This window comes from Lepidochelys kempii, chromosome 8 (assembly GCF_965140265.1).
Source record: "Lepidochelys kempii isolate rLepKem1 chromosome 8, rLepKem1.hap2, whole genome shotgun sequence".
Classification (NCBI taxonomy): domain Eukaryota; kingdom Metazoa; phylum Chordata; order Testudines; family Cheloniidae; genus Lepidochelys; species Lepidochelys kempii.
In genome coordinates, this window is record NC_133263.1 from 78,084,495 (window position 1) to 78,135,397 (window position 50,903).

At 43.6% G+C, this 50,903-nt stretch overlaps 1 protein-coding gene across 4 annotated transcripts; it reads right to left on the reverse strand.

Annotated features, from left to right (window-relative positions):
* Positions 1 to 4,970: 4,970 nt before the first annotated feature.
* Positions 4,971 to 38,953, reverse strand: SH3GLB1 (SH3 domain containing GRB2 like, endophilin B1). Of its 4 annotated transcripts, none has more exons than XM_073357160.1 (11): positions 38,769 to 38,953; positions 31,685 to 31,826; positions 24,809 to 24,937; positions 22,855 to 22,988; positions 22,342 to 22,434; positions 20,635 to 20,721; positions 18,387 to 18,410; positions 14,491 to 14,580; positions 13,829 to 13,929; positions 9,172 to 9,403; positions 4,971 to 5,449 (listed from the first exon to the last, which is right to left on the reverse strand). In XM_073357160.1, exons 1-11 carry the CDS (start codon positions 38,838 to 38,840, stop codon positions 5,342 to 5,344), a joined length of 1,212 nt encoding a protein of 403 aa, XP_073213261.1. In that variant the 5' UTR covers positions 38,841 to 38,953; the 3' UTR covers positions 4,971 to 5,341. The 4 variants fall into 4 exon arrangements, with proteins under 4 accessions (XP_073213261.1, XP_073213262.1, XP_073213263.1 ...); XM_073357161.1 differs by having other exon boundaries at positions 20,683 to 20,721; positions 38,769 to 38,952; XM_073357162.1 differs by lacking the exon at positions 20,635 to 20,721 and having other exon boundaries at positions 38,769 to 38,952.
* Positions 38,954 to 50,903: the final 11,950 nt, after the last annotated feature.

A 50,903-nucleotide genomic window follows, 5' to 3' on the forward strand; every position in this document is an offset into this window, starting at 1 on the left:
GACAGGTTCATTAACAGTGACAGACACACAGGCAGGGTTCATGACACCAGGGTGCTGAGGAGATTGGAACTGTACTTGAAGTGGAAGGAAAGGACTTTATTTCCCCAGAAATTATATGTTTCTGTACCCAGGATCATGCTGTGGGACCCCGTCTAACCACTCCTATCCTGGCTAACGAAACCCTACCCCGACATCAACAACCTGGCAAAAATTAGAATACAACTTCACACTAAGCAGCTTCAGGATAGGAGTGGAACTCATCTTGGGATGGCAGAAGGCTCATTGGTGATCCTGACACACCTGATTGGATTCCAGTGTGGCCAATGCCATTCCCATTATTGTGGCATGCTGTGCATTTTGTAACATGAGAGACTGAAGGTGAATACTTTGGGACAGAGTGGGCACAGGACAGGACATGTGCACGATGGCACAGTTACATCACTGTTTTTCCTGTTCTGTTTTGTCAAATGCAGAGGGAAGTTTATCCACCCTTTCTTCTCCCAGACTCCCGTTAACAAAGTTAACTTATTTCCATGCACATTGTACTTTCAGCACGTCTCCAGCTTATTTATATTCACATATCTAGATGGGGGTCAGGGTGGACTGACTGGAAGTTCTGGGAGGGACAGATAGGACCTTGCACTTCTCTGTCCTGGGCAATTACACCACTTAAGGCACAGACTGGTGGGGCCCAAACCAAAGCGGGAGACGGGACAAAAATGTACCCTCTTATAGCCCAAATGAAGGGTCTGCACACAAGTAAAGGAAACAGACTTCTATTGAAACTAGTGCATGTAGCATAACTCTGAACATTAAAAAGAAACAAACAAATCAGACTCCCTGAAGTACATTAAAACTTCACTGCCTATGACCCAGTCTCCTTGGCCTTGACCTCCCTTCCCCCTGGACAAGGAGGGGGTGGGGAACAGCTGTGGAAAACATTTGAGGTGAGGGGCAGGGGACATAAAGAAGGGCATCTCCAGCATGGCATTCGGGGGGACAGACGTGTGTCCGTCAGGCACAGTCTCAGGCTCATCCCTCTGCTGCACTGTCACAGATCTCCCCCATGAGGGGTTCTGGGTACTTGTGCAGGGTGTTGTGCCTGGAGTCCTGAGGCCACGCCCCCATCATGGAGGTTGGGGAGGGGAGTCCTCCACCGTAGCAGCACAGTGGGCAGCAGATGCAGGAGGTGGTGCCAGCTCTCAGATACTGGCAGCAGCTATTGTGGCAAGCAGGACCCAAATCTGTTCCACCACCACTTGTAACAGGGACTACAACAGGACATGCTCCTGGGTCCTTTGGGGCAAGCTCCCATTCCTTGAACCACAAGTCCTGCTCCAGGAACTGGACCATTAATCCCTCCTGCCTTTGAAAAAACATTCCTCCCACTCTACAGTCTGTTGCTTCCACTCCATAGCTCTTCGCTCCCATTCCCTCAAACTGCTCTGAGCTTTCCCTGTCGAGCCCAGGGAGCAGGTCCTCAAGTAACTTTCTCCATCTGGCCCTACTGTCCCTGCACAGAACAGGTGCAGTCTCCTCAGCCAAACGTCCTGCAACTACAATCTCAAGAGCAGCGCTATACTTTATCTTTCCTCTGAAAGCGGGTATGAAACCCTCCCACAACTTTGCGGTGGAAGGCCAAGATATGGGCACTTTACAGCATCTGAGGAATGCCATTGTTTCATTCAGATGTCTTTTACAGACCGAGAAAGGAGCACCTTCTGAAAATGGTAGGTAGCATGAACTAATGGTTTTTAAAAGTGTAATGCCTTGAAAGTGTGTGATTGGGTTGGTGGGGGGCATTTATTTCAGGGACAACATTAAGAGTTCTCCATTTTTTCCTCTTCAGACTGGCTAGCTGTTGGAGAACATAGTTTTGGAAGTACCAGTCTGGAGGGTTTGTGGGGGGTGGGGCATGGGGGAAAGAGAGAAGGTGGCTTAACTGTTCTGAGGTGGGGATCCAGCAATCTATGCGAAAGAGAAGTTTGTACAACTTTTCAACTCTTTACATAATTGCTTAATAGAGAGGCTTTGGAAGCCAAGAAGGTAGACCAAGCCCAATTACACTGCTGTTGAATCTTAAGAACTAGCTGGAGTTTCTGCTGCACCAAACGTTTGCCAACATATGCTCACAGAACTGGGAGATAATTCAAATGGAAAGAGACTATAGTCTAAGCTAGCAGACAGAACTTGCATAGAAGCGAGAGTGAACCACTTCAAGTGCTCACCTGTTCCCAAACTAGTCCCTGCAACACCAGGAAATGCAACCCCTGCGTCCAGAGAACAGCAGTTGTCTCTTGGCGACCACTGGGAGCTGTGGGGTGGGGGAACATGCCCCTTGGACATATATCTATATAGACACTGGCTTCTGTACACAGGTCACTCACATGTTTATGCCAGAACTCCCCTACCGTCTGCATCTAAACCCCAGAAACACAGACTTCAAGGCATGTACAGGGAGGGGGGAGGCTTCCAATCATGCATGGAGTCCCAGAGAAAGAGGAAGCATGTTGCCCAGGAGAGCCAGGTTTTAACTTACCAGAGTTGGGTTCTGGATCCTACTGAGTCTCAGGGTCCTTCTCCGACTCCTCAGGAGAGGCTTGCTGAACTGGCTCCTCCAGGTAGAGGTGTGGAATAACATGCTCCTCTCCTTCTCCATAGTTCCTGCTGCCTCCACGACCTTGCCTCCATTAGCATCCCACCAGATGACAAAGCCAGCAGGGTTGAGGAGGGGGTCATCCATCACCTCCAGCTCAGTACTTGGAGCTTGGGAGAGCACCTGGTTCAGCTCCTTGAAGAAGGGATATGTTGCAGGACCCCTTCCACAGTAACTGCCGGAGTTTTTTGACCTCTATTACTGGAGCCTCGAGTGCTTTATCCAGTCCTGGCCCTGGGCCACGGTGCAGTGAATGCCCACTTGCACTAACTCTCCAGAACTTCCCGGTACAGGTGTAAGTTCCTGGTGTTGTGGGAGAGGCCGTGGAGGATGGTGAACTTCAATCACAGATTTAGCAGCATCCGAGCATGCTCAGCTGACCAGGCAGCTGCTCTTGCATATTCCGTGTGTGTATATATGTGTGTGCGTGTGATGAACCTTTGTAGATTTGGTTAGAGAGTCAGGCAAGAAAGTGCAATGCATTGTGGGAAAGGGGCTAGAAGACTAATTAATTCAGTGCATATACCTTACCCTCATCCACACTACATAGTGGCATGGGTAGGGGGCCATGCCACACCACACTCCAAGGCATGATCATACCCACACCCCTCAGGAGTGCTAGCGTTCTTGCCTTGTACATGCCTGGAAGCCTGTGTTTCTGCGGTTTAGGTGCAGATGGAAGCAGGGTTCTGCCACAAACACGTAAGGGGACATGTGTCCAGAAGCCAGTGTAGACATAAATTATAGGTATGTCTAAGAAACATATTCCACACAATATTGAGTGTTTTATTCAAAGGAAGGTCTAAATGGTAACTCTAGTTCCGAACTGTAACACTGAAAGAGCTGTTCATTGTGGCTCCCCTTGGCCACAGTAATAACATTCTAGGAAGTAAGAGTGGGCAGGAGCAGGAAAAGCTGATGCCACCAGAAGGTATACGTATAAGACACAGCAGGTGGCAAGATGCAAGAAGGTTGAGCCCTTCAATGTGACTGGGGCACTTTTCACCTTTGTTGGGTCAACTGTCAGTCACAAGCCCACTCCAAAGGAGTTCAGCATAAAAATCAAGGAGATCAGCGGTCAAGAAAATTAAGGGGGCACCAGGGGCTGTTTCTGCAAATTAATTCTTAGCTTAATTGCAGTGAAGTTGTGTTCTGCTTCTGAACAAGCGTTAATGTCTGTGCATTCCTCCCAACCTCCCCTTCTGTTCAGAGTGCACCAAGTCACCTTTAGTGATACAATGGTAACTGTTTGGCAGAGTCTTATTACCTAGAAAAACAAAACAGATGCAGCTCCGTTTTTACCTCTGCTCTTAAAAATAAATAAATAATAAGATGGAGTTCAACTGTTTGGCTATCTATTCTAGCCCATCACAGTTGTGTTAGGCCCTCGGAAGATCTCTTGCATGTTCCGACAAGTTCTGGGTTTCCTTTTCATATACATTGTTAAGAGTTAGTTTTGATCATCTCCAGACATTTTATCTACTTTCACTATTTAATAAATGACATTGCATTAGATCCCCATTATCCTTTTCAAGAGCAAGGCTGCTCTGTGGCAGCAATATGTTGGTGCATCTCAATAAGATGCAACTGACAACTTACTGAAAATTCAATTAAGTCCTTTGATTAGTTTGAAGTTAGTATTAATAAACACGAAGCGCGAGAGTAAATTAGTGAATTGCCCACCTTTGCCTATATGTGACCTTGAACTTAAAACCACATCTGATGCAAAATGCATTCGTTACATGAAAGGGACAATTAAAAATAGCATAAATTGACACTGACTTGTGTTCTGGGGTCAATGTCATCAGTGGAAGTTATGGTTAAATCATTGGGTCATTTTCTTCTCCCAAGACCTCAGTACTATCCTCTCTTACTTATAGCGAATGCAAACAGATGAACGCAAGTAAAATTGCAAACATTTATGATGCATCCTGTGACATTTATACTCAATGGAATGAATATCTAGAATTTTCCTGGTGCTTGGCTGTTTCTTTGAGTAGACTGCAGTAAGCCAGTTGGAAAGTTTGGGTTGGTTCATGTGTTTGCTTTATTAAAGCTTTGGCATGAGGGAAAAACAAAAACACCAAATAAATAAAAAAATAAAAATAAAACCTTGGCTTTTCAACTAGGAACTCAATTTATTTTAAAATTTATTTTAATTTTATCATTAATTGTTAACCACAAATGTCAACAAGTTCCTATTCAATATGCCATGTTGGAGAACTAGAGACAAATATAGTTTCATTTTTAAAGTGTTAACACCTGGTTTTTGGCTATTCACTATGCTGAGCAAATAACTGGAGTCAGACTGATATCAATTCACAATAAATTTATTTTGTGTGAGGAAAGCAGCTTGCCATTAATGAAAAATTCAGTAGAAAACAGTGCCTCCTGCTTTCAGTCTAGATTACTCAAAAGTAGAAGCTTGGTATTAGTGAAAACTTCAGTAGAAACAATTCTGTAGGAAACATTCTTGGCACATGAAATAAAAGCTTTAAACACAAATTAAGTCTGAACAGAGTATTTACCATGCAACAATACTGGCAGAAGAGCCAGTTTCTGATGACTGGTATTCTTATCCCTTAAGACAATATCATGGAAGACACTTAAACCTGCTTTATATAAAGTTAATTGTATATAAATATGGTGTCACCATAACTGGCAGTCTTTATTCAAGCCAGCCATTTAGTTTAGCAGTTCTAAGTAAGTAATAGGCACTTTGCCCTTCTGATTCCCCCTTTCACCCATCAGCCAGTCTGAATCCATACCAGGGACACTGTACACTGTGATCACCTAAAAACAAAAATACACCATTAACATTTGACCTAGAATAAATATTCCTGACAATAAAAAACAACCTATATGCACTTGAAAACTTATGTTCCATCTGTCTTCTCTTTTCCAGACTAAACAAACCCAATTTATTTTTCAATCTTTCCTTTCCTCCTTTCTAAACCTTTAATCATTTTTGTTATTGTCTGAACTTTCTTCAGTTTGTCCATATCCTCCCATAAATGTGGCACCAGAAACTGGACAATACTCCAGTTGAGGCCTTATCAGTGGTAAGCAGAGTGGTAGAATTATTTATCATGCATGCTAACAACACTTCTGCTAATATATCCCAGAATGATGTTTGCTCTTTTTGCAACAGCGTTACTTTGTTAACCCATATTTAGTTTGTGATCCATGAAAACCTCCAGAACCTTTTCTGCATTCCTCCTTTCTACGCAGTCATTTCCCATTTTGTATTTGTGCAACTGCTTATTCCTTCCTAAGTGTAGTACTTTGAATTAGTCCTTACTGAATTTCATCCTATTTAATTCAGACCATTTATCCAGTTTGTCCAGATCATTTTGAATTCTAATCTGGTTATCCAAGGCGCTTGCAACCCTGCTCAGCTTTCAATTTATAAGTGTGCTCTCTATGGCATTATCCAAATAATTTATGAAGATATTCAACAGAACTGGACCCAGAACAGATCCCTGAAGGACCCCTCTCGATATGCCCTTCGAGCTCGACTGTGAGCCATTGATAACTACTGAGTATGGTTTTCCAGCCAGTTGTGTACCTACTTATAGTACAGGGGACGGCAAACTATGGCCCGCGGCTGGATCTGGCCCATCAGGACTTTCAATCTGGCCCACGGGATTGCCAGCCCTGCGGTGCAACAGGGCTAAGGCAGGCTCCCTGCCTGCCCTGGCCCCGCGCCGCTCCCAGAAGCGACCGGCACCACATCCCTGCGGCCTCTAGGGAAGGGGAGCGCAGGAAACCCCGGCCAATGGGAGCTTCAGGGGTGGTGCCCACAGGTGAGGGCAGCATGCAGCAGAGCCACCTGCCCTACCCCACCCTAGGAGCCATTGCCGGATATGCTGGCCACTTCCGGGAACGGCGCGGGGCCAGGGCAGGCAGGCAGCCTGCCTTAGGTAAGAGGAGCTGGGCCGGAGCCTGCACACCAACCCCCTGCGTGAGCCCCCTCCTGCATGCTGCACTCCCTTCCACACCCCAACCCCATATTCATGGCCCTACATAAAATTTCCCCACCCAGATGTGGCCCTCGGGCCAAAAAGTTTGCCCATCCCTGTTATAGTAGGTTCATGTAGGCTATATTTCTCTAGCTTATGAGAGGACTATGAGACAGTATCAAAAGCTTTACTAAAGTAGATGACATCTGCTACCTCCCCCATCCACAAGTCTTATTACACTGTCAAAGGAGGATATTAGGTTGATTTGCATGATTTGTTCTTGACAAATCCATTTTATTATAGGTGCTTACAAATTGTTTATTTGCTCCATTATCTTTGTGTGTAGTGAAGTTAAACTCACTGGTCTGTAATTCCCCTTTTAATACATAAGTATTTTATTTGCCCTTATCCAGTCCTCTGACTCTCTCCCATCCTTCACAAGTTCTCAAAGATAATAGCTAATGGCTCAGAGATCTCTTCTGCTAGCTCCTTAAGTATCCTAGGATGTACTTCATCAGTCCCTGCTGACTTGAAGACTTCTAACTTGTCTAAAGGCATGTCTACACTTAAAACACTGCAACGGTGCAGCTTCATCAACACAGCTCTAGTGCTTGAACGAAGTCACTAAGCCAACGGGAGAGAGCTCTCCCATCAGCATAGTTAGTCCACTTCCCCAAGAGGAGAAGCTCGCCTGCCGATATAGCACTGTCTACATGGGAGGTTACATCAGTATAACTACATTGCTCTGGGGTGTGGATTTTTCACTGATATAGGTCCATACTGTAGACCAGACCTAAGTAATTCTTACCTTGTTCATTTCCTATTTAACCTGATATCCTATTTCATTTACATTGATGGTCTTTATGTTTGTCTGATGACTACTAACTTTTTTGGTGAAAAAACAACAAAAAAGGCATTTAGTACTTCAGCCATTGCTGAGTTTTCTGTTATTGTCTTTCCCCTCCTCATTGAGTAATGGGCCTACCTTGTCCCTCATCTTCCTCTTGCTTCACATGTATTTGTAAAATGCTTTTTTGTTACCCTTTATATACCTACCTAATTTAATCTCATTTTGTTCCTTAGCTTTTCTAACTTTGTCCCTACATTCTTGTGGGGTTTTTTTGTATTCATCCTTTGTAAGTTTCCACTATTTATATGGCTCTTTTCGAGTTCCAGGTCATTGAAGATTAATTGGTTAAGCCAGGATGGCCTCTTACCATACTTCCTATCTTACCTACACATTGATATTGCTTGCTCTCATGCCGTTAATAATGTCTTTTTAAAAAGCTGCCAACTCTCAAACTGCCTCCCCACATAGACTTGTTTCCCTTTGGATTTTACCTACCAATTCTCTGAGTTTGCCATCTTGAAGTCCATTGTCTTTATTCTGCTGTTTTCCCCTCTTACCATTCCCTAGAATCATGAACTATCATTTCATGATCACTTTCACCCAAGTTGTCTTCCACCTTCAGATTCTCAATGAATTACTCCTCGTTTGTCAGAATCGAACCCATAATAGCCTCTGACCTAGTTCCATTCTCCACCTTCTGTAATAAAAAGTCTCCAATGCATTCCCAAGAAGTTGTTGGATAATCTGTGCCCTGCTGCATTAATATCCCAGCCTATAATGCTAATTAGCACTTTCTAATAGATTTTATTGTCAAATAAAAGCCTAATAGTGCCATTTCTTTCCAGGTTCTCTGTTGAAATCAAGTTTTTGTGCTTGTGCACTCATCCTTGCGTGTAACCTAAGCAGAATTTAATGACTCAGTGATTACAATGGTAACACCAATGGGTACTAATGGAGGGAGGTACTATATAACATGAAAAGGGATGGCAGAATTGAACCCCAACTGCTTAACTCATAAGATAACACCTACTGTGCCTGCCTCACAGAAGTTATCCCCATTTTATGATATTTGGATATGCAAGTACCGGGCACTTCAGTGACAGTGAAATTCTGATACATTAGATCAGTGGGTCTCAACCAGGGGTACGTATACCCCTAGGGGTACACAGAGGTCTTCCAGGGGATACGTCAACCCAACTAGATGTTTGCCTAGTTTTACAACAGGCTACAGAAAAAGCAACAGCTAAGTCAGTACAAACTAAAATTTCATACACACAATGACTTGTTTATACTGCTCTATATACTGTACACTGAAATGAAAGTACAATAGTTATATTCCAATTGATTTATTTTATAATTATATGGTAAAAATGAGACCATAAGCAATTTTTCAGTAATAGTGTGCTGTGACACTTTTGTATTTTTGTGTCGGATTTTGTAAGCAAGTAGGATTTTAAGTGAAGTGAAACCTGGGGTATGCAAGACAAATCAGACTCCTAAAAGGGTACAGTAGTCTGGAAAGGTTGAAAGCTACTGCATTAGGTTACACGGAGAGGTTTATAGCTTCCACTCCAGAATACTTACATCACTATTTCTATGTTGAATACATAATTTACCTAAAATAGTATTTAAGACATTTAAACTTGTTAGTCATGAGTATACTGGTTTTAAATTACTATGCTATTTAGAAAAAAACCTCTTACCTCATCTGCAAGAAGGGATAGTTCACTGCTGTTTGCAGCATCATAATCATAGAGAACTCTGGCTTTCCTGCTGCCACTTGATGCTTTCAGTTCACTGAAGCCTGAAGTATTTACGGAATTGCTTACTGAAGGCAATGAAGCAGAGCCAGAAGCCAAGACTGAGGAAGCAGAAACACTTGGTGCTGGGGTCGAGGAAGACTGATTATTGTTAGAGAGGAAGGTAGATGGAAAGCTGTGGAGAAACAAGATGACCACTGACTGAATTATTTCAACACACATGCAAGCAAGTCTTCATCACTATAGTAAGAGTTTCAACTATATGACCCTGTGACCTTTCCTACCAACTGTCTAACCGGCACTACACATTGTGAGAGCTTATTACTTCCTTGAAGTCTGAAGTGTAGTTCTCTTCATGCCAGTTGTATCTGTCAACACCCCAAATGGGAATCACCTTTGATTCATGGATTTCACAAGCAGAACCATTATAGCTGATACAGCTAGCTACTAAGCATTATTCATAAATGATAGGTTTTATCAGTTTCACAAACAAAACATCCAGCTATTGGACATGAACAGGAATACTTACAACTCGGGCAATTCCTCTGACAAGAGAATATATTGCCCATTAAAAACACACACACACCCACCCACCACCCCCGCACCCCCCCCACAGGAAGCCATTGTTGTGCAAATCCCACTTTCACTCTGCCCCACACCTTCCCATACAGTCTATGTACAAAGTGTTCCAGCCACTCTTGCTCAGACATCTTGCTGCGGATCCCCAGTCCCCCCCCCCACAATCAGTCCTCCTACACAGGCTGGAAACCCCACTGGTGCTACCCCTTTCACTCTCCCGATGTGGGGAAGAGACTTCACCCTACCCTGCCTACTTTATTTCACAACAGAATAGCATTAATGGGATTTCAAGTAAAATTAAGAGCTGGGGTCTTACCATGAGCAAGCTGGAACTTGCATTTACTGGCTGCAAACCCCAGAGTAACTACATACCCAAACAAGAACATAATTTCATCTCCTCAATCAAGATAGAAAATAAGCTAGGGCATCTGCCCTTCTTGCTTGGCAGCCTGCTTCTGCAGAAAGTCTGGCTGTTGCCTGTATCTGACAGCACTCCAGTGGTCACTCAGCTAGTACACAAGCCCAGTGGTCTACATATCCTCCAGCTATGCCTCATCTATTTAGAAATGTACGGCCCTATCCAGTGTGAAAAGTGCAACTCAAGAAACTGTCCTGTCACGCTCCATGACTAGTACAATGGAGACTTCCTTGTCCAAGATATATAGCAGGAAGGACAGGAATTGGTTTAACCACCACTATAGTTTTAAGTCATGTAGATTACTCCTGTGGTAGTTCTGCGCCAAAAAAAATTTAAAATCCTTCAAATTTTATTTGTCAATAAATAAATGTGGCTCTAGCATGAGGAGCACAGGCCATTGGCTGCACTGAGGTGGGATATCACCCTGAAGCCCCCACCTTCCCTGGTACTGGGACTTGGCAGTACAGCTGCACCTGATCCTGACGCAGTGCAAGGGCTGGGCCTGCCTCAGAAACACCCCAGGGCCCTGCCCCTCTGCACCAGGTGTGGGTGGACAGGCTTAGCCCAACAGGATCTAAGTCTGGAGGACTTCATGTGGAGGGATCCAGGTGTGTGGTGAGAGTTTCTGTGCGGGGCAATCTGGGTGCAGGCGGCTCAGTGGGAGATCTGGATGTACAGGGGCTCATGGGTGGGGGAGGGGAGGAAGGTTCCAGGTGAAGGAGCAAGGGGACTCTGCAGGGGATCCGCAGGGGGGTTTGGGTGTAGGGAAAAGGGGCTCTACAGGAGTGGGTCTGAGTGTGGAGGGCTCAGTGGAGTGGGGCTTGATGTCCAGGTGCAGCTAGTTGTGGTTCAGTGGGGTGGGGGTCCAGGTGTAGGGGGCTCGTCAGAAGGGTCTGGGGGTAGGGCTTCTCAGGGTGAATGTTCAATGGGCCTGCTTAACAGGGGAGCCCCAGCTGCTGCCGAGGGGATGCTGCATGCTGGGCTCCTGCTTCCCCTATCCCCTTGTCTTCTCCAGCTCCTTCCCCCTCACTCCCACATTCCTCTCCCCTTGCCCTATTCCATCCTCTCTTCCTTCCCCACTGCTTCTTCACCTCACCCCCTTCCCTCATTTCCCCCACCCTCCTCTTACCCAGCCCCACCGCAGGCATTCATTGTTGCACAAAAAACAGGAAGGCTCCTAGCACATAGAAGGGGAGCATAACTAGCACTGGGATCCAGGAAGCAGCGTTCAGCCCCCAAAAACTGTACCCATGGTAGTCAGTTCTCAGTGGCTTCCCTTTGCTTCCCTGCCGTTTTCTGCAAAATCCCCACAAGAGTAGCAGATGCAAGTTTCATAGGGCAGTTTGCGAGACTTTTCAGCCATAGACTGAGCATCGGCAGGATTATGGAGATAGAGTTAAGGCCAAGTTTCAAGACCACACTGACATAGTTCCAAGAACATAGGCAGTTTGTAAAAACATGCTAAAAATAAAAGCACTTTTACATGCCTAGGCAAAGAAATTAGTTAAGAGGAACAATCTTCTTTAGGTTAAAACTACTATGTTTAAAGCAAGTCCTATTTGCTTTCTATAGATTATCAACCTAGTTCTTGAAGTCTGTACTCTTGTCATTTGCTGATACTCAGAACAGTCTTCCAAAAACACTTCATTTGACTTATCATAACAATTTAAGATATCGAGAAATCCATGCCCTTATTCTCATGTAGCTTCTCTTCAACTTTTGATTCTGCAGTATGTGTTGTATACAAGTTACTTAATTTATACGAGTGTACCATCTTTCATGGAGGCTCTCAATGTGTTTTACAGATATTATACCTCTTCACTTGTTCATAACTAGCACTTTATAAGTGGAAGAAATGAGGCAAAGGGCTTAAGTGACAAGGTAGTGATAAGTCAAGAAAAGACCCCGGAGTATTAAGTTTTTCCTGCTATAGCTACTACACTCTCCCTCTCATTAAGGCAAAGCTTATGCATTCCTTATCTATATAGAGAAATAGAATGCCTCATATAGTAGAGCCTCAGAGTTATGAATACCTCGGGAATGTAGGTTGTTCGTAACTGAACAAAACATTATGGTTCTTTCAAAAGTTTACAACTGTAAATTGACTTAATACAGTTTGAAAACTTTACTATGCAGAAGAAAAATTCTGCTTTTAACCATCTTAATTTAAATGAAACAAGAACAGAAAGTTTCCTTACCTTGTCAAATCTTTAACGTTCCTTTTTTTTTAAAAAAAAAAAAAGTTTACATTTAACAGTACTGTAGTGTATTTGCTTTTTTTGGTCTCTGCTGCTGCTGCCTGATTGCGTACTTCCAGTTCCAAATGAGATGTGTGGTTGACTAGACAGTTTGTAACTAAGATTCTACTGTATGTATGTTTTGGGCTTGTTGATTTAGAAGCCCCCATACAACATATGCATTTAGAATCCAACAACATAACAAAACTTATAAATGAGTTAGTGCAAATTATAACACTGCTTCAAATTTTAAAAGATACTAGTTTCAAATGCCAGTTATTTCTAGATTTGTTTTGATAAGGCAAGTCAATGGTAAAATGGTAAAATTCAGTTACCACCACCATCCCAAAAAAAAAAAAATTTCCAGCCACTGGGCACATGTTAGAATGTGTTTCAGCAGGTATGCTAAGAGTTCTAGATAAAGCAGCTTATAATTTACAAGTGGCTGCAAAAGAGAATCTTTTCTTCTAGTAAAGAAGTGGTTGTTAATAGAAATTATCCAATTAGGGCTTGTCTACACCTTGAAATACTCCAAAATAGCTATTCCCGAATAATTATAAACCTCCACATGGACACCGATTCCAGAAAGCTTGCTCTCCATTTAATAAAGGGGTCTGGCATACACCATAGTTTCAGAAAAATTCTGATTGGGACAAAGGGTTTGAAAGAGGGAGCTGTAGGGAATGTATAGAATCTATCAGCATACAGTACGATTCTTTAAAGCATTTTAGAATACAGAGCACATCAAATTAAAGAGTCTTTTAGGCAATAGATGGTTTCTTCCACTTGCTTTTTAAAAAAAGCTTAAGCTATCCAGACTCTAGGCAAGTAGTCTACCTACTCAGTTGCTACTATTAATTTCCCCACCAAGCTTCTCGTATTATGAAATATATTTCTCCCCATAGTATATTGCTTTACTGGTAATCTGCTCTAACTTTGGAGAACACCCCTGTTCTCAAATCATCTTAAGGTCTTGCATGTCAACACTTCTTGACAGCTGTTTGCTAGCATGAATCACCACCAACACAGTAGAATAATTAGCAGTATACTGCTAGGAATCCTCTAGATCTCTACCAGAAGTGATCACGTTAATTATAGACTCCGCAAAGTCTCCGTCTCGCTTTATGCTTCACAGCATTGGCTCCATCTACAGGTTTGGGATTTTTGCTCCACTGGTGCAACATCAACATCACCACCTTCGTTACACTGGTACAAACCCTGTTTTGCACCAGTGCAGCACATCTGCATTAGAGGTTTGCAGCACTATCACTACATTAATGTAGTTCCAACAGTGCAAGTTTTCCTACCTCTAAACAAGTCCTTACACAAAGCTGTAACTATAACAAAGCTTTTGCAGTTTTGTTACCTTCCAAGTTGTTTCTGGAGGTCCAACATATATTGGTAACATTGTGCATAATAGGTCATCTGAGCTTCAACAAAATCATTCAGACAGCGAAGATGATGTGCCTATAATATAATGAAGGTTTCAAATTTTTAGTGCATATGAAGAATACTATACCTACATTAAAAAGGCTGGCTTGGTAGCTTAGCATCAGTGGCAACTCTGAACTGGGGAAGGGACGGGGGACGACACAAATTCAGGACCCAGACTCACAAGATAATTGGGATGTTAGTGCTCTAGAAACAACATTTTCAGGCCTGAGAGATAGGATACTTGTATGATGCCCACCATTCTTAATTCTCTGCCCAATTAAAGAGTTACTGTAATATACAGTAATTTTGTAATGTGTAGCCTCAACACAGGGTGGGTCTGGTGGTGGTGGGGATCACAGCAGCTTAGAGGAAAGTAAGACCACCCTTTGGGCGCCTAGGGCCCTGGGGAGACCAGAGTTAAGTTAGCTGGACCGTAACTACAGCTTAGAAGTTGAGATTCAAATGGGTATGTATTGTGCAACACATTTTAAGGTGTTAAGGAAAATTAGCATTTTAAAAGTTTTTCCAAGCAACTTCCTGTAGTTATTTTAGAGGGTCTCAATTTTATTCATTTTCTTCATTTTAGATACTCACATGTGTACTGCTGATGCCTTCCAGCAGCAGTCTGGTAATCTCTGCTTGACGGTCAAATTCACTCTGAGTTATTCGTACTTCCTGTTCAGACTGAAGAGTATAAACTTATTAGAAGTTTGTACAGCACAGCTTAAAACACTGATTACAGTTTCTATGGGAAGGCCATGACCCTATAAACACAGACAGGTGCTTAACTTTATGCATCTAAGTGGTTCCATGGACTTCAATGGGACCATTCCTATGCATGCAGTAAAGCACATGTTTAGGTGTTTGCAGGATTAGGGCCCAATTTTGCTTTCGCGCTCTACAATACTAAATAGATTACAGCTACTTAGTGTTTTCAAATAGTTGCAAATATCAGACTTTTTGGCAAAATTTTAACAGAATATTTTATTAGTCACCAAGCTTTATGTTTGATCTACCTATCCAGATCTATGGGTGCCTCAAAATTAAGATCTTGAAGGAGAAAATGAAATTTAGATTTAGTCCCACAGTCTGATGTTTTAACCTCTCTTCTAGACTAGAAAATGAATTAGGTCACCAACAGCAGAACATCTTTAAGACTTCATATATAACACTAATATTTATTTTTACAAATCTTTCAAATTCCTGGATTGCTCTCATGCTGCCAGTTAGCCTACAATTATTAGCAATTTTAGAACAAGTCTAAAATGATCTAGTAACAATAGAGGGCCTCATTTAAAACACAAGAACAAGTCATTCTGAATTCCATGCTGTTCTGAGCAACCAATACCACCCAAATTGCACAGGACTTTTTACCGAAGTCTATATTTCTGCTTATTCTACTATGGATAGTTCCATGGGAACACAAAAGTGATTCATTCAAAGGAATATGCACAGAAGAATTATGGAACTAAAATGTTTCTGGGTTAAGTTTTTACAGCCACTTTTGAAATTGCTTGAAAGACAATGAAAAAGCTGTGGAGAATGAAGTATACAGTGATATTTAGCACACAAGCTAATTCATATTAACTTTCCAAACTTTGTGCAGAGTGTACCAAATGGACAGCATGGGTCCACTAGAACTTGTTCTGTCAGAAGTCTTTCAGGACAAGCTAGCTTACTCCTCCCTCTCCCCCCAAAAACAAGCAGTTTTACTTTCAGAGAAAATGGCAGAGAGACATTTACTATAAATTCTTATGCCTGAAGTGTTGACGCTTATTGCTTCAGAAGTCAGGACTTCACCAGCACAATGAACTCATGGCCTGCCATTCGGAAAGAGCTGGGTAAGAACAGGAAGGAAAATAAGAGGGTTTGTGTGTGTTTTGCTTTGGTGTTTGTGTTTTGTTTTTTTTTGCAGGGGAGAGGCGGGAAGATTGAAAAACGAAAAAAAGGAAGAGTTCCATTTCCTGCTTTTGCACTCTACACATAGCTTCCCACTGGATGGGAAAACTAGTAAACTGTCTTGAGTTATTACAAAAGTTATTTTTTGGTACTTCAACTTGCAGTAAATTTCAGGTGATTGTTTTTAAACACATGCAGATATGAAGCTGTAGCAAGGCTGATAATTTGCCCTCTGCAGTGTTTCATTAAAGTATCTACTTTAACGATAGCAGAGAAAATAAAGCAGATTCCTTCCCATACCAAGTCGATAAGAGACAAAATAAGAAGTTATACAACTGTGTGTTAAACAGGTGCACACTGAATTAGTCCACCAGACAGAAGGGCCTTTGGAAGCGCTACTGCTTTAAAGTCAAGCTTACTTGCTATATGCAGAGAGTTCCTTGAATTGGCGGTTGCGATGGCATGCTCCAAGATCTCTAGTTTCCTGATCTTCCCACGCATTGCCTCATCCCCTTTTTCCACTGCTGCTGATTCAAGTGTAGCATTATGGCATACCATTTATATCCCTGGGGTAAAACTTGTATACATGCACAACTGACATTCTGAGTTCACGCAACTTGTAACCTTATCACCCCTGTTTTTGAGAAGGGTTAAGGAAAGAGCCTTGAAATGTAAATCTAGGCTACCCTGTCCCCCAGTGTACAACTGCAACCAGAGTCAGTGAAACCTCCTGTTTGAATAGGAAGTAGCAGGCGACTGGCGCTGTCTTGCCATGAAGAGCCCTTGATGTGATACCTGCTCTCCACCTCAGTTCAGACCATGGATTTGTAAGCCTTCTAGGCTGAAAAGCTTATTATAGATAACCAGTTGACTCAGAGTATAGTGCGTCCAGTGCAGGCCACACTTCAAAAAAGAAGGTTAATTGCAAAGAATGCAGAAGAGCTACAAGACTAATTCAAGGTCTGGAAATCATGCCTTGCAGTAAGAGACCAAAGAAGTTCAGTCTATTTAAGTTCACTCTAGAGAAAGTTAAGGGTGACAATCACCATCTACACATGCCTACCTAAATGGGAAAGATTTGACAGACTAAGCTAGTAGAAGCAGGCATAACTAGATCCAATGGTTAGAAACTGAAGCGAGACCAATGCAAACTTGAAATAAATCACAAATTTTATTTTATTTTTTTTTTTAAAGGCAACTATATCCATAAGATTAGTAGTTCTCGTGGTTAAGTGATTCTCCATCATCTAGAGTCTTAAAAGCAACACTGGAGATCTATTTCTAATGATAAGCTATTTCAAAACAGAAGTTACGGTTTGATTCAGAGATTAGTTTATGAATCAGACTCCCCTCCATCCCCAGGCTTTCAATAAAGGGGAAGACAGATCAACCTAAATGCATTTAGATCAGTTACTGGGCCTTCGGAAGGAGGCATGAGCTATGGGTTGGAGGATTGGACTGGGTGGTCTCTGGTTTTATTACTTTTTCATTTTTTAAACCCTACAGCACTTACAGCAATAGATAGGTACTTTATAAACCTAATAAGGCATTCAGAGTTTCTAGCCTCTCTCGGTTAAGATTTGAAAACAAATAAGCCAATAGCTAGCGTTGAAAAGTTGCCACTGCATTTTTCCTTAGATACACAACTCAGTCCCCCAGAATTGGCTTTTGGGATGCAAGACAGCTCTCTAGAGTAGACCACTTCTCTGCTAGTTGGGTGATGGAATGCCATTCAGGCTGCTGCCAACTGCACTATGATTATTCTCCAGCATCCCCCAGAGAGCTGCTTGTAGCTCCTGTCACAGAATGGTAGCTCAATAGTATGGAACAGCATGATTTGGCAACAAGCTCTGATGTTCTACTCCCAGCTCTGACTTCTTAAGACTTTGCTTCTTAGTTTTGCCATACGAAAAGAAAGGGGAACCAGTTTAATAGTGTTTATGATAGCACTGCGTGTGTGCTAAAATCCAACAGAAGGCAGACACAAGCCTTTGGTAAGTCAAGTGACGTCTCAAAGTATCATCTTGTCAACCTATGGTTTTGTCCTGCATTCCATTACATTTGCGGGCAATGAGTGCTGCTCCTTTTTTCACCCTCCTTCAGATGAGCTTACTACTTCAGCAGTATCAGTTCCCCATTTGAGTACTAGGAGGCCGACAGTTGAACGTCTGTCTTTTAATTGTTTCACAAAATCCTTCAGAAAAAAAATCTACAATGCAATTTGTTACTGTGATGAGTTTGCAATAAGATACTATCCTAAGAAATTAACTTTTGTAAGAGAAGCCCTACTGTCTTGTTACTTGCAGGCTTACAGTCTTATCATATTATATCTTGCCACAAGAATGTCACATGATGGCAATGGTTACTTAGAAACAGTATTTCTTCAAATTCCAAGTTTATTCTAAGCACTACTCTGACGATGTACCTCACTTCACTACTGGTACCTGAAAGTCTCTACAAGAGGCTAAATAGTTAATGCAATACAGCAGAATGACTGCCAGCAGTATATTAACTACAAGAACACTCTTTATTACACTGTACCAAACAAGTAATTGTTTCATAATGCTGCAGTTTCTGAACTGTTTACTTACTTTTGTCACTTCCTCTGCCCAAATCTTGTCAGCATTAAGAGTTAAGACAGACAGACATTTAGAACAGAGAGTGGTTTTAACACAGTAAAGCCATACTTGTGTCTCCTTTAATAATTCTGCCCCCGCATCCCCCCACGAAGCTGTAAAGTTTTTAAAGAGTGAACAACTGTGACTCATTGCACCCATATGAAGGCCTTTGCTATGAACTATGTTCAGTCAAGAAAATGTAATGCATTCTTTAAACAAAATAAAGAATTCCAGTTTAAACTGCATACCTATAGCACTATATTACGTACATTATGTGAGGTTATAAAGCTATTATAAACTTAAGTGGATACGCTACAGAGCAGAAGTGATGAAAATCCAAAAATTGTCCAAATTGGGAACTTGTCCGTAAAACATGAAGCTCTTAAAATGTAAAATATGTAACTACTTGGAAAATGGATACAAACTAGACAACAACCTAAATTACTTACGGCAAGTTATAAATAAATTAAAGATTTTTAATTTAGTTATGGATACTTTAAGGTTCGCTAAGGTTGAAATATTGATCAACTGAAAGATATGCTCACCCTTCACAAGAGCCTACTAGACAAAACTATGTTAATATAAAACTGTGAAATTGAGACAAGCGATTTCTCTTGCCATCTTAATTCCATTATTGGTTGCGGCCTCCACAAGGATTTGCAATAAATTGGACAATTTCAGTAAATTGGACGATTAAAATTCTATTGTGACATCTCAATAATAAGTTAATATGAAACTTAATACAGCTACAACAGGAGTCTTCCTCACAATGCAGCTTTTCCTCTAGTTTATGATGTTGAAATTAGAAGTTTTTTGGAAAGCCATCCTAACACAGTCAAAGTTGTGGTTAAAACATACAATTATGACCCAAGACTTCATTAGTTTTATAACTAGAGGTAAGATATTTTTGGTTTAACGATTCACTGTCCATCAGCAATGGAACCTTTAACACTTCAGTGTTGATTTGTATTACAGGCCCCACTGAAAATCAATGCCATATTGTACCAGATGCTGTACAGACCGAGGACAACGCCACCAGAATGAGGAACCATCATAGAATATTATGCATGTTCTACAGAAGTAATTTTGACTAGTATGCTAACACTCTGGTCTAAAAACTGTGTAAATATTTTCCAGGCTGAGAAAGAATCTGCAAATATTTGCAACAAGTATCTTGCAATTGTTATTTCTAAATTAGCCCAATGATCATATTGCAATATTCATAGTTTCAATTGTTTGTACAATTAGTTTGATATCAAAAGACAAGAAATAGTCCCTAAAATATTTAGATTTACAGTTTATTCCAACTGTGATAGAGATGAGACCCTGATAGCATGAAAACTACAAAGATTATGATGTTGAGATTATTTATTATGATAATTCAAACATCTGGAGTCTAATCAGATGCTATGGGCAAATAGGTTGCTCATAAACTGTTATATCAATACATATCTATGTGCATGTGTGTATATATCTGTGTTCCTGGTTCATTGGGTGGGTTTACTGTGAATCTGGAATCATTAGGAGGTAATTAATGCAAATCCATAGAAATACGACACAGACAATTATATATACTGGCTTGGACTGGGTTCAAGAGGTGAGCAAACATCCCTCTCCCCCCAGAAAACAGTATGAAAGGTCAACCTGCACTGACTGTGGATAGAACTCTGAACCACACTGGATGATGGGTAATCCCTGGTAAATTTAATTTGTGTTTATGACACTATTTTGATGACATGTTCTCTGTAATGCTTTTGACTGGTTTGGGGTGCCCTCAAGGACACCATAAAGTAGTGTGAGGTGCAGTTACTCTGAAACGGCCCTGTACAAAAAACTAGGGGGAAAGTCAAATAATGCATTTCAGTTGTTTTCCCACAATTGCACTTAATTTTTCAATAGTAAAAAAATTTCAAATTGGAACATTAAGCTTTCTGACATCAGTAAAGTTGTGGAAACAAGACTATAGTATTGTACACTTTAGATTATTGGATACAGTCTGACAAGGACAATTTAACAATACAGAACCATGAGTCATTTATCTAGCAATTCCCCCCCCCCCCGCCTTTTTTTAAAAAAAATATAAAGTAAGGACTCTAAGAAATTGGAATATTGATTCTGTTCTCCATTCCAAATATTTGATATGACAATTAAGGCCACTAGAGATGGATAGCAAGAGGAAACACTTTGTAAAAGAATGTATGAACACAGAAGGCCAACAAACCTTTAGCCATTTTACATGCAGCAAGTTGAGCATGTAAGAGACATTTACCATAATGTTATTTTCTTCGGGCTGAGAGGTGTTTAGTTGCTTTAGGGCATAGATAGAGACAAAACCAGGTTATACTGTTATTACTATAGGTGAACAACATGTTACAGAACACAGAATAGTTAAAACACTGCAAGATTGAACTAAGCAAGTGGTGAAGCATACCTAGAAATCCAGACAGTTGCTGGTTTAATTCAAGTAGTTTTATTCAGCCATCTTAAATACTGCTCTGGGCTACTTCATTTAGCTATTAAACATAATGGTGCATGACTTATGAAGAGATTAAAGTTACATGTTACTCCATCTGCATGTGTTTCATTTTCTTTTACAGAAGAGAGAAAAACATTTGAAATAAGACCTGAGGCTATCACAAAGATGAGCACTAAAACCCTCAATGAAAGTGTGCGCTACTGACTCAGACATTCACTACAGCTATCAAGCCAGATAAACATCCCTCAGAAATAAATAAAGAATGATCCATGGTAACCTGAACCAATCCCCTTACACTTCTTCACCCCCTCTTGATCTTCTGGCTTCTACTCTGACCATTCACTACCAACTGCACAGTAAGACTTTAGAGGCCCCTTTGTGTATACTCTGGAAGCTTGAAACCCAGTGTTCAAGAGGAAGAAAAGCATTAAAATGTTCTTAGTTTGAGTTATCAGCCACTAAAGTGGATCTGGAATTGAAGTATAGGCAAGCAAGAGGGGAATGTAGACGTACCTTTAATTCCATCACAAATTGAGGTGTACTTTATAAAATGCAGGCAGGCATACCTGTGCTAGCTTTCGCACAGAAGACGTGATGTCATGAGCTTCAGTGCAGGCTAGCTGCCCCAGTTCAAGTGCACCGCCCAGTGGGAGTGGGCATGTATTCTGGTTGCTAGCCCACACCAAGGTCTGCGCACCACATCTTCACTGCTATTGTTGTCCACGCTAGCTAAATTAAAGCTAATACAGGTATTACACCATAATTTGCAATGTGGATATACCCGAAGAAGTAGGAAGTCTCATGATCTACCACCAATGAAACATTGACAGATAAATGTTTACAAGAAAAGTATTTTTCTATTACTAGTCCTGTAGTAATGACCAGCAAGTAATTTGTTCCTCTGAATAAATCAGCAGATTAATTCCCTCCCCCAACTAACAAAAATATAATAATGCATGTAAGCAAATCACAACATAACTTGAGATAAAACTAAGATGAATGAGGCCACTTAAATGTTTTGGAAATGGTTGTTCCTGGGATTTTTATGTTTGGTAAAATGTGTATCTGCTACACTGGCCCTAGCAAGCTAATACGTAAGGTAACAGGACTTGTAGCTGTTAATATGTAAAAAGGTATAAAGATGTGATAAGTTCCCTGAAATTATGTATAATGTGTGACAAGCCATTTCAAAGAAAAAGACAAGAATATTTAGCAGAGGGCAAGGCTGAGCCTTCTGAAGGCTCCAAACTAGTCTACTTATGCTCCCACACTTCTAATAAACAATCAAACCACCAAAAAAATATTTACACATCTATATACATAAAAAAGTGTCTGGCTTCTAGCATAAATAATTACAATTTGCATAGGGCCAGAATTGTCTATGTTTGAGACCCAAATGTGGAGAGTTATGGTGAACTTCTTGTTTTTTAATGAAAAGATTATTCTACTTACTGCAGCTCTAGCTTCTGCAACTTTTGCCTTCTTCAGTCTGGTTTTTGCTGCATCCAAATCTAGTCTTTTATTTTGCAATAGTTTGCGTTCTTTCTGGAAGTTTAGGAAAATCAGTTGGTAAAAAGGATCATGAAATAAGTTGTGAGCTTGTACTACATAAAGATCACTCACTCACTACTGTGGATTATATTCGTAACATACTGCATGCAAGCAGCCTCCTAAAACTGACAGCACAGGCATAATTAGATCCAGATTTTTATTACTATTATTTTAACTCCTATCTAAGATAAGACACTTACTGAAAGTGGCAGATACTCAAGAAAATTTTCTCGAGTCAGACAACCCCCCCCAAAAGAAAAAAAAACCCACGACATGCATTACTTAAGACAAAAGTCTCAACTGCTTCTTCCTTATTGTAAGTTTAAAGAAAACTCCATGATTTATCTATCCCTTCACTTAAATGTTTATATTTAGAACTATTTACAAATGTTTAAAATACATTTGTCAACTTACAGTAATTGTTTTATAATCTCCTTCTATAAAATTTCTTAGAGGAGTGAGGAAGTTTATAGCAGATGTTTGAATTAGTTCTCTATCTGCTGTTCCAATTCGCTTTTGTGTTTCTCCACATTTAATTAATGCATTTCCTGCAAAGGAGAAGAGACGGTTGTTAAACAGTGATTCCTGTAAGTGGTTATGCAAATTTCTACAAGCACAAGAATTTAGGCCAACATTTTGAAGAATTACCAAATGCTAAACAAATAGCTTTTAAAGAAAAAGTTAGAACCAAGGCTGTTTTAATGAAAGTCACTAACTGGAAGTTGTGAAGGAATTAACATTCCTTGTTAGATCTTAATCTATTGAGCAGTTACGGCACTGTGGTAGTAGTACCACCTATGGCAATTCCATTTCGCCTTTGCTAATGAAAGTTCTAATTGTTAGTATTAGTCCAGAAGCAGTTTCCCCCCTTTTGACTGTTTGATTCACCTATCTGGGCTTTTGCTAAATAGAAAAATGTCAACTGTTGAGAATGCTTTTTGCATTTTATGTAAACTCTGAAAGTCTACTTTTGAAGACACAGGTAGGCTTTGTACTTTAATACAAAACATTAGTAAATTTGATTCTGAAGAACAGGGTTATGAAAACAACTTCAGGGAGACACCATGATCAGATGCTTCCAATGATCACACATTTTACTGTTCTTAGAATTTTTAATTAATTAAAAGAGGAAAGGGACTGGGGACCTTATCATTCAAAGTTTGTTTTGTATGCCCTGGAGGTATGGAACTTTTCAGTGCAAGTGCTCATCAATACCAGTTTCCTACCAAAATTCATCCTTGCTCAACATGTTAAGTATCATGCAATGAAACTATTTGAAAGCTAATGCTGTAACTTATTTATTTTTGCATCCTAGAATGAATCAATCAAGTTGCAATGGCTGCATACTTATAAGAAGTTACAAACACTGGTATGAATAAGCTGAGTTTCATTTAGTTTGTTTTATATTAAGACTAGCAAGCTTCAGGCCTGGTTAATACTTGGACAACCAGCCACTGATGTTTAAAGTGTCTTGTCACTTCTCTGATTGTAAAGGTTGCCATTACTGAAGTTATGCCCATACACTTTCTGTGAAAATCTATACTTGGATGCTTCAAACAGAAAGAGTAGGTTATCTTCTACTTAACAGAAAATCCTATTAATTTCAGATGCAAAGATCTATGATTCAATTCCTTGTGGAAATTCATCTCACAAAACAAAGTTTTTTGATTTACTTGCTCAGCTGGCTTGTGTTCTGAAATGAAAATTATCAAGCTTTGTAGTATGTGTATTTTGGCAACAATATACCTATATATTAAACAGTTGGTTAATTTTAACTGTTACCTATATTAAACTGATGGGTAGGTTTAAGAGAAGATGAGAACTGGACTTCATGTTATTAAGACCCAGTCTCTAAAATTTTCCTTGAAAATACCAGAGATGACATTATAAAGGAGTACGTTTTTGGGGGAGTAAGAGAAACATATCCATGAACAAATGTACTCTAACTCTAATAATCCCTTGAAGAAAGTAGTTAAAAAAAAAAAAGTCAGGACTATGAAACTGCACTGAGATTTTAAACAAGAACGTAGTTGTTTCCCACAGCATTTCTACTCTGCACACAGTACATATGTATTTCATATCTTTTTCAAAGAAATCACTTTATTCAAAAGAAAGGAACTGCATTTTTCCCTTGTGACTCGAAATTCATAGGGAAACAAAATGTGAGCTATCTGTTCAGGTAGTAAAGTTATGCATCCACTAGGGGGGTAGAGATAGGGTTCCAACAGCAGCTATAACTAATGCTACCCTCATCTTCATTTTAGATTAAGGCTTCAGAGCTTTAATATTCTCAAAGATGTACACTGAATACATAAATTTGTGCAGTTATTTTTTTGAAATTTGAGTCATCTCCTTGGCTCGAACTTACCATATGCTGTTCCTGGGCCAAACTCATTCCCTGCATCAATCATATACTGGCCTAGTAGTTCTGGGTTATTCATACGACTTGGTGCTTTGCGGTCCAGTTTCTCGTAGACAAATTCTTCTATTCTAGCATCTAAAAAAAAATGTTATTTGCTAATTTGAAGTGCAATTACTGTAAATCAAAGCAGTATTTAAAAAAATACTCACTCACAGAAAATCAACTTACTAACTAATTCATTCAAGGAATATCAAAGTATTAGGTAATTGACGAAACCGGATAAAGTGATTGTCACTAACTGTGATAAGTTAGTCTAAATCTCCATCTGCTCTGTTTACAAGTATTTCTAATATTATCCATGAAAATTCAACACAGGCTCTTGTAATAAAGCAAATTCATACCTTCTTACACATCGGCAGTATCAGAGGTTATGCAGGGCACATCATCCCTAACACTTGAGCCATACCCATTGTCACTAAATGCAGTTGCAATTTCGACTGATTTCATCTGTAAACTAGTGTAGACCTAGCCTAGCACTTTCGTCAGTATAACTTACGTTGCTCAGGGGTGTGAAAAAAAAAACCAAAAAAAAAAAAACCAACAACCCAAAAAACCCCGAGTGACAAATTACATCGACAGAAGCACTATGGTGTGGACAGCACTATGTTGGTGGGAAACGCTCTCCTGCAGACATAGGTATTGCCACTCATTGGGGGCGGGGTTTAATTATATTGATTGGAGAGCTCTTTTCCATCAGCTTAGAGCTACTACGTGAGAGATCTTACAGCGGCACATCTGCGTAAGTACAGCTGTGCGCTGTAAGCTCTCTAAGGTAGACATGGCCTCAGTAAGCAGTTCTGAATTCACCAGGAACAGAACACAGCCTTCTTCCCTATAGCCACACAGACATCTGTTTCCAAAAGTACTTAGTAAAAACTCTGCCTCTAGAGTCAGTAGTAGATATCACTACATGTAGTGAGTGAATCTGTTGAGTATGAAAGAGGGTTTTTGTTTTTTAAAAGACACTTGAAGTCTAGAAGCCACACAAGTTATGCTCTCTTCAGCTTTCATTTCTTTAATATTTCAAATCTCTAATGTGCTAGAGATCGTTTGACACTGAGCCTTGGATGTGAATACACCTCAAACTTTAACTTGGCTAGAATCACGATCTGAGTTTTGTAACTTTGGCTGATCTCTAATTTCATAAAGAGCACTTATGCTTACCACTGAAACTGTCATACACTTGTCACATACATCTGCCACAAGTTTCCCGTGAGCTACAGTAGCATTTTGGGGTTAGGACTATTGTATAGCGCCAAGTAGGCTTTCCCTACATTAGTGATTGCTTGTACCCCTTAACTGTAGCATAAACAAATCTGTTCACCCTGTTTACACATCCATTACTACTACTTAGAATCCAGCATTCTTCTGTAGCAGAGCCTTTAGTTCCATTACTCATAGGAAAAAATGGCTGTGCTTGGATTGTGGAGAGAAGATATACATGTCTTAAAGGTACCAAATAAAGCATTTATGCAGAAAGCATTTGTCAAGGTTCCTCCCCCACTCTGAACTCTAGGGTACAGATGTGGGGACCTGCATGAAAACCTCCTAAGCTTACTTTTACCCGCTTAGGTTAAAACTTCCCCAAGATACAAATTAATTTTATCCTTTGCCCTTGGAATTTCCACTGCCACCACCAAACTTTAACTGGGTTTACTGGGAAACGTAGTTTGGACATGTCTTTCCCCCCCAAAATCCTCCCAACCCTTGCACCCCACTTCCTTAGGATTTTTACTAAACCTTCCCCACCAATTTGCATAGGTGACCACAGACCCAAACCCTTGGATCTGAGAACAATGAAAAAGCATTCAGTTCTCTTACAAGAAGGCTTTTAATAGAAGTAAAGGAATCACCTCTGTAAAATCAGGATGGTAGATACCTTACAGGGTAATTAGATTCAAAACATAGAGAATCCCTCTAGGCAAAACCTTAAGTTACAAAAAAGACACACAGACAGGAATAGTCATTCTATTCAGCACAGTTCTTTTCTCAGCCATTTAAAGAAATCATAATCTAACACATACCTAGCTAGATTACTTACTAAAAGTTCTAAGACTCCATTCCTGTTCTATCCCTGGCAAAAGCAGCATACAGACAGACACAGACCCTTTGTTTCTCTCCCTCCTTCCAGCTTTTGAAAGTATCTTATCTCCTCATTGGTCATTTTGGTCAGGTGCCAGCGAGGTTACCTTTAGCTTCTTAACCCTTTACAGGTGAGAGGATTTTTCCTCTGGCCAGGAGGGATTTTAAAGGGGTTTACCCTTCCCTTTATATTTATGACAGCATTAAAGAAAGCATCTTTTAGAGAAAAACAGATTAAGGTGTGACACTCAAGTTGAAGAGAGATAGCTGATTTGAACTGAGTATTTTCAGATTAGATCAGAACTGAATACAATTCAGAGAGCTGAAAGTAAGGTTTAGATGGCATTATTGAGATATTGCCATCCATTCATTATTTACACTGTAGTTAATGACTCAGGCTTCTGGTTAAACGTTTAGTGAGACATTTTATAAGCTGTTTATTTTTTTCTCTCTTAAAACCAGAAATCCAAATTATGTAAGTGTTTAAGTTTATTTTCTCTATTATTTCAAGCCAGAGACTCAAAGCACTGTAATTTTATTATTTATAGTCTAAACTGTCTCTGGTTCACTCAGATTTTAAGTGAATAAATTTGACAAGTGTTTCAGATCCTTAAGTTTGCTGATGAAGAGAGATCAGACACTGCACTGGAACCTAGATTTGAATAATAGATTTACAGTCAAGCCAGGGTGACCACTCAGCTCAACCTCCCATAGCACTCCTGCCAACTAGATGGCCCAACTGAGCTCAGAAGGGGAACCTGAAGCTGTTGCCCCAGCATTACTGCTGCTCTGCTCCTAGCAGCTGCTCCATATGAAGGACAAGGAAGCATTGCTTACCTTTAGAGTAGGGGAACATTAGTTCTAGCTACCAATTGTGATAAGTGTGACTTGTTGCCAAATACACTGAAACCCTCCCCTACATGTCTGAATCCCCACCATTTCAAAGGTGTGGGGACAGAGGCGGGAGAGAAGGGAGCGAAAGGGGAGGGAAAGTTACTTAGCTTGGGCACTCACATCTTTCCCAATACCATTTGTTTATCAGCCACTCATCTACTGAGGTCAAAATTCCCTTCAATCATCCTATGGCTGTAGGAAGCAAAGAACTTAACTCTCTGCTGCATCTGCTCCTCCTCTGCCCCAAAGAAGAGAATGGAGCTAGCATTTTTGTTTATAGGCCATTCTATTTATGTAATGGGAACTATAATATACAGGTTTCATAGAATTTGGCTTTTAATTATATTTTTATTCAAGGTCTGTGTATCCAGCTGTTGCAGAATTTATTCTGGAATCCACCTCTTGCAACAAGTATGCTCCATGATTTCAGCACCATTCAGTTAAGAGAAGTGTTTTCTATTTTTCTGGATGTCAGGAAAACTTTGAAGATGTGAAGGAAGAGTAAGTTGGAGGTCTGAGTATACAAACTGCTTGAAACAATAGCTCTGAGAGGCATGAACTGTTACACTTACCTCAGCAGGTGAAGACTGAAACCCAAAGATGACCATTTGCATCTATACGGTCAACTATTTCACGGTTGCTCATTTTGGCCGACATACGCAGCTAATGTGCTTGTTCCACAATCCTAAACTGCCTTACTCCCTCCTGGATACCATGAGCCTCACTCACCACTTTATGCAGCGGCCAAAACACTCAGCTTCACCTCTGACAGGTTCTAGAAAGCAACTATGCTTTAATACAAAACTGGCATATTAAACTAAGTGTGGAACACCATAAAATTGAATTTTGTATCTGAACAGTACCAGTTGTAACTCAATTTCATGCTGAATCAATCAAAAACACCCATCTTTTAATTTAAGAGAATCTTACAGGATTTCCAGTTTGCCACACCAGAATGTCACAGAATCCAGGTATTTTGCAACAGAGTTTAGGTCCAGCTTCCCATGGAATACTGTGAAGATGTGAACAGCCTACAAAAATTATGATTTCTAGTAGGTACAGCAATTTTCACAACTTCATAGTATCAGTGAATACCTCTGTGTAAAAATGGAATCCACCGTGGGCTGACAGTGCTTGTGTACCCACCAAGCTAGGGAAAATGGAAAGCAGTTATCCTTAGCGACTGTACTCTGACCACACAACGGGTAAGTAAGAAGGTTGGCTGAAGTTGGGGAAAACAGATTCTCCTAACTCCTCAACAGGGAGCTTGGATTTGGAACAGCTGAACAGAAACCAAGGTGGTGATGCTAACCTTAGAAACCTCAGAGGCTGGGTGGGTCGGGGAAGACTCTCAGCCACATAGGAAGTTTTGGGCAGGAGAAGGGAAGCGACTGGGATGTTTTTGTAGCAGGAAGCCCTGGTATAGCTGCAGGACCAGCCAAGGTTAAAGTGCTCCATGGTTAAGAAAAAAAGCCATGTACTGCAGGAGGAACATGGAAACCTGCAGAGAACTCTGACCCTAGCCCAAAGAATGCTCTGGAGTGGTGAGGCAGGGAAATGCATGCAGGCTGTATTTCTGTACAGATCTGGGTACTTCTCATCAATTAAAGAGAGTAAAGTCTGTGTTATGCCTATCACACTGAAGAGTTAACCCAAGCATATAGAACAGCTTCCAGACTAACAGACTTTGACACAGCTTTTCTATTACTTTAAGATCAGCAGCTACAGACTGAATCATAAAGTTGAGGGGTTCTTGCTATAATTGTACATGGCACTTTGCATTAAGATGGAACCCTATGCAGGGTGGATAATGATCAACTTTTTAAATAAAAAAGAAATTTGATTTATTTAATTGCACTCTTTAAAAAAAGATCAGTGTAGGCTGCCATAATTTCAAATCTATTAAGGCCTAAACTCAGTATAATCTATTACAATTATTTAAATTAAGTAAAAATATTGAAGCAGTATACCACTTTTGCTGTGAAATTTTTAGATTCACCAAACTGGTGGAAGTCACTGGCTGAGCACCTGGGACCAGAGTCTGTTGTTAACGAAGTGCTAAACCAGCTTTTGATGGCAGTAGCCACTTTTGCAGGCGCAGAAAGAATATTTTCTTTTCAATGTATTCAATTCAATGACTAGTTCATTGAAAAGCCATACACAAACAGTATGTTTGTTACCATACACAAACAGTTCAATTCAATAACTACGGATAATACTTCCTTTGTTTGTTAGGCCAGTGTCAAACGAAAACAGGTTTGCTAAACTTTGTCCAGCACATTTAAGATGTTTTTTGTTCGATAAAACAGTTTTAAAATTGGTTCGTGCATTTTTAATTGAATTCCAATTTCTATCCAAATATAGCTCAACGTAAATGAGTAAAAAATTAATCTAGCAAATTAAGGTATTAGTTAATATTTTAACTTAAAAATGTAAATGTTAAGATTATGAATAAATGTATGTGAAGCTATATAGTTGCTTAAATGTCTATAGGGAAGGTTTCTCTGGTTAGGAAAAAGCACCAAATTTAGTGTAAAGGCTATATTTAATTGAAAATCAGTATGTTCTCATTGGTTGGTAACCACTACCATCAACCTGTCTTTAGGAAAATAACTAAAGAGTACAATGCAAAGTAAGATAAAGATTAAGCATTTAAATCAATGTTTCCTGCTTGATGATTAAATGATGATTTAATTAAAAAAATCTGTGATTTCAGTTAACTGTTATTTACATCAACCCATCCACCCCAAAAGACATTAAAAACAGTTTATATAGTTTAATCTATGTTAGTTAACGAGAAGCATATGACCCACTAAAAAAAAAATCTAGAAGAGGAAATGAAGATTATAACCAATTGAAACTGTAGGGGGAATTGAGATAGAATACAACTCAAGAAAATCATTCAAGCTAGAAATTGGCCAGGATATTAGGTTTACAACTTGGAGTTAAGCCAATATCTTGTAATGAGAAGCTTAGTTGATTAATTTAGTCTTATTCTGTGAGCAGATTATTTGAATTTATTCACTTTAAGGATTTACTGCCAATATTTGACATTTGAGCTTTGTTGCTTGTGTGTGACCTATCAGCTAAGGATCATGATCTTGTTTATTTTCCAGCTGAATAAGAACACAAGCACTTTTGGTTTCCACAAATACACATGAAAACTTGAAGTTTTGTGAACATTTCCCTAGTAAACCACCACTCAAATATTTGTGAAAAGCAAACCAGAAGGGCATGGCCAGAACAGATATGTTGCAAAACTCAGAAGTGTGCTGGCCTTGTTCACCAAAGTCTAATCAAAACTCTTTTTCATAAAGAGTCACTAAAGGTAACATGCCAAGTGATCAGAACCCTAGTTCCTATTCTCAAAGAAAAAGATCAAGCAGCATCATGCCCCTAATACAATGGTGGAGAAGCGACACAATACAGACTGAGGGAAGAGTGACACCTATTAAATAATCAACATATCTTCCCGAGCATTTTGTTTTCCTTTGGGGTAGGGGGAATTCTCTCATCTTAGTACTGATGAAGACAGACCCTGCATAGCTTAGATGAGATATGACAGGATCAGAGCCTAAGATGTTTTGAGACAACCCTCACACAATCATTATTCTGCTATAGATTCCAGATGCCGTTTTATGTAGTCAAGTCTTTGCATTGGAATTAAGAGCTAATTTATTGCATTATATCAAAAAAGCATTGTACATCTTGTACATGTAAGTTTTAAACAGGAACAATGAACTGCAGTGTGTTTAAATATGCAGCAGCGACTCTGCCAAATACACACACAAATAGACAAGCCCGTTAACACTGAAGTATCGATGAAAAACCCAACAAGTTTCTTACTTGGGTTTGGCTGCAATAAAACCTCTGTCTGTTTCATAATTTTTTCTGTCCACAGTTTAGTACATTCTGCTTTGCTGAGGAGGTTCTCCAAGTGAGCATCCAGTTCAGTCTTCTCTGCTTGACCAAGTTTTTCTTCAGTAAACTATTGGTTAAAAAGAGCTAGATTAGCAATGCAAGTCTGGTCAGCACAAACACCCTCATGTAATGTTAGCCTTTATCTAATTATGTTTTATTTCATGTAAAAGCCTTTTTGAAGACTGACACTTTACTCAGTCTTCAGCAACTAAGCCCTACTAATATTACCGAAAAAATAATTTTAAATGAAATGAAGATAACTTTGAAAGCTAGCAAATGTGCATTTGCGTTTGCAAGTTCATACTCCGAGCTTTCAAATTCTTACTGAATTAAAGCATACTATTCATTTCAACTGGTGTTTAAGTCACCACAATAGGATTTTAGTTTTAACATGGAGAAATTTCATGCTCATGAAAGAGCACACAGCATCTGTGTCTGGATCCAGAGACAGGTATGCTTTCCCAAACAGCTCTATTATTACACCTCAGTCCTCACTTGCAAACCTGGTGCCCATCACAAGCAGATATTTAAGTCCCAGCACTATAGGCAACCGCCAGCCATTTTAGGTTGAGTTTTAGTCTTTCAGTTACAGAAAATTGCACACTGGTGGGTCTGGGTCTTGTTCTAACCCCTGAACTGATTTAGGGTTTTTCACCTCCATCTCCAATGTTAGATTACGTACTCATCTGACAACCCCGTTTAGGTTGGGCATTTCCAGAGAAGGGAACCTGGCTAGGTAATTAAATTGTAAACTTTCTCGGGATTTAACATAACCAGACTAAAAGTATTCTGGCTGCAGTAACTTCAATTGTAGTAACTTCAACATTCTCTGCAGTAAGTTGTACAAGAGAACCAAAAGCAAAACTAACTGGAAAAGGAATCAGATTGGACAACATTGTTTCTCTTTCCATTATGCAGAGTGAAAAAGGGTAACTTGGTAGTGCCTCCTTTTCAAGACTGGACATATGTTCATCTTCCCTGGGGATCCACATCAATGCAAGGATCTGCACAAATGTTGTCTGTGGTCTTATTTTGTAGGCATATTAATATTGTTCTGTTTTCTAATGTTTATAAAAATAATTTCAAAACTGTTACATTGCTTTACATTTGCTAAAAGGAATGTTTGATTAAATGAAGTTTGATTAAACCATGTTTTCCACAACAGAAAAAAAGTAACGCGCCTAGCAAAAGAATAAGGAGTTAATAAGAAGAGTAACAGCATGCACCGTTTCTTTTGATGATGAGAATTGGAATACAGATGTAGACTCCAAATTTACTAATCAAGACACTGCCTTATTGAATCAGTTCAAAAACAGACCCTCATCCATCAAGCAGACTGAAGTTTATAAAAACATTAAGGTTTGGCTCATAAAACATGTAGCTCTTGGTTATAACAGATTATGAACAAAGGCCAAATCTACACTACAAACTGTTGCCAGCATAGCTATGTAGGTCAAGGGTGTGATTTGTCACCGACATACCTGTGCTGGCAAAACAGTCCTAGCGTGGAAACTATGCTTTTGCTGGTAGAGTTTATTAGCCTAGATTAGCTATGCCATCGAACGTACAGTTTACCACTAGCAGTTGCAGCAACACTAGTAGTGCTTTGCTGGTATAATACACCAATGTAATTCCTTCTGTAAACCTGTGATCTAAGGTTCCAGGTGACTTTACTACTATATGAAGAGATTTCTAACACAACTCCAGTTTTAGAAAAGGAGCATAAGTAGGTCTCCATTTCCTCGGACCCAGCCAAAAGAATACTGACCTTAGTATCTGTGTGAGACTTGTGCAGAACTAACTGGCTAAAACTAATCCAGGTAAGGTTGAAGTGAAATTACCTGTCTGGAAGAAGTAACCAAAAGAGACTGCAAGAATATTGGCTTGTTTAAGTGTGTGCGCATCTCCACCATTTGTTTGTCAGATTCACAACACAGGGGCCCGTTTAGACTCCCAGCTGCTACCAGAAGATGTGGCTTGCTCAGCTTTTATTATTTACATAAAGCTAGGAGGCTGCATCCATTCATTTTGTATGTGAACCTCACAACTATCATCCATGCCTTTGTCACCTCAAGATGAAACTACTCCAATGCATTCTGTGGGGCAACATTTTAAAAGCATCCAGAAACTGAAGCTAGTGAAGAATGCAGCTGCCTGCTTGGTAACTGGGATGTCTTGCCATGATTCTCAGTGGCTGTCTGTGGGTTTCTAATTTACGAGATTATGGGGTCAAAATCAAAGTCCAGAATGGCGGAGAAGCAATGGTAGAGAGAGTCCCATATCACAGAGCATCAAAACCGCTCAAGATTAAGTGCCCACTAGCATAAGACAGACAACACTGCTGGCTCGGCATTCTCCATGAGGAACATTTCACAACATGGGAGTTCCCTCTCCCTGATCTCTAAGAGTCCAAATATTTGAAGGGCATCCTGCAAAGTCAATCTGCCACCACCACCATAGCAGCATCAGAGAGGGGAACTTAAAAAGGTGTGGAATTGCTGGAAAAAGGATATTTGAGTTTCCAACTGCTGCATGGTGGGTGCTGTACATTAATTATGTTTAGGTATCCATTTTGCTGTATTTTTAATTATGGTCAAGAGTGCATAGAACATATGGATCTATTAGTGTTTTATAGAAATGCAAATACCTTCATGTTTTTAATAATTAAACTCATTTTCTTTTTCATCATTTGTTTACACTTTTTCATCATACTCAGAAAGTCAAATAAGATTGGTTAGTTTCTCTCTCTAGTTCTCATATAACCTGTAGTGTAAAGAAGTTTAGGGTACAGAAACTGAAGTTTCATAGACATTAAGACATTTCTAGTTCTGTTGTGTTCTTAGATTGAAAGCTCCTGGGGCAGGGAAAGTGCATTTACAAGTCATCACATAAGTTATGGTGCTAAGTGACATTCACCACAGTTTACTTTTTAGGGTTGACTAATTTCGATAAGTTACACTGTCATTTTTGATACAGCACCCTCTAAGTCATTTGTCTTACAAATGAAGAGCTTTTCTATTGTCCTAATGATGTCTGTATGAGCCTTCCAAGTAACAGAGAAGCTGATTAGACAATTTTACTATTCACCCTGTATATACACAAAGTGGTATCAAGTACAGTTTCAATTGAGAGAAAAGACTTACGTACATTAATTCTGAACGTGATTCGCAATGTAGTAACATTTTTAGACAGAAATGGTTTTCATATTGATGTTCCCCTAAGTCAATGCCATACTGCTGTCACCCTAGTTCTCCCCAAAGTGGTGAAAGCTACCTTAAACTCTAAAATTGAAATGGCTTTATTTCATATCCTCTTCATGATTTATGTATTTAACATTCAAAACTGAAAAGGTAAAGGTGGCAGTGTTCTGCACCCTGAAGCTTTGACTTTAACTTTTAAGGGATAGCTAGCACATGGCTGCTCCAAAAAAGGCAGATGGTGTTACATTTTAATAAAAGAAAGGTAACACTTTTCTAGAGCTCTATTCAGAGTAGAAAATTAGGCTGCTTTCTAGGACACCGTAACATATTGCCATATTGGATCATACCAGTGCAGAATCTAGTCCAGTAGCCTATCATTAAACCAAATAACAAAAGCAGCTGGTGTGTAATATGGACAATTTATTTAAGGGGAAAACTAGCTTTTTCCACATGGGAACAACTCTATCTACCCCTTCATACCTTGGTGTTACAGAGCTGTTCAGACGCAAAAGGCCACGTTAGTGAGCTCCTGAAACAGAGCCACTACCTTCCCCAATTCCAGAGGCCACACAACAAGAGATACGGCTTCTGCTGTATGGCCCCAGGAGGAGGGAAAGACTGACCCATTCTTGCCTGGCTTTTGATAGGGAGCATACTAGTTGTGGGAGCTATTTGGGAGAAGGGTCTCTGGAATCTTCCCAACAATTGCTGTTCAGGTTAGTTTGAGATTCCATTTTCCCCGAAGACCAGGGACACCTGGACACCTTCCTCCTTAAATGACAATCAAGATGAGGATGAGGAAGAACTCTTCAACCCCACAAAAACTTGGTTTTGTTCCCAGCAAGCAGAACCTGTTTTTACAAGGGTGATGACTGCTACGAAGCTTCACTTCCATGAAGTTGTCCCTTTAAGGGTCCTCCCCACCCAGAGAGGCAACAGCTTCCCTCAAGAGTCAGTCCACAGAATAACAGCTGGTGAGTGGAGTGGGCAATGACGAGGAAGATAAGCACTGGTCAACTACATCTGCTGAAGATGAAGGAGCCGCCACTGAATATAAATTCAAGGTACAATTTTCAAAAGCACCCAACTGAATAGGGCTTGGGTCCTCTTGAAAATGTTATGCACCCTCTTGTTATGCATCTCCAGGAACTTCCTCAGGAACACCAAGCTAGAGCAAGCACTTAGAAGTTATTTTCCTACAACTGTATTATACTGCTTCACATTGTGCTTTGTAAACCTTCTTTTGAAAGAAAGATGTTTCACATTAAGAGACAATTTCTATGGCTGCTTATACTCCATACTACCAAGCCAGCTGAACATTAGAACACAAGAAGAGTTTAACACAAACCACAGAGCAGTGCTTGCTGCCACACAAAGAAGGAGTATAGCACTGTATTTGCAGTCCCTACATAGATAGTGGCTTATAGAATTTAAAATCTAGAGAGAAAAGATGGAGTGGGGGGAAGTAGAAGTGGTACAACATATGAGCAGGGTGACAAAGGCAACACGAACCTGCTTTTTTTTTTTTTTTAAATATTAAGCTTATTGTATTCTTTAAAAAGAAAAGGAGTACTTGTGGCACCTTAGAGACTAACCAATTTATTTGAGCATAAGCTTTCGTGAGCTACAGCTCACTTCATCGGAATGCATCCAATGAAGTGAACTGTAGCTCACGAAAGCTTATGCTCAAATAAACTGGTTAGTCTCTAAGGTGCCACAAGTACTCCTTTTCTTTTTGCGAATACAGACTAAAACAGCTACTACTCTGAAACCTTTGATTGTATTCTTTGGTCAGCAGTTGATGTAGCAACACTCAGTTCTGCATTTCCACTGAGGCTTTGTCTACATTAAGGTTTTAACCTCGGATGTAGCTACACTGGTGAAAACCAATAACATAGATGGCAGTGCACTGGTTGTAAGCCATGACTCACAGCAGTGCAACATACCCCTACTTTAACCCAGGGTAGATGGCAAAAGATCTACAGTAGGCTTAAGTGTTAAGTTGATTTACATGCAAAAAAGGAATCAAGATATTAAAAAAAAAAAAATCACAAGATTTACACAGAGATCTTACAATACAAGGAAAACTGTGCCTCTTTTTTCCCCGTCCACTGAGGAAAGAGAGTAAGCCACTACATAATCGGGGGGGGGGCATAAAAAAAGTCTGGGAAGTATGGAGACACCCCCAAAGACCTCGAAGAGGACAGAAAAGAGATAAATGTGCTAGAAGAGGAAACGATCCAGCTCATAAAGAAGCCATACCAGCTTTAAGATTGTTTAATGGCACCGATTGTTCACTAATCTGGGTCTTCTGTTATGTTTCTATCTCCCCTCTACAAACCATCCCACTGATCCACATGGTTCCTTCTTGAATGTGAAGATTTAAAACAGTACTATTTTCTCAGGGTCATGGCTAGATTCTAGCCAGATATTAAAGTATTCTTTTTTGCATCTTAAAATTGTAAGCAAATTCAAAGCCTTATTGTGACTCACCAAAAATATTATGACACCCCCAAAATGAGTTGGGAGTCTGATACCTGAAAAGATTTGCTGTGGCAGTGATTACATAACACAAGATCAGAGGCTTATGCCCCCCCCCCCCCCCCCCCGGACTAAGGAACAGGAGCCAGTTTCACTTTTTTAATGCTAAGGACACTGCGCAAGAGTAGTTTGGAGACAGAAGACTGCTAAGAGAAAGTTTTTTGAAGTAATATCAAAATCCACCAGCATCTCCTTACAGAGAGATTGTACATCTTTTTAAAGTATTCAGACAGGTTCATATGCCAGGCCAGCTGCTTAAGGTACATCACCCATGTTCACTTGCTTCAGATGATACAATTTTTTTTTTTTAAACTTACTGATGGAAATTTACCTTCACATTTCAGACCCCCAAAGGGTTAACAGATCCTGTGTCGGTACATTGTACAACACTGTTGTAAGATTTCAGAGTAACAGCCGTGTTAGTCTGTATTCGCAAAAAGAAAAGGAGTACTTGTGGCACCTTGGAGACTAACCAATTTATTTGAGACAATGCTCAAATAAATTGGTTAGTCTCTAAGGTGCCACAAGTACTCCTTTACTGTTGTAAGACACAGCTGCTCGATCTAGATAGAGTACTTACTGTACATGCCCTGCCCCATGTCCATAGCATCTGAATTACTCCTCCTCCCCTCCCAGGCCTGTGGCTTGGGGTTTCCCATCTCCCCTTCGCAAACCCCTGTAGCGCCGAGGGGCGCGGCGTAAACGCCCACGAAAGAAGAAAGGCTCACACCTGAGGCGGGAGGGGTTGGAGGGAGGAGCCGGTTTTTAAACAGGGCGCCTCGCTCTGTAGCTGGAGCCGACTGCACCGGCTCCGCTGGAGAGCTGGCATCAGCCGCGGGTTATTGTACTACCGGGTAGGCGAGACAAGAGGCGCCGTCGCCTCACCCCGCTCAGCTCGGGGCACCCCGCTCCGAGCACACAGCCCGGTTCAGACACGGTCAGCGCCCCACCCCCCAGCTCCATGCCCGCCCCCCAGCAGGGACAGGGGCGCGCAGCCAGGGGTCCAGTGGGCCAGGCCAGTCTGTGACACACCCCGCCGCCGCCGCCGCCGCCCCAGCCCCAGCCTGCGGGGACCGGCGTAGGGCCCGGTTCCGGCGCCAGGCTCCGACCGAGCGCGGACCAACGCCCCAGCCGCCGGGCCCCGCAGCAGCCACCCAGCACCAGGCCGCAGCCTCCAGCACCGCCGCCACAGGCGCTGCCCGGGCCCGACCCACAGCCCGTGCCGCGGCGGCTGGACTCTGCTCCCCCGCCCGGCCGGCCGCCGGTACCTGCACGGCGCGGCTCAGGAAGGTGCCCGCATCGGCAGCGAACTTCTTCACATTGAAATCCATGATGTTCATCCTCGGGGGGGTCGGGGGCTGAGTCAGCCCCGGCTGCCGCTGCCGCTGCCCTGCCTTGGGGGAGGCGTCGGGCGCTGCCTGCCCCGGCCCGACTCAGAGGAACCCGGCAGCCGATTGGGCGGAGCGCGCGGCGTCAGGGCTAGGGCGCCGCCCGCGTTGCCGCCCCCTGCCCTGAGGCGCTGGGACGGACAGGCCTTAAAGGGGCCCGTCCCGCCTCAGGGGATGCGCGGTGGACGAGAGAGGATCGGATCTGATCTGTCCTGGGATCCGCCTCGGGCGATCGGGGGCAGAGGGTGATGGGGGATCCGCCCCGGGATCATCCTCAGCAGGACTGGGGCTAGGAAGATTTATATGCAGAGAACAGGGATTATAAACAATCCTGGTGGGAGAATCTGGTTGTTTGGAGGGTCACAGGTGAACTTTGTTTATTTGCCACCCCTCCGAGATCATCCAGATTTCACCGGTTCAGATGGCTTGCGGTCCGCTAAAATGTGCTATACCCATTGGGAGAGGCAAAGTGGGTGAGGTAATATTGTTTATTGGACCAACTTCTGTTGATGAAAGAGACAAGCTTTTGAGCCCCACAGAGGCATATCCTCTCTGAATGGGAGAGATTAACTCCCCACTTTGCAAAATCCACTGTTTTATATTAGTCAAATCATGTTGTTTGTCTTCCAAGAGAGTAATATCAGGATAATTCATGACAAGGTAGATTGGGAAAGGCCAAGAAAAAGACTACAGAGAACAGTCCCATTTGTATACATAATGCAATTTATTTATTTACATACAATGTATCTCTGTACACTCTAGGTGCCTTTAATGTAACGTAAAATACATTAATATACAAATATAAGGAAAGTGCAGGAATTAATATAATCTAAATATAACTCACAACAAACCAAAAAATTACAAGCTCAAATTACTCTGCCACTTACATCATTTCCCACTATTAAAATCCCTTCCCCCACCACTTCCTGACAATTTATAAATGCTGGGGAAACAAATATGAGATTTGCTTATATAGAATAGTTTGGAGTTGACTATTATAGTATGTGACATGTTGCATAAACAAATTGCTATTTTTAGTTGGAGAATAATTTGGTAAACATGTTTCACTTAAGCCACACCACAGCAGCAGTAATTACTGGCTAAGCTTAGTAAAACTGTTTTGCCTATGGTCAAGGAGATTCTAGGGTACTAGGATAGGAAGTACATTCAAAACAATCAAGGTTTCAGAGTAGCAGCTGTGTTAGTCTCTCAGGTGCCACAAGTACTCCTTTTCTTTTTACAAAACAACTCAGTCTTGTTTACATTCTTCTACAGGGGGATGCCAGGAAGGGGCAGGGAAAACAAACAAACAAAAAAAACCCCAAACACTTTCAGCAAAGTTGCCATTGTACAAAACAGTAATTGATAAAGATCGGGCCTGAAAGCTACTGAGTATGTATGCATTTGCTCTGCTCGAGGGCATTTTACCATTCATCTTTTACTTTAGCAAATGTATGTATCTTTGCTGATGGAAGGCTGCTTTCAAACCCTTTTTCTACTGTTGATTTATCTCCATTTTGCTGAAACTATTTTTTGTAATATAACCTGTCATTGTCTTTCAAACCTCAGAGGAGGCACCATGCTCCTGTAGAGACTATAGTATAGTGAGAGTGAGAGGAGCAGGGTTCTATTCCTAGTGCTGTCACTCTGAGATTTTTCTGAAAGTCAGTCAGGCTAAAGTTTTCAAACTTGAGTACATAGATAAAAGTGGTCCTGATTTCAGGGGTTGAGCCCCTATAGATGCCATTGATTAAATGGGAGTTGTGGTTGCTCATTGCCTTTACAGATCAGGCCACTTATGTCTCTAAATATGGATTTAATAGCTCATTTTAAGTAACAGGCAGTGTTTGAAAGTAGGGTTGCCATCTTTCTAATCCCTGAAACCTGAACACCCGGCCCCATCCCTTCTGAGCTTTAATGCTCAGAAAAATGGGGTTGAAAGTAACTGAGATATAGATGAAAATCAGTACAGATTGAAGCTAGTCCCTTGTTATCAGCACAGTATTCAAGTCCTCCTCCTCCCTCACTCCCCGCACTTAACTTCTCTAAGAAGAAACTGACCTTCCTGAAACTTTGCATTCCTTTTCTCATCGCAGAATAGTTTTTCTGGGAAGTTTGAACAAAAAAACCCCAAACAGTTTTAAAGCTATGGTATATTGAAAACTTCCCTAACAGGCACTTTTTTGTCCACATGCAAAATGCTTGGCTGATAAACTCAGAATTTGTTTTGTGGGCCTTGGTCAGGAGAGGTGCCTTTTAGTTTTGGGAGGAGCATGAGGGATGTAAAAATATATAAAAAGAGTTGTTTTTAAGCGTACAGGTCACCATCCATTAGAGTCCTTCTATTAACCTCAGTGCATGTTGGATCTGGCACATAAAATGCAACATTCATCAAATAATAATGATAAACATTTGTACTATAAGTATTTTGTAACTTAAATGTTTATAAATATAAGCAGTCCTTCTTCTGACTCCAGCTCCTGACTGTGGGAGAAGTAGGGGCATGACCTCAAGAGCAGGAGGCCATGAGATTCAAGGCTTTCACAAAAAGTAACACCATTAGATTCAGTTTAATTTCAATGGAGACAGATTTAAAAAACAAAACTTTCTGCAGTGTTTGTAACCCAACATTATACTGGCTCAGGGGTTCTCACATTCTTTATAGTGTGGACCACAGCGCCTGCCATTTGTGCCTCCCCTCCCCATCCATGATCACATAACATCCCTGTGGCAACTACAGCAATTGCTTACATGAAAGAGTCACATTGAAAAAGTATTTATGTATTAGAATTTTCTTTTAATGTAGTTTAGCAGCTGGAGATGAGAGGAAGAGCCAGTCCCTTGTGACAAGCTAGCTGTTCACAGACTGCCAGCCAGCACTCTGCAGAATAGCAGTGGTCCAGGGACCAGGGTTTGAGAATTGCTGTGCATGAAAATCTGAAGATAAATTTGATTAAAAATGGACTAGTTTATTTTCAAAAACTAAAACTAAACAAGCAGTATGAGCAGTGGAAATTTAAAACTATTTAAAATTCTTTGTGTTTTAATGATCAAAGTTATTTGTCAAGCAGGCCATTTGTTTCTGTAGATATATAAAAATGCATGGGGCTATATTTTCCCCCTCTGCGAAAATGAACAGATGGGGCTCTAACCTGGGGGTAACAAGGTGAGAGGCCTTAAAAGGTGGTGTGTCCGCTCCATTACATACTCCCCCTTCCCATATTCCATTCTATGAGCTTTGTATAGTTAAGGCTCCCTGGAAATTTGGGGACAGGAGTGGACAGAGCCAGGCAACAGCTGTTCCCTCCAGAAACCATGTGTGATGGGATCCCCAGGGTGCAGCCTGGGACTGTGAGACCACTGTTCCCCATTAACTCTCCAGCCTGGGCTGTCTCTCACAATGCTTTGCTAGTGACAAGCAGCAAATCCCTCCAGGCACTGTTATCACTCAGCACAACCACATGTGGAGCCCCACACCCAGCTAGATTGCATGAATGCTCCCAGAGCCACTCATGAATCACACAGAGAAAGGCACCCACTGAATCTCTGCAGCTCCCAGCCTTGGACTTCAGGAATATACCTTCTTGCACTGCTTAAGACAAGCAGTGCTAGCTTATTAATTGGTTCACCACTTCATCAATGGAAAGTGGATATACACCAGCCTTTGTAAACGTGAGCAGATTTACCAAACTTCAGGCAAACTCACTGGTAAAGATAAACAGTAAAACAAGTTTATTGACTGCCCTCACTGCCGTGGCCCCACCTGCCGCTCTGTCATCTCCCCCGCCCACTGCCTCCGCTACCAGCTATAGTGGCCGGGGCCCCTTTCCCACCATGACCAGGAAGCTCGGCGTCCGTTGCCTCCTGGTGCCCGCCTCGCCCCACGTGGAGACGTACGTGCGGGCGTTGGCGAGGGTGGTGGGGCCCACGGCCATTGTGGCGGCCTCCAAAATGTATGGGAAGGTGGTCTTCTTCCTGGCAGCGGAGACCTCTGCCCAGGAGGCGGTGGAGAAGGGCCTGGCGGTGGGGGGCGTGTTCGTCCCTCTGGAGCCGCTGGACAACCTGGGCGTCCGCCTGGTCCTGACTTACGTCCCTCCCTTCCTTCCCAGTGCTGCCCTGTTAGCTGCCCTCTCTACTCTGGGGAAGCCCATCTCTGTTTTGAGCCCTCTCTCCCTGGGCTGCAAGGACCCCGCCCTCCGTCACGTCCTCTCGTTCCGCCGGCAAGTGCAGCTGCAACTGCCGCCAGCGACGTGTGACGGAGAGGCGCTTGAGGGGTCCTTTTTGATCCCCTACCAGGGGGCCCATTACCGGGTGCATTATTCCATGGGGGAGGCCTGGTGCTACCTCTGCCGGGTGATGGGGCACGTCCGGAGGGACTGCCCCTTGTCCTGGCAAGGAGAGGCATCCAGGATCCCCGAGCTCTGGCGGGGCGCCAGCCCCATCATCGCTGGCGCCCCTCTCTGCCAGGCGCCTGAAGCCGCCCCTCCTCCTACTCAGTCCACCATTGCTCCCGCTCAGGCCCAAGGGGCACTCCCCCCAACACGCCCAGACAAGCGGGAGAGCCCTGCCTCTGCTGCCTACAATCTGGCGGGGCCCCTAGAGGAGGGTGCGGCAGGGTTACCGCGGAGCATGAGAGAGGGCCCGCCCCAGGGGAAATCTTCCCTCCCTCATTTTGCCCCACCACTGCCTCCCACGGTCCCTGAGTATTCATCCTTGCCCCCGACCCGATCCCTGTTAGCCGGCCCCCCCGATGATGCCATGGAGGGCTGGGCCCTAGTTCAGGGGAAGCGGGGCAAGTGGAGGGCTTGAGCTCCACTCCTTTCCACTGATGCGGAAGCCCCCCAGAAGACCAGAAAGGGGGGCGCCGATGCCAAGCTCTCTGCCTTGCCCACGGGCGCGTGCCGTCCCCTGGTGCTGGCTGGGGAAAACGTGGCAGCACGGGAGGGCAGTACCGTCCCTCCGTTGGAGTCCCTTCCCTCCAAGGCCCCCGATGGAGACCCCCACCTGCCCTGTTACCATCCGGAACCCCCGTGAGCCCTGGGGCGAGCGTCGCTTCAGGCACTGGCGGGGAGACCTCTGGGGTGGCGGAAGAAGAGCTCCCCTTCATTTACGAGGAGATCGAGCCCTGGGTCTGACCCCAGTCACCCAGGGGGAGGACGACCCTCTGCTAGCAGGCCTCAATCTGAGCGACCTCACCCCGGCCCCGCCTTCCCCATGCTCCTTTCCCCTAACCGCTGCTTCTGCTCCCGCCTCCGAGGGTTCCCCGGGCTCCTCCATCTGCCCGGCCGCAGGTGGCACCCTGCCATTGGCCGCCGAGCCCACCAAGGCGACCACCAGTGCCGTGTGGCTGGGACCTGAGTCCCACGGGCTGCCCCTCGTAGGCGTGGGGCGACTGACCTCCGTCCCAGGCAGGGACCCCACTGAAGATGCTGTGGCTACTCCGCCGGCCGTGGTGCCGGAGCCCAGTGTCACGGAGGGCCCCCTACCCCGCCCTCAGCTCCCAGAGCCCGGTCGAGAGGGGCCATTTCCCAACGGCCTGGCTCCTGGGGCCCAGGATCCTGCCTTTGCCCCTCTCCCTGACTCTGCACCCAACCCCTGCCTTGCCCCTCCTCTGGATCCCTGCCCTGCCCCTGATGTCAACTCCGCCCCTGCCCCCTCCACCTCCTGTGCTATCATTGCCGCCCCTGGGGCCGTCATCTCCTCATTCCTGGAGGATAGCCCCCAGGGAGCGGCTTCTGTATTTCCCAGTCCCGACTCACTAGGGGCTGCTACCTTCCCTCCACCACCCCCAATCGAGTGTTTGAGGGGGGCTGCGTGGCGCCAGCCCATCGGGCGCCACGTTGGGGGTCTGCCCCTTACCTGCCCATTTCGGTGGGCCATGGGGCTGTGTCAGTGGTCCCTCCGGAGGACAGCTGGGAGCTAGTGACCCCAGCCCCCCATACGCTGCGAGAGGAGCTGCGGGAGTTCCTTGAGGATGTCCGGGGCTCCCGTAATAAGGTGCAGCTCACCCTGCAGCAATGGGGGGACTTCCATCTAATCCTCCGGGCTGTGAGGGCCCTCATGGGGGAGGGTAAATGGATCGGGAAGCAGCCTGCCACGGCCTACCAGCGGGTCCGCCTCTTCCGTGATTCCCTACTTACCTACGGGGTAGGTCATGGATTGTTGTGTGGCCTGTTGGGAACCACGAGCGTCCCTGCCGGCGAGGATCCCCCCCAGCCCTCCTCATGGCACCTCTTACCATCACAACGTTAAACACCCAGGGCTGTAGGATGGGTCTCCGCAGGTGCCAGGTGCTCTCCTTCCTTTGGGAGGGGGGTACTCCGTGGTTTTCCTGCAGGAGACCCATATGGATCCGACCGCCGAAGATAGCTGGCAACTGGAATGGGGGGACAGGGTCTACTTTAGCCATCTCACAGTTTGTACGGCTGGAGTGGCGACCCTGTTCTCCCCCGACCTACGGCCCGAGGTGCTGGGGGTCGCCGAGGCTGTGCCGGGCTGCCTGCTGCACCTCCAGGTCCGTATGGAGGGGCTCGTGGTCAATCTTGTCAACGTCTATGCCCCGACATGGGGCCCGGAGCGGCTGCTTTTCTTTCAGCAGGCGCCCGCTTTCCTCGGTACCTTGGATCCTCGCGAGTGCCTGGTCCTGGGCGGGGACTTTAATACGACCCTCGAGAAGCAGGACCGCTCGGGGACCGAGCAGTGCCCGGCCGCCGCGGACATCCTCGGGGAGATAGTCGACCATCACTCCCTGGTGGACATCTGGCACGACCACCACCCGGACGACGTTTTGATGTTTACTTTTGTCCGGGTGGAGGCTCATCGGTCGTGCCACTCCCGGTTGGACCGCATCTATTTATCACGTTTCCATCTTTCACAGGCCCACTCCTCCAGCATCCAGCCGGCCCCATTCTCCGATCATCACTTAGCCACCGTGACGCTCTCTCTCTGCGCAGAGAGGCCGGGGCCGGCCTATTGGCATTTTAATAACAGCTTGTTGGAGGATATGGTCTTTGTGGCATCCTTCCGGGAGTTCTGGCTGGCCTGGAGAGGGCAGCGGTGTGCCTTTCCCTCGGCGTGGCGGTGGTGGGACCTAGGGAAGGTGCACGCCCGGCTCTTCTGCCGTGACTACACCCGGGGCACCAGCCGATGGAGCGATGCGGCGAGAGGGCAGTTGGAACGGGAGGTCTTAGAGCTGGAGAGGCGTCTGGCCGCCAGCCCCGAGGATCCATCCCTCTGCGGGGCGTGCTGGGAGAAGCAGGAGGAGCTCCGGGCCCTCGAGGACCATCGGGCCCGGAGTGCTTTTGTTCGATCCCGCATCCGCCTCCTTCGGGAAATGGATCACGGCTCCCACTTCTACGCAGGCCTTTTCTCCCCGGTGTTTGGCTTCGGACCCCAGTTTGTGGGTTTTCTCCAGGTTCTGTACGCCTCCACAGAGTGTCTGGTCAGGCTCAACTGGACCCTGACCGAACCGGTCAGCCTCGGGTGAGGAGTACGGCAGAGGTGCCCCCTCTTGGGCCAGCTGTACGCTCTGGCGATCGAGCCCTTCCTCTGTCTCCTCCGCAGGAGGTTGACGGGGTTGGCACTACGGGAGCCGGAGCTGAGGCTGGTCCTGTTGGCATATGCCGACGATGTGCTCCTCGTGGTCCAGGACCCGGGTGACTTGGCACAGGTGGAGGCTTGCCAGGCTGTTTACTCGGCAGCCTCCTCCACTCGGGTCAACTGGGTCAAGAGCTCTGGCCTGGTGGTAGGGGACTGGCAGCAGGTGAGCTCCCTCCCACCCGCGCTTCAGGCCATCCGGTGGAGCGCGGGTCCGCTGCTCTATCTTGGCGTTTACCTTTCTGCCACGCATCTGTCTCTGCCAGAGAACTGGCAGGATTTAGAGGGCAGGGTGGTAGAGCGGCTCCAGAGATGGACGGGACTGCTCCGGTGCCTCTCCCTTCAGGGGAGGGCACTGGTGCTTAATCAACTAGTCCTGTCCATGCTCTGGTACTGGCTCAACACCCTGGTCCCGGCCCCAGATTTCTTGGCCAACCTCCGGATGTTGAATCTGGAGTTTTTGGTCAGGACTGCACTGGGTCTCTGCAGGGGTTCTCCATCTACCCCTGGAGGAGGGAGGGCAGGGCCTGAAGTGTCTCCGCACTCAGGTCCATGACTTCTGCCTCCAGGCCCTGCAGAGGCTCCTTTATGGTGCAGGTAATCCGGTGTGGAATGTACTGGCGCACGCCTTCCTGCGCCGCTTCCGAGGGCTCCGATATGACCGGCAGCTCCTTCACCTTCATCCGAGGGGTCTTCTGCGAGACCTCTCCGGGCTGCCGGTCTTCTACCAGGACCTCCTCCGGACCTGGAAACTGTTCACAGCGACCAGGTCCGTGGGGGAAGATCTCCTCGCGGAGCCCCTGCTACACAACCCCCAGCTCCGTGCGCAGGTGGTGGAGTCCCCCTCGGTGCGCCAGAGGTTGGTCCTGGCAGAAGTTACCAGAGTCGGAGACCTCCTGGACTACGACCGGGGAGACTGGCTGGATCCCCTGACGCTCGCTCAGCGCATGGGGCTCTCCAGACCTCGTACTCCCCTGCGCGTACTTCAGGAGGTGAGGGCCGCTTTACCGCCCGCTGCTCGGGTTTACCTCGACTGGGTCCTACGAGAGGGCGCGCCGCGCCCACCCTCCACCCCAGACCCTCCGGACCTTTTCATCGGGCCCCTGCCCTGTGGACCCGACTGACCCCCCCCCCCCCAGCCCCTTCACCGTGAGCCGGCTAGGCGAGCTGCAGCCGGTCCGGTTCCAGACCGCACCAAAGAAACATCTCTACACGCTCGTGCTCCACACCCCTCGCGTCCCACCCTGACACAAAGTGGCGGGACCTCCTGCCACCTCTAGAGGGTGAGGAGCCCCGGTGGGCCAGCCTATATTCCACCTTAGTCCCAAAGCCCACCAGGGATATCAGTTGGCGGCTCCTTCACGGGGCCATGAGCATGGGCGTGTACTTGGCGCGGTTCACTCCAATCCCGGACACATACCCCTTTTGCAGCGTGAGGGAAACCCTGCACGTCTACCTGGAGTGCACCAGGTTGCAGCCCCTATTCCGGCTGCTCACGAATATTTTGTTAAGGTTTTGGTTGCACTTTTCCCCTCACCTCCTTATCTACACACTCCCTGTCCGTGGCCCCACTAAGTCTCGGGACCTCCTAGTCAACCTCCTCCTGGCCCTGGCTAAAGTGTCCATCTATAAAACCAGGGTGAGGAGGTTGGCCGATGGACTCTCCTGTGACTGTGGGGCCTACTTCTGATCCTCGGTCCATTCACGTCTCCGGGCAGAGTTCCTCTGAGCAGTGTCCACTGACTCCCTTGACACCTTTGAGGAGCAGTGGGCACTGTCTGGGGTCCTCTGCTCGGTGTCCCCGTCCGGTTCCCTTCATTTGACCCTTTGACCGCACTCCCATCCCTGTTGTTCATTAGTTGTCCCCCGTAATTACTTGGTTTTCCAGGTCCTGTGGACCTCCCCCCCCCTTAGGGTGGCGGGGGGGGGGGATCCTTTAGCTTCGCCCGCCCACTTCCTGGATCCCAATAAGGCTACTCTGCTGTACCCAACTGGCCTGGGTCTATCACAGTAGGCTGTGAGCAGTTCGGGGCAAGATTGTCATTTACAGTGTGTGTGAAAAGTGGCCAAAACAAGGAAGCCCCAATTGTAGTTGGGTCCTCTAGGTACTTGTGTAATATAAAGAAGAGGAGGAAGAAAAAGAAGAGCCAATCACAACTGATAGATGAAAACTCAGATCTATCATTTTTGACTGTCCCACTAAATAAGTATTTATATGAGACATCAGTGCATCCTTAAAGAAGCTGTTTTGGTCTATCGGGTAAATGTGTGATTTTTGGAAACATAACTGAAAATTTTTTGTGTGTGTATTCTGATGATCCACTAGATGTCAGTGTAACCAAAGCATTAAGCTGGTAGATAACAAGTCTATTGGCTGGAGAACCAGGACAGAGATGTCCGTGGAACAACAGTTATGCTCTCCCTTGCCCAGTGGACACAATACATGTCGGGACTGCTACGTTTTTATGCTACTCTAGGAAATATGTCCAGGAACAATATCACAGCTGATTATTCTGACTCTGTGATATACTTCCTACCCATACAACTTCTGTGGAGTAGGGATGTAAATACTTTTGAGAATGATGAGCTGGCAGTACCCTTCAGTGTAGAGGTAGGATGAGCAGGCAAAACGAAGTGCTACCAAACAGGTGGAGTCCAGGTAAAACTAGGGGCACTTGAGGGGGTTGATACCCGTGAATGTTGCTTTGTGATTGTAATTTTTCTCTTTATTCCTCCCTGAAAGGGGTCTTTCCAGCTTTTCTTCAGAATGTGATGACTATTCTTCCAGACACCGAGGAGTGGTCCTGGCTCCCTCGAGAGATTATCAGGGCTGCTTTCGAATCAGGCAGAGAGCTTGATGCAAAGTACTACAAGGTGCTCCCTCCCGAGGTTGAGGACATTGTCTCTTTACAGCGCTCCTAGCTTTTGCCATGTCAGGAATGAAGGACCAGCCCCAAACACGGATCTCCAGCTGGTAATCAAACTGTCATCACTAAGTCAAATGCTCCTAGGCTCCCAGATCAATTTTTCTATCTGGAAACAGCTCGGCTATATATGATTGGGCAGATCTATCAGGTGAGAAATCCCCTATTCTTAGAATATTTCTCACCAGGGCTAGAGAGTAATTAAAAAATAAAAAGTAAAACACAATCCTCAATTCCCATGGTCTGTTTTGTTTTACTGGTCTTTATGCATAACACATATTCATAAAGCGTCCAAGCCTTCTGTTTATTACATACTCTACTAATCACTCTCTTCTGTCCCATTCACCTATCCCCAAGAGACGTGAAGAAAACCACCAACATGCGCGAGACAAAACAAAAATGGGGAGTTACATTACCTTTACTTTTGGAAGAGCAACTAAGAGTTCAATTAAATTTCTTACTTTCACTTTATACCATAAAAAACCATCAGCGGACATAAGAATTGCACTACTTAATCAGATCCATGGTCCATTTGAGCCCAGATCCCATCTCTGAAAGGGCTTGTCTTTGTTAGGATATAGATATTCAGGTCTGTCTGTAAAGGCCTGTACTCTAAGAATTTAGGTGTATTCTTATCACTTGGCTAGTTATAGAGGTATAAAAGAAAGAATCAAAACCACTGTCTGCCAGTGTAAGGGCCTTCTCTTACTGTGACAGTCTGAGGCCCTGTTCTTAGGCTAAGGCCTTTGGCTAAGCAACAGAGGCAGCCATAAACTGGGAAGTGAACGGTCACATCCTCACATTCCAAACTAGTCACATTGAAATAAGGTGCTATTGGGCTGTTAGGCACTATCAGGACAGGATTGTATTCCTATCACCTCCAGAGAAAGGGAAGTGCCTAGAAAATGTAAAAGGAAACTAGTTTGATAGCATCCTGTCTGGCAAGAACTCACTTATCAATAGCTCGGATGTGAAATCCTCACTTCTGTATTGTCTTGTCATTATAGTTCCCACTTTGCTATTGTTTGTCTGTATAATCTCTGTCTGGTTCTGTGATTGTTCCTGTGTGCTGTATAATTAATTTTGCTGGGTGTAAACTAATTAAGGTGCTGGGAAATAATTGGTTACATAATCATGTTAGGATTGGTTAGTTAAATTTCAGGAAAATGATTGGTTAAGTATAGCTAAGCAGAACTCAAGTTTTACTATATAATCTGTAGTCAATGAGGAAGTGAGTGGGCGTGGGTGGGGGCGAGAGTGAGGGAAATGGGAACAGGGAATGGGGGTAAGAAAATTGCAATCATGTTTTGCTAAAGGGCAGGAATGGGAACAGGGACACAGGTGTAAGGCTCTGTGGTGTCAGAGCTCGGAAGGAGGATACTAAGGAAGGAAACTGGAATCATGCTTGCTGGAAGTTCACCCCAATAAACATCGAATTGTTTGCACCTTTGGACTTCGGGTGTTGTTGCTCTCTGTTCATGCGAGAAGGACCAGG

Coding starts and splice junctions, on each gene's coding strand:
- SH3GLB1 (XM_073357160.1), bottom strand. CDS start 38,840: ATGAACATCATGGATTTCAATGTGAAGAAGTTCGCTGCCGATGCGGGC. Junction 22,989..24,808: donor TGGCCCAGGAACAGCATATG/GTAAGTTCGAGC, acceptor TCTCCTTTGCAG/GAAATGCATTAATTAAATGT. Junction 18,411..20,634: donor TGCATGTAAAATGGCTAAAG/GTTTGTTGGCCT, acceptor AATGCTGACAAG/ATTTGGGCAGAGGAAGTGAC.